At 43.3% G+C, this 72,089-nt stretch overlaps 2 protein-coding genes across 4 annotated transcripts; one reads left to right on the top strand and one right to left on the bottom strand.

Moving 5' to 3' along the window:
- Window positions 1-5,756: 5,756 nt before the first annotated feature.
- skida1 (SKI/DACH domain containing 1) lies at window positions 5,757-8,108 on the bottom strand (the record flags this gene model as incomplete). The annotated part of the gene is made up of 1 exon (XM_080020385.1): window positions 5,757-8,108. One exon carries the CDS (start codon window positions 8,106-8,108, stop codon window positions 5,757-5,759), a length of 2,352 nt encoding a protein of 783 aa, XP_079876511.1.
- Window positions 8,109-18,136: 10,028 nt separating this feature from the next.
- On the top strand, window positions 18,137-71,643 carry mllt10 (MLLT10 histone lysine methyltransferase DOT1L cofactor). 3 transcript variants are annotated; one of them, XM_080020505.1, is made up of 19 exons: window positions 18,137-18,442; window positions 22,322-22,401; window positions 26,292-26,346; window positions 30,550-30,659; window positions 31,652-31,755; window positions 32,017-32,110; window positions 48,115-48,213; window positions 48,648-48,966; window positions 49,819-50,037; window positions 50,586-51,098; window positions 58,271-58,431; window positions 61,541-61,658; window positions 65,232-65,310; window positions 66,486-66,679; window positions 67,326-67,475; window positions 68,801-68,856; window positions 69,255-69,559; window positions 70,116-70,206; window positions 70,620-71,643. In XM_080020505.1, the coding sequence occupies exons 1-19, from the start codon at window positions 18,334-18,336 to the stop codon at window positions 70,905-70,907; spliced, it is 3,144 nt and encodes a 1,047-aa protein (XP_079876631.1). In that variant the 5' UTR covers window positions 18,137-18,333; the 3' UTR covers window positions 70,908-71,643. The 3 variants fall into 3 exon arrangements, with proteins under 3 accessions (XP_079876631.1, XP_079876630.1, XP_079876632.1); XM_080020504.1 differs by having other exon boundaries at window positions 70,614-71,643; XM_080020506.1 differs by lacking the exon at window positions 70,116-70,206 and having other exon boundaries at window positions 70,614-70,772.
- The last annotated feature ends 446 nt before the right edge of the window (window positions 71,644-72,089 follow it).

The following is a 72,089-nucleotide window of genomic DNA, read 5'->3' as shown; positions in this document are numbered from 1 at the left end:
GGGGATAAAGTGGGAATATATTTAGCGGAAACATTATTAGACAGACTTTATACCCAGCATTCACATCCATTTCTGTAAAAATTCCAAATATTTATCCTCCATTCTCCACATCACACTACACCACCACCACCACCCCTGAGTCATTGTTAGTGTATTTACAAAAGCAGCATTGGCCTTAAAAATAAATAAAAAAAAGGCCAAAGCTCTTAAGTCTAAACTGTGTCTGGACCCATAAGCTCCCAATGGAACTAAAAGTACAGGACTAGGGCCTACCCCAAGACATCAAACAAATAGCATCAACAATTGCAACAAGTGCATTGCATAAATAGAATTATAATATAATATATAATATAATCTTGGTTTTGTCTAACATATATTTTATTTTTTATCATTATTATTATTATTATTATTATTATTATTGTGCAATAAGCTGTGATATGCCATTAATATGTGCTTGATACAGCTTACTTTATAGAGTTGCTTATTATTATACAGAAAACTACTAATGACACGGGCAGAAATTAAAAAAACAAAGCATGCATCCCCAGGGAGTATGTTACGCTGTGAATGCTCTACATGTATTCCATTTATTCCGGGTTTTTTCTGTTTTTGTTTTTTTTTCTTAGATGGAGACTAATGCAGGTCACTCACAACACTTCCATCTGTTCGAACCAGAACGTAGCCTCAAAACCACAAAACTATAGAGAGATAAAAAAAAAAAAAAAATTGCCTTTTCCATTGTCTGTAAACCCTTTTAGCCTCCTGCCATTATCTACTCACCGATAAACCCCGAAGGTCACCAGTGGAGCCATGCAGAACTCCTGTCATCTAGAAAAGCTTCACGTATGCATGCGCTCATGTACTTCGTGTACTTCGTGTACTTCATGTACTTCATGTACTTCGTGTTCATACTGGGCTTTCTCATACAGTGCTGACATTTGTCAGATTACTGTTTTTGCCCTCTGACTGGTAATCCTGTGTTTATTTGCATCAGATTGTCAACTGCTGTACCCACAGCAGTCAAGTCACGGTGGGTACAGCTGCCGCAGACTGACCCCTCATCCCGTATTTAGGCTTCCTAATTGGGACAAAGGTGACACGTGATCACCTGAGCCGAATGAGTTTAAAATATGCCATGCTGCAGATACAGACAGACTTGTGTGGTCGGTCTGTCCTCGAAAGACATTTATTAATCGCAAGGCCACCTTAAACGGATGCACGGATGGTTATTGTCCCTGCAGCCTCTACCAAATGGTGAGACCTATAGAGAGATCTATGCAGAGACCCATAGAAACTAAAGATACCCCAAATCCGTTCCAATTCTTTCCCATGACGACTGAATGACAGGTGAATGAATACTTTACAGTTGAGAGAATAAACATTAAAAAGGCCTTGACGCCCCTTTTATTGGTCTCTGTGTATTGCAATTGTTTCATAGATCGATGCAAAGTGCTGATCCTACACGGCGTGTGTATGTGTCAGCACTATATAGCCATAACCTCGTACAACAACAAATATATCATTTCAGTTACAAGGTATTTCATGGGTAGAAGTGAGCATGAAGGCTTTAAGAGTGAGTATTTTAATTAAATGTAAAATATGGTCAAACCTGTCTGACCCTTTTCAACGTATCTGATCTATTGTTATTCTATAGGAGTTACAGTCTGCTGGTTCCCAATCCGCACTGGAATTTAACCCTGTGTTGCCAGCAGCAGTATAATGGCCCCTTTTCTCTGCTCTCCAGGCGCACCGTGCGGGGGCCGCAGGCCGGCTGGGACCCTCCACCCCCCGGGGCCGCTTATCAACCTCGGGGCTTAACCGTACGAAGCTCCATTTATCAGGAAAACATTACGTTCAATACAAGTTGTTTTTTTTTGAGTCATCTCAAACGCTTATGTGCAGACTGTATTTTACATGCATGGTAAATAAAACAAGTTATTGGATGAACATATAAAAAAAAAAGCTTTTACGTTTGTCTAAATCTATATTTTTGTGTTTTTTTTCAGCTTGAAATTAAGAAAGTATGATTTACATTTAAATTAAAAAAAAAACAAAAAAACCCGAACATATAGGTTTCACAACGCAAAGCTTAAACTTCATTTTTTTTTTAAAGTTGATCCGATGACTCCACTCCGACGATTGCTTTTTTCAGAGATGCAAAGTCCTCTTTTATTTAATTAGTTGGCAACGGTTTGACATGAAGGCCCTCACCAACCAAACGCAGATCGAGGGCTTTTCCACAGCCTTGATGTGCCCCCCAATTATCTAAATGACAAAAGATTGAGAAGGGCCGTTTTTGTTTTTTTTAAATCACAGTGCCACGCGGAAATGGGATTTGCGGTGAAATGTTTCTAGAGACAATTGAGAGTTGCTCTCATTCGGCTGTTGCGCATGCAGGCCCACTGGCACAAGGCTCTTTATGATATGCCTGAAATTCTCCCCTAATCTGGAGTTTTATCACGGAACATGGCTGTATATTGTATGTATTGTATTTCGCATTTTGTCTTTTTTTTGGCAGAGAGTAACTTTTTATTCACCGGGAACCGCATTCACTAGTTTTAACCAATTAAATATGGACCTATGGACGATTTGCCCCGAGACAAATATTTTAAAATAGAAGTTTCAAGATATGAGTAAAAATGGGAATGCAAAGAAGTTGCCTTTAGGACCACAAAGGAGCTATTTTTTATTATTATTATTATAAGTATGTTTTTATTATTATCAATAATAATGATAATAATAATAAGGGAAGTAAATCATATTTAATATTTAGCATAGTTGGATGTTCTGGCCTCTAACCCCAACCCCCACAAATGGGGGGGTTGGGGTCCTTATAAAAAGCTATTTTAAGTCCACTATACTTGTCAAATTGAAAAGAAAGACAAAACAGCCTGGTTTACTCTAAATCGCGTTTAATGAACTTTAGAATTAAAAAAAAGGAAGGGAAAGTGCTTCAGAAATCCACCGTTCAAGTTTCGATTCCGAGTGCATTGTATTCACAACAAAGTCAATATACAAAAAAAAAAAAACTTAACAGGAAATTCACAAAAATAAATATTCAGTTTCATACAAAAAAAAAAAACAAAAAAAAAACAACAACCAGTGACTTCAAATTCCATGTCAAAAAATGACCTCAAGTATTGTATCAAAAAGCTGCAGGAACTGAGTGAATGGGATGGGGTGGAGTTGGGGGTGGGGGGTGGGGGAGAAATGGCCCACGCAGCTTCTGCACGATGCAATTGTTTACATTAATGGCGTCACTGTCAGAGAGCTATTTGTCTTAAGGGTGGATGAGACCCTCCCAACAGGCCATCACCACCACCCCCCTTCCCTCCACCACGCATTGTGAATACATGTGTGAGAAGAGGCCGAATGGCTCAGTACTTATTCGGGAGGGGGGGGGGGGTAACCCTCACTGTCAGACCCCACTCTCATTCTGCAGACTTTCCTTCCCTGCTGCACCCTAGGATTATTAGGGATGAAGCATCCCTCAGGCCACCAACCTCCACGTTGCCCCATACCACATAGGTTCCAGACCAAGTCACCTAAAAAAAATAACAATCATTTGGAGCCGAGAATATAATTTGAAACGTGTACGTTCTAATGGGAGTACTGAACTAGGCCGTGGGCGCATGCGCACTGCCGGCACCATGGCTGCAGAGTAAGGCTGGACGTGTACCACAGTTGGATACACAATAGTTTTATAGATTTTTTTTTTTCTTTTACATTCAGCCTTGAAATGCTTTCTACAATCCACCGAATGAACCGACCACCCTCTTTTGTCTGCTTTGTGAAAATCATTCAGAGGCTTTTTCGTTTTGTTGGGAACTGGCGCGCTAAGCTGCAGGTTTGGCGCTTCCTGCAGACTGCCGTGACGCAGAACACGCGCTCACCGCGAACGTCTACATTTGGGCGCAACCTCGGATCGTTAGAATTTATTTTATTATTTTTGGTGAAATCGATCTCTCATTGACCCTCACGATCGAAAGCATCAAAAAAAAAAAAGAAAAAAGAATCGTGGACCACATTAAAACGGTCTGAAATACATTCAGCAATCATTGAGATCGTTGTGTTTGATGAAAGCAGAAAACACAATTTAGACTGAAACAGGCATTAACCGCATTATTTCCCTTTTTTTGTTGGCTTTACACAAAGGGATCGAGAGTTTAATGTTGAATTGACAATTTAGTTTCTAGCTAGGCCTAGAATTCTCCCAAAGTCACTTCCACGAAATCCTAGACCACAAACAATAAGCTTATCAGTGTTTTCCCATTACCATATTGTTAAAAGGGGTGGATTATAACAGCAACAGACCCATGTGGTCAAGACAGTCATGCGGTCGTCGTGTCTCCATGCACCCCAGGGTCAGTCAAACTCAAAATGAGCGCATTTTTAAACCCGAATCAAAACATTTATATTTGGTGTCCACGGTCAAAATTAACCACAGTCTCATCTAGAATCTCTTAGCACCTCTCTGAAAGCGCTTCACAGGCCGGCCTGAACCCAAAAGATGAAACAAGACCCCCACCAGTGTCAAAGTGCAATGCATCTGAGCCCATATCCCTCTCGTGTGCTTTATCGCATTGTTTATAAGTAGCCAGAGCAGGGGGAGTTTTAGACTTGTGTTTTGTATGTTTTTTCCCCCTGAAGCACACTACAGTCTCATTTAGGTACTGTGTGTGCATTATCATTCTCTATGTTTTTATTATCATTATCATTATTATTATTATTATTATTATTCTTATTATTTCCATTTTTAAACCATGCACAAGCTGTAAATGCACAGGGTGGTTATATGGGTTATTCACGTGGAAAATCAATGCGATACATGCCCAATGAATCTGCAAATCGAGTGGATTTGGAGAGACGTGAGCAGTTAAATCCAACCTATAACTGATGAGACCTAACGGCGTGACGCAAAGGCCTATAAACCCTCTCCTTCTGATTGTCTGTACGTAAGGTCTGTGTTGTGTCTGGGCCTCTTGTAGCACCGGGTCAAAACATGAAAACCGCAGGAAATAACCGAAATAAATAATAATAAAAAATAAAAAGCAACCATGAAAAGCGGATCACAAAGCACCTGAAAGCCCACATTTGCACCGAAGGCTTAACCGTGAACATGTAGTTATAGATATTGATACGCCCGCGTTACTAATAACTAACTGGGATTGAACGATCTGATAGTAGGGAGGGGGTGTGCATTTGGGCATAGTCCGCGTAAAAGTCACCCCAAAAAAACAACAAAAAAACAACAAAAAACCTTAAGCCGGAAAAAAAGGCAAACCCTGATCTGGTTTTTGATTACCAAGTCAAAACTTTCACACCACGGCCACATCTAGAAAAAAAAAAAAAGGTTATTCCAAGAGACAAGTCGCACCCAATCCTTTCCGAAAACAAAGCGCACACACACACACACACACACACACACACACACACACATCGAACCCCCTGGCAGCATATACAATCTAAATGGTCGACGTTAAAGGCGAGGGAGAAACAACTGAGTTCAGCAATAAACGGGTAAACACGCCTGGAAATCCGCAGCTTATGAGAAGAAGTTTTCAGCATAAATCCAAATCAGTGCCTCGCAGTCCCGTGGATATGGGAGTCTCCGGAATTGGGCGATATTCTTGGGCACAATCCGGAAAGTTAAATCCATTAAAAAAAAAAAAAAAAAGAAAATAGGCTAATGGAGGGAGGGAGGGAGGGGGTGGAATAAGACAACTAGTGGGCTTCTGTCTGAGGACCCTGCGTCTTCAGCATTTCCTGGTTCTGGCAGCGGGTGGGGGAGGGAGAGGCAGGCCGCCCGGCTGCCACCTCCACACGGGGTGGGACGGAGGGGGCGGCCCGGCGGCCCCCAGCGAGTTCATGGAGTAAGCGGGGCACAGATCACCGTCGCTGCCCACAACCAGCGACGGTGGGGAGGGGAAATTCGCCATGAAGCTGAAGGCCTTTCTCGCGGGCGTCGCGATATTGCAGATCGGGCGTTTACGTTTGCTCGCGCCGGTTAAATCCTCCGTAAATCCGTCCGAAACCTCCGCCGCGCCCGTGGCCGTGGGGCGAAAGCACGGGTCCTTGTCACCTTTGGACACGTTGTGTCTGGCTGGCGGCCGAGAAATTCTGTTTTTTTTTCCATGCACCGTTTGCGTCCGGGGGGGTTTCCTGGCCGGCGCGCCGCTCTCCCAGTCCCTTTCCCTCGAACGGGGAGTGTCTTGCGGGGCCCCGCATTCCTGGAGGCCGGTCGGGGAGCCCGGGGTGGGAGCGGCGCTCTCTGTGGCTTCACCAAAATAGTCCCCCGGTTTGAGGTCGTCACTGCTGCCGTCTCCTCGGTCTCCTTTGCACTGGAACACAGAGGCCTGGCTCCAGTACTCGTACTCGTCGTAGCTATCCTCCACTTTAACTTTCACGCTGTGGAAGTTGGGATGGGACGCTTTGGCTGGCGTCCTGTCCCCGTCCGAGTGGAGGCCCGACCCCGAAGGCTCGTCGGCCTCGGTCTTAACCGTCCTGAGGGGGGAGGGTTGCTGCCTCGGGTTATTCGTGGCTTTCGCTCCGTTCCTGGCGTCCGCGGGGTGGTTCTCCCTGGGTTTTGGGGGCTTGCAGTCTTTCTCCTGTTCGCAGTTCGAGCCCTGCGGTGTCGGCGGGGATTTGTGTGCGGGGCCCCTGCGTGGTGGGAACGCTTTATTCCGGCTCAGGCACAAGGCTGCATCAACAGGGTCCGGGGTCTTTGGTCCGAGCGCCTCCGACACCTTCTCCTTCCTCGGTTCAGTCAATAAGTTCTCCGTCGCACAGAATGTGGGTGACTGTAACACCGACTCACCCTTATCGCGTTTATTAAAGTCCGTCCCAAAAGTATCCCCGTGGCCCGGCGGGGGCTGCTTTTCTTGTTGGTGGTTATAGTGAAAAGTTGGCTGCAGAACCAAGGGGGTCTTACCGGTGAAGGATTTTGTGAGGGATGCGACGCGGGCCCGTCTGTAGCGGATGCTCTGGACCGAGACCTGGCTGGACACCGAGCTGGAGTCCGACTGGGTCGAGCTCTCCTCGTCCGAGCTGACCTCCGAGCTCTCCGACGGGCTGTCATCCTCGTCCTCCTCGTCCGAGCTGCCAGAGTTGCTGCTAGTGGAGATACTAGACCCGAAGTCGGAGTCGTTGTTGGCCCGGTCGGAGTAGGTGCTGGACTCGGTGTCGCTGCTGTAACTCTCGTGGAAAATGGACTGTTGGTGGTGGTGGTGGTGGTGGTGGTTGTGGGGTCTCGTGTCCAGGTAGAAATCGTGTCCCAGGTGGAAGGCGTTGAGGGTCCCGGCGGATTTGGGCTTGCTGCAGCACTTGGGCTGCACCAGCAGCACCGGGGGGTGGTGTGTGTGTCTGCTCCTGCCGCCCCCCCCGCGCCTCCTCTTCCTTTTGTGCGCCGGGTCCCTCTCTGCAGCCGACAGCCTGGACTCCATGGCGGACTGGAACACCACCGGCTGCCGGTGCACCGCGCTCCTGCAGAACGCATTTCTCTGCTTGAAGGCGACGCAATTTCCTGCGACTTGCGCTGTTTCATAGTTTTTAAAGGCTTTGCAATTTGGTTTCGCCGCCGAATGGTGGTTCCGGCTCTGCGGTCTGCTGTAAAACTGAGGTAGTTTGGAGTCGGGTAGCAGTGCGGCGTCCCTCCGGCTCGGGAGCGACAGGGTCTGGGGGACGCCGTGCAAACTGAACCAAACTTTGTCTCGCCACAACTCGGCGTGCTTCTCCGCGCGGAGGAGACCCTCGTGTGCGTGTGCGTCCCCCGGGGAACGAGCCCTCGCCTTCCTTTTGTTGGATTTCAGCACGCGCTCCGTCTTGCAGGAGACGTACAGAGCCTCCACGTCCTCGCGAGAGATGAGCGTGCATTTGGCTGCGTGGAAGGCGATCGAATTGATCGCTTTGAGCTTCCGCAGCTCCTCCAGGTCGCAGTGGTGCTTCTTCACGTTCAGGTGGTCCATCCGCTTGTGCACGGTGGTGCGGGGGATATTCTTCAGGAGGTCGGTGAAGACCTGAGACAAAGCGAACATTTGTTTCCCCTGGATGACCAGGTATCCCAATTTCACTCCCTGCATTTCCTCAAAGCCACATTCCAGGTCTCCCATGTTTTTATTAATCCATCCGAATGTCTTTTTCCATGTATTCCTCTCAGTTCATTGCCCCTTGCTAGTTGGAAAATAGGGACAGCCAATGCATTTTTATTGGATGCACAACTCAAGCCATTTTCTGGTCAGCCGGTCGCTATAATGACAATGCACCAGAAGAACCGTCCACGCCACTGCAAAACTTTGACATCTATAGTTAAAAGGAGCTCGTGTTGGACGTGTTGAATGAGCCGGCGGCATGCACTCCTTGTCCCCGGCCCTTGGTCGAGGTCGGCATGGTGGAGGAATGCGGCGGATGTGTCCACCAAGCCGGCTTGATGCCTGTCTGCTCTCCCCTATACCTGCCGGTTCCACTCCCCTCTGGTCGAGAGCAGGACGAGGGGTAGGTGTACAACACTGCCACTGCGAGAGGGATGAAATAGCAGAGAGAGAGAGAGAGAGAGAGAGAGAGAGAGAGAGAGAGAGAGAGAGAGAGAGAGAGAGAGAGAGAGAGAGAGAGAGAGAGACGGTGGGGGGGTTAAGCAGAGAGGGAGGGAGAAAGTGGATGAGGGAGCGGAGGGAAAGAGAGACAGAGTCAGAGGGAAAGAATAAGAGCTAAAAAAAATGCAGCTGCTATGCTTTGCTTGCTGGGTGAGCCACAAATAAAATGACATGAGGGGAGGTGCACCAGTCTGGAGACACCTTCATCAATTAATGCCTTGGGAGTCGACGCCCATTGGACGGCGCTGACAGGTGATGCAATAAAAATGGATACCCCCCCCCCACCCTTTGTACCACCCTCCCCTGCATTCACCATAGTTTACAATTGTTCCCCTAATATAATTTGACCAACAAAGACCTATACTGATATTATCATCCATGCAGTATTGGCCAAGGGTTGGAATAATATAGACGCGTTACATATAGGCTACCCATTGCTTATTTCAGACGGTTTGAGTGCGGCTTGAACAAAGACATTTGCTTTTTCTACCTGCATGGAGGTCTGTTTCTTATCCAACAGTGGCCACTGGCTCGAAACAACTGCTTTTGTGTTGTGTGAAACCGCTCCGTCGGGTTTTATATATATATATATATATATATATATATATATATATATATATATATATATATATATATATATATATATATATATATAAAACCTATATATATATATATAAATATATATATATAGAGTTACTATCAATTCTAAAGACCTACATTCTCAGTTTATATCGTGTGTATGTGTGTGTGTGTGTGTATTCTGTATAAATGTATAAGGGTAAAACATATCGAGTGAATGGGCTGCAGACTATTGGTTTTTACGGGTTATATTGCTACTAAAATGGGCGACTTCCATTTCTGTATGGTGCCGGATATACACCCCCCCAAAAAAAAAAAAAAACCGACGTGCGATACTCCATCGTGTGGATTTAGATCCTGAGGGGCCACTGCGCGGTCCTGAGCGCCGTGCCCGGTTTTCACCATGCAGGCTTTACAACACGGAGGCAACGTGACGAGTGATTAGACAGGGTGAGACTCGTGTTTTCACGTGCTGGAAAAAGTGCACAGTCAGGGCTGCTATTCCCAGAGCATCCCACTGCACTAACAACTAAATATGAATACAGTGCGTATGCGTGTGCGCGTGCGTGTGCGTATTGACACACACCGCATAAATATGCTCTTATTTATTATAATTGTTTAATTACATGATTGAGGACCAGATAAATCAACAATGAGCACGGTGGAATTCTAGAGCCGGCGACGAAAAAAAGACTTGAAAGTAATTTCGCGGTTTTATGGTAGATCACAAAACTTAAATAAAAAAAACAATTTCCTCAATTGATACATTTCCTATTTTTTGCATATGCGTCATTTTCTGCACATGTTCATTAATTCCCAAATTAGAATAGGCTGTATTCTATTATGTGCTACGCTTTCAACACACACACGCGCGCGCGCGCGCACACGCACAATCACGTATACGACACACACACACACGTCTCACACACACACACACACACACACACATACACACACACACACACACACACACACACACACACACACACACACACACACGTCTATGTGCAAAATCCCCCGCATACACTCACGCACCCGCGCTACAGGCGCGCCGTTAAAAACAAGAACGGGGAACACGAATTTATCACATACAACAATTTCCAAATAATATATATTAGTTGGGGTATATTTCTTTATAATTGGTAAAGTACATAATAATTGTTAAAATAATTGTAAAGAAATGTTAAAATATAGTCAAGATGGAATGCTGTCACAAAAATGTGTTTTGCCTAAAGATTTAGCCCCCGAGGCAGGTTTAACCCCTGACGTAGTATTATTATTATTTTACATTTTTGTATTTACACAAATGCTCACCACGTCGATGGTGTCGTTATCATCACGGCACATCATAGACACTTTGGCCATTTTTCAGTGATTAGTGTGTGTTTGATTAGTGATTAGTATTGTGTGTGTGTGTGTGTGTGTGTGTGTGTGTGTGTGTGTGTGTGTGGTTGACGTGTGCGTACGTGCGTGCGTTGGGGGCGGGCGGGGGAGGGAGGGAGGGAGGGGGGGGGGGGGTCTACATGTTGCTTAAGAGCTCTTTAGACAGTTGTTGCTTTACCGCAAACATTTCCCACGTTTTTATTTCGAAGATTGCGTTTCCCTCTATATTTACACTGCAAAGTGTTATTGTCTTTGCGGCAAAGTTTGAACGCCTAATTGATCATTTAAATTACACGTAATGCGTCTGTTTAGCCGGACGACATGCCCGAGGGAGGACGATCCATCCAGCGGGTCTTGAGAAAGTTTGAGGCCAATAACACAACAAATAGTTAATAAATTACACTCATCAGGTACATTTACAACCGCGGAGCCATTACGCGCCAGTGTGTTTACACAGCCCACGAACTCACCCGGGCCACGGTGCAAGTTGAAGCACATAAAGTTTACTGCAAAATTTGCACGCCCGGTTTTTAATGCGCACGGCAACATTTACACGCCTGCGTGTAGATTTTGCGGTTGCAGCGAAGACAATGGAGAAGAAGGGGTGGGGGGTGCTGTGCAGCGTGGTGCGTGGAATCCCTGCAGGATTTAGGTTTGCACAGGTCGGGCCACGGAAAAGCCGCCCACGGAAGACGCGCGTCCAGCCCGGTTTGAGTCACATTATGGGTTTTCTTTGCCTATTCAAAATATGGATTGTGGTTCGATTCACCGTTTATTTTAATTGTGTTTCTCTGATCACGCACCACTTTTCGATAGTTACATGATCAGGAGACCATTTCCTTATTGTTATTAATAAAGGGGGTTGGTTATATGGGTTATCTTTTCAAAACAATACAACTTGGATTGTCTATAATTATGGTGTTAAATATTAATTAAAGCGTGATTTTGTGAGGTTTTCAGTTCCAAAGTTAAAAAAACCCATTTTTTTTAAGGGTTCACATATTATCTATTTTTTTTGCGCACCACACATGTGCACGCACAGACCCACGCAAAAAAATACAGAGCAATTTACGGTTATACTTCTGGATAAATTCCAATTATATTGCACATTGGCGACATTTGTATGTGCGTATAATATAATGAATTATCCGAAGACATAAAACTGAAAAAGAAGACACTGTGGTTTCAATTGTGTAATTTTCTCTCTGTCTTCAATTAATAATGTCACAAATGTGTGTTATTTCTAATAAAGAACATTTAAGACAATTTTAAGTCAAATTTATTTAAATGCAATGCACCAGAAGCCGTCCACATATAGCAGGCACCGTCCCAGTCTCCTTCCGTCTCCGTACTTAGGGGGAGACGTCAAGGCATGGCACGCGCGCACGCACACACACACACACACACACACACACACACACACACACACACACACACACACACACACACACACACACACACACACACACACACACACACACACACACACACACACACACACACACACACACACACACACACACGCACGCACGCACGCACACACACACACACACACACACACACACACACACACACACACACACACACGCAAGCTTGCGCACACACACGCAAGCGCGCACACACACACACACACACACACACACACACACACAAACACGCTCTCTTCATGGACCAAATGACCAGATCCTGTTAATTCCCCAATGTAAATATTGAGAGGAATACATGTAGGTCTTCGTGTAAAAAAACACCAACCTAATGCGGGCAAAGGTATGAAAGAAAAATAAAAATGTTAAATTCTGTCAAATGTATATCTTGTAAATACCTAAGGGGTTTCAGTCATGGCAAGACTGGGAGTGAAAGATTTAAAAGGCATGAATCCATTCTGCAACTTGAAGTAATGGGGGCTAAGCCACACAGTCCTTATAATAACCATGTGCGAACCAGACCGCAGAGCGTGTCCTTTAACTGTTTAGGCTACCGAGGCCTAACCAGCACTTGGTACCACAAGGTACGTTTCTAAATGTTACCGATGGCTGAATGACTCAAGGCACAGAACTCACTTCATAAAAAGGTTAAGCTCTCACAATTTTCACCGGATCAACTTAAACACACAGCTTTCATTTGTTAAGGCAATTCTTTTTTTTTTTTTTTTTTTTTATGTTTTCTCAATTTAAAATTCTGAAATTAAACCGTAACTTTGAGGTTGACAAAATCTAAAGAATATAGCTTGAAGAAATTGAAGCAATGTTTTTAGGTTGATCCAATGCCTCCAATACGTTTTTGGATGGATTTTTCATCTTGCTCAGTTGCGCTATCCCAAACATGTTGCTCTCTTCGGGCCAATGTGTTTATGAATTTTATCGAGACACTTGGACACACATACCCCCCACCCCCCACACCACCCCTTCCATAGAATGGGTATTTACATGCAATGCTGTAGCCTGAAGTGTGCTAGGACAGTTGTGGGGGGAGGGCTCGGTTCACCTTTGACCCCACTGTGTTGTGACTTTTTATTTTCCTGTGCCCCTGTGTTACCCCCAAAGCGTGAGCAACACAGTGCTTATGGCTACTTGGGACAAACTGTGTGGTAATCAAGAGGAAAATAGCCTGAGAGTGATTATGGCAAGAACTTTAAAGGAAGATCTTAAAGAGAGACTTGGGTATTTCATCCTTCAGTTTGCAAATGTTTTACACATTTTTAATATTGAATGTAAACCCACTGGTAACACTGGAAAACAATAAAATATAGCAGCATACAGACAATATCCGTCCACAGTCGTAAACAATAAGCGGTAAGATGTAAACAGCATCAGACTTCACATTGTTTTTTAATTGAAATACAACAAACATTGCAGAGAAGATTACAAGCACTCAGACATCAGGCAGCTAAACAATACAAATCGTAAACATCAAAGATGCAAGATACATTCATGCATTAAAAATCAAGAAAAGATCATTCAAAAAAAATACTCCTAGTAAGTTTTCATCGATGTGCATGGTTAGTAAATCTTTTGTTTTGTTAGTTTTATTGACTTTATAGGTAGATAAAATTCAACCAAAAGAACAAAACAATTGTCTGGCATTTTATGTTTTGCCGATGTACCAAATACGATGTGACGTCACCGTGTTTGAGAAATGCAACGTAACAAACTAAACTTCAGAAAACACACAGTGATGTCATCACTGAAGAGAGCGTCTTGTTTCAAAATATAGACGTTAAAACGAAAGCCTGTTGCGCAAAGGACGAACAATGGATAGGTCAGAATCAGATTGTTTGGAGTTATTTCTAGCTGAAGCCCAGGCAGTATTGCAGCAGCGTTAATAGATTTGTTTCAAGCAAAATATCAACGAGAAGACCCTCAGATCCTGGCCCACCTCTCTAATTACTAATTACACACTGTGTTTGGCTTATTGTTATAAGCAAAAGACCTGCGACAGAATGAAGAACAAGAGCCAGATCCACTCCTCTCCTTCCCCCACTCCGTTACGTCTGCGTGTGTGTGTGAACGTGCTTGTTTGGGCTTCAAAGCAAAAAGACACGTTTAAAACGGAAAATAGCAGATTTTGCATTGAAATAGGCTCTTTAACGTTCCGTGTCCGGGTTTGCCAAATGAACCTTTTAACTGATTATGATTAATCCATGTATTAATCGGATTTATTGCTATTTCATAACAATAAACAATTGAGCTTCAAGATTCAAGAGGTTTATTCGTCACATACATATACATTCTTTCATACATATATGCAGTGAAATGTAATGATAAAAAACGGAAAAAAATACTTTGTAAAACAAAGCTTTGTAAAAGATTAAACAATCATATGAAAAAAAGACAGCACAATCCAGATCGACATTAAGGAATATATATATAGATAGATAGATAGATAGATAGATAGATAGATAGATAGATAGATAGATAGATAGATAGATAGATAGATAGATATTGTGTGTGTGTTTATAAAGCAAACACCTCTCCCCAAATTGTGATAAAGTTGATTAATTTATGATAACATACTTGGAATAACAGACATTTCAATCATGATACAATTCCCTCATTTAAACATCTATTTATCGCGGCTGCCCCAATTCCTCTCTTTTTCTCACACACACATAAGATAAATCAAAGTTTAACTTTGGTTTATCAGCGCACATTACATCAGCAGCTGAGCTTGTTTGTGGAGACTACAGAGATAAAATCTATGTATAAATCTGCACCACTGGGTGAGAAACAGAGCCAACCACCCATGATACCACAGCAAGGGTCAGAGGACATATTCCCATTGAATAGTTTTCACTTTTTCATTTTGTAAAAAAAATATTTCTCCATGAATGTATACAGTACATTACTTATACACCTTAATATGAACATGCGACTCGAACACCAACATGGCTTTGAATCTCATAATGACTTATTTTACAATCATAGCTTTACTCGCAGGTCTATAATGTGTCATTTCATCACTCGTGGTCATTGGAAGATGAAAATCATGGCAACTTTCTCTCTCACATGGGGCTTTGAGGAGGTGAAAACCCATGCAGTCTATATACGTGCAGACTCTGACTTAATCAAGTGCAAGTTGTATGAAAAAAAAAATTATTTGTTGTTTTCAATGTTTCAGTTGCTATATAGGCCCCTTCCACTACGGCTGCCCCCTCCTTTACTTCCCTTTGTTCCCTCCAGCTCTAATAGGTTTCCCCCAGCCACACACAATTCATTCCCTTCTTCCCCTTTTAGTGCCCAGTGTCGACTGGAGCATTTGAGCAATTTGAAATTAAAGCAAACAATGAGCAGGCACTCCCAGGGACCTCTCGCTCACCATATTACACGGAGGACGCTCGTGTGCTCTTGCGCATTATTGGCAAGTCATTACGTTTCTCTGGAAACCAAAAGCAGTGGCTCGCTTGGAGAAATTGGTGATGCAAGCAGCAGCTGAGTGCTTGGAATGGCCTCTGTGTTTATGTGTGTGTTTTGTGTGTGTGCGTGCGCGCGCGCGTGTGTGTGTGTGTGCGTTTAGAAGATTTCTGAGAAAAAGCATTGGGAGATGTCAAGATGTCAAAACAGACAGAATTTTGACAGGCCTGTTTTGTTTCTTGGACTTAAATTTCCAAGAAATTTTGATGGGATATAATTAAAAATCCTAAGAATCACAAAGCTGAAGCTGTTCGTCTTGCACATTGTTAATGAGTCTATAATCACAGTCACTTTCAACCTCTCTCATCCTGGACTCAGGTTCCTACATGTGGGCAATAGATTTGTTCAAATCAAACAGAAATGATTTCTAGAGATTCAGATTACTTTAAAAAACATCAATGTGTCTTCCAATTGCTCAGAAATTACTGATTGAGAAGAAACAATGTACTTATGCTTAAAAATATTTGTTCTTCACAGTCAAAGATAAAAAAGAACTCCCTTTTCCCTGCCAGGTTTATACTTTGGAGTAGAATTTAAAAATGGAGATTCCACTGCAAAGCAAAATGAACACACAAAACTATAAATAAATAAATAAATAAATAAATAAATAAATACAACCAATATAACCTATTCAGAAATAACTGATTAAATCTGCAATTGAGGACTGGCAAAAGCAATTTCCAAAAGCAATCTTCTTCTGCAAAGAACAAGCGGAAGCAGCATTATTAAAAAATTGGTGGAGAGGAAAAAACTACAGTTGGCGGGGTAGCCCGGCGACTCTATGTAGTAGGAAGCTAGAGCATACATATATAACTATATCATTAGACCCACTATGTAGAGAGTTATTTGACAGCACATTAGATTTTGTATGCAAGCAACTTTGTTAAATCTAGAAGAAAGGTCTAGTGCGTAATTCTCCCTTAAAGGTAGGCCTTTGCCACTGTGATGTTGACAGCCTAATTAGATTCTCTATAACATAATAATTATATCCACTGAGTGACATCATAAATAAATGTTGCTAACTCTTGTTATAAGCTGGATTTATCAACTATTACAGTCAATGGAGGAAGTACATGTTTAAATTTTTTTTTTTACATCTGTTAACTATTTACATTTTATGTACCAAAAACATAAACCATGAGATTCAAAGGTCTGATTTATGACGCTTTAAACAGAATGGAAGCCTATGGACCTACATGCAGCAGCACAGAGATAACCAACCTATTTAAAGAACTATTTAGTCAGAATCCGAATCCGAATCTTTTTATTGGGCCAAGTACATTTTCATATACAAAGAATGTCTTCGCAATAGTTGGTGCAGTGTAGTGCAGTCAGACTGGTAGCACAAAAAAGAATGCTTCACAGTCTAAAGAAATAACAAAAAAAAAAATGCAATGAATACCAAATAAACTAAATGTGCTCTATGCACCAGATAATGATAAATATGAATATGAATACAGTTGGATATGTTGAATGATATTCATACAACAGTATGGCCACGGCTAATAACAGTTAGTCTAACTTATTACAGTTATTACAACGTGTGGCAATGTTATTGGGATTAAGTGGTCGCGCGTGTGTTTGTGTGTGCGTTGGGATGTTGTTCTGGTTCAGTGAAATAGTAGTTCTCGTCTATGTGTATCTACACACAAACTATTTTTCAAAGGCGGCGCTATCTGTGAATTAATATCACTTTGAAACATTCGTATGTGACAAATAACCTCTTGAATCTTGAATCTATGAAATATTATATTATGTTTAAACTCTGTACACCACACGGACATGTCAGATAAAGAAACTGTTGCTTATTTAGCAGCTGTGTTACATTGTCTTTGGACTCCCGACTGAAAAATAATATTTTTCCAGACTGAAATTATATAAAGTGGTTAAAAAGTATATCTCTACTCATTTGTACTTTTTTTGTGCGTACACTTGAAATGTAATTTTGGTACTTCTTAATTACTTTATGTATGAATTTAAAGTACATCTTTAGCATACGAGTCATTGATGTGCTGTCAGCATTGAAACATTAAGCTAAGTGAAGCTGTACTTTAGTACACTTGTTTAAAGTGTGTTGTTTTGGTTGTCAAAAGGAGCCAAAACACACGAAAAAACATTGTAAATACGTATTTAAGCACGTCTTAAGTACAACGTCTAACACACCGAGTACAACTCAAGTGGTTTCATTCAATTCGTTGTGAATACATGAAACGCACCGTACACTAAACACACTAAGTTTACTTTCAACACTTTCTTTTCACTCGGGCTACCTTTTATGTGGCAGATGTATTAATTTATTGACGTATTTATCGCACATATATTCGCTTGTTGATGTATTTGTCTATGTTCATGTATTTGCTGCACTTACCTCCATTTATTTTACGTGTTGACAACCAAACAAAAACAATCAACCGCGACTGTGACGAGCGCGCGGTGCCGTGTGGGAGCAAAATGGGCACGGGCGCCCCCCCCCCCCCGGGAACCAATCACACGCGGGCTTTCTGATGCCGTCAGACGCACGCAGGCCCGCCCGCGCGCGCGCGCTACGTGCTCTGCGGGCTGACGCGCTGACGCACTTCCCCTACCCCCCCCCCCCCCCCACGCCCCCCCCCACCCCCGGACGACGAGCTCCCTTCTTGTGGCGTCGCGCCGTGGAAGTGGATGTTTTGGTGGGAAAGTGCGACGTCGAAAAGCAACGCATAGCGCGTTCCCCAAACATGACGTTCCGACCCGGCGGGAGCTAGGGCGGCGGGCTAGAGCGTCGTGTTCCGCGGTGGCGGCGGCGGCGGCGGCGGCGGCGGCGGGTTCATCTGCGTCGCGACTCGCATGTCGGACGGTCTCCGGCGGACCACGACGGCTTGCGGGCGAATAACATGAAGGAGATGATCGGCGGCTGCTGCGTGTGCTCGGACGAGAGAGGCTGGGCGGAGAACCCGCTGGTGTACTGCGACGGACACGGCTGCAATGTGGCCGTGCACCAAGGTAAATAGTGTGTTTCCCCCCCACCCCCCCCTGGCTAGCCGTTAGCCGTTAGCCGGGAGGCTAGCGTCATCACGCTGCAAGGTTATGGAAGCCGTCAGGCTCCAGCCCGCTGTGGTGCGAGGCCAAGTCGCTTAAAGTGCGAATCCGCGAGAGTTTTTTTTTTTTGTTGTTGAAATTAAGTAATACATTTATATGTTTTTCATATTCGTCGCGTGTTTGTTTAGCTGGCACTCCGTTATCAACAGCCATTCGATGTGTTTGTGTTATGTATGTGCTGTGTCCGTCGTTGGTGGCGGGGTCCGCCTTTGCCGGCAGTTATTCACCTACAGGGCCCGCGTGAGAAGTGAATGACAGCTGCTCGCGGTGTGTATACTGGACATGGATGGTGAAGAACAGCAACCTCGGATGAAACGATGTCCCACCACCTCAAGTCAGGAAAACAAAAAAAAGAACGAACCTGTCAAACAGATGAAGGCATACTTTTTAGAAATGACAGTAACGGCCTCTGAGCAAAGTTGCAGGGGTGGGGGCTTCAATTTTGAGTGTCATCTTGGGACTAGCGTAATCCGCCCATCGCCGAAGAAGATCTTACGAATGACCACTGTCAACCATATCGAATTTTAACTTCCCAGGTTCCCTCGGAACACGCTGTAACCTGACTTGTCCCACGGCCAACTTGGGTAACAGTCTGCTTTTATAAATCCGATAGCCCAGCATTCAGTTGAAGCTTACACATTTTAAACCCCTGCAAACCAATTACAATGTGTTAGTGTACGCGCAATGCCATTCCGGTTAGATTGTTTTACTGTGTGCGCCGTGCTGTTTGCTGTCATTAATCAATGTGACAGTGGCTCCCAGGCTGTCCCTCTTAGTCACTTTATGAATAACTTATTTTGGAGAACATGCTTTGAATGCTATCGGGTTAAACATTTTAGTCATTAAACCGCATCTGTAAAATGCATGCATTGATATAGTCTGTCACACCCACTCTGTAATAAGTGTGACATAACAGACTGAAACAGGTGTTGGGCCACTTTAATACAATATTATTTCTCAATGTTAAGCTGGGGTTTACTGTAATAATAAGGTTAGCCTGAAAATGGGAACATAGATGGATAGCAATACAAATGAAATAAACCATACATATATTTTATGCCAAATGTATGCAGAATGCCACTGACCTGCATCCAGTTGGTAAGGCACGTCCAGTGAAACACTCTCTATAGTTGCCTTTGTCAAAATTTCATGTTTTGTACTGGCTTATATCTGATTATGCCAGAGGATGAGCTGGTCAGGGCAGATTTGAGATAACTCAAATTGATGAACAAAATATGTGAACGGAGGCTGTTAAGGCCTGACCCAACACTCGTAAACCTTTATGTTTTCCCCACACAGCAAGGGTGCTTTTGCAACTTTCTGCATCAGTTAAGGTTTATAACACAATGTCATTAGTACTGCTTGGTGGAAATAGAAGAGTATAATGATGGATATATGTATACATCATTCTTCTTTATTTTTGAAGAAGTTGTGCTCAATTTTGTTTTAATTTTTGACTCTTGTGTTGACTGCCTTTCATAAGCCCAAGTTCAGGACGATTGGCTGGAGGAGCCTTTAGTAATTGCATTTTATTTCTTTCTAATATTTCTACACTGATTTCTGAATTGGTCTTCAAACTGTATTTTTATATTTTAGGATTACTTGGCTACGTTACCCCTGTTTAGTTTCTATAATGTGTTGGCCTTAAACAGGGTTTTTCAATCCAGTCTTCAAGTACAGTTCTGTACATTCTAGCTCCAACTCTACTCTTGCAGACCTGATACCGTTAATTAAGGACCACTTGTTCTCATGACCCTCATTTAAATTGTATATATAGTAGTAGATTCATAGCTAAAAAGGCTGCACTTGAGGGATGGATTGGGAAACACTGGCCTTAAATATGTTGAAAGACTGACTGACTTGGCTCATGAAAATCTCTAGCGCTAAACAATTCAGCAAACATTTGCAATGTTTATTTCATATATTGGATCACAAAAGTTATCCTGACAATAAGTCTTTGGTGCTAAGAATCGTGATTGTACTCAATCAAGAGGTCTATGTTGATTCCTTCTCTTGTTTACATATTAAATTGAATATAAAGACAAAACCCACACACAAACCTAATAATGCTCTCTGTGCAAGTCATTTGCTCTACGTATATATTAAAATGAACCACATACTAAAGTATTTTGCATGGCGTGTTACACATCTGAAAGTGTCTACTTTAGGGCCAACGGTTTTGGAAAATAATCAAATTGCGATTTATTTCATTTAAAAAATTTTTTAGACCAATATTGCAATTGCGATTTAGCATGCAATTTTTTATTAAGTTCCTTATCTTCTGTATTATAAACTAAACAAATGCAATACATCACTATAGTATGATCAACACAACATTGGATAAAGTCAACATATGAAGTGTTCTTTCTCGTAGGCGAGGCCTACGTGTTATAATGAAATGAGATGAATTGATGCTTGAATTGATATGAATAACATAACTTTATTTAACCATTGAATTGTAAAAAGAAAAAACCTTCAATCACCTGTAGAATATTTACTAATTGATATAACTTCAAGCCCTGTTATTGTTCAGATCTGAAAACTAACATTCAAAAAATGTGCAGTGTTTCAGCAGAACTGTATAAAATTTTTCTAAAAATGTTGCGCGCATACATCCACATGCATCCTCTTTGTGTGTGTGTGTAAGAGAATGACGTTTGTCTGAGCACCGCTCTGTGTGCTCAGGGACAGCTTTATGATCATTAAGTATAAAAAAAACAACAAGCAAACAGCCAGTGTTCTGGAAGAGGCGCCGTCCGGACTCTACAGGTGTTCCGGGCTCTGCCAGCAGCACAGTGCACCGCAGCCTGGGCCGGATTCCGCAGGGTCACGGAGAAAGTTTTCTCATTACGCACGGTTGTCGTTTCGTTTGGAGATGTAAAATTAAAACGCACTATTCTGGCGCGCCGAATCCGATGGCTGAAACCCCATCGCTGGCGCACGCATCACTGGCATGCGCATCGCCTGCACGTGAATCTTCCGTACCGCCGGAGAGGGACACAGGTGCGCAAATTGCGCCCCGATCGCTCCCTCTTCGTGCTGCGGAGAGGGACCGATCGGGCGAGCTTTGCGATTTGAAAATTGCATTTCTATTACATTGCAATGTCGGTTTGAATTCGATTAATGGGTCAGCGCTAGTCTCGCCCACATTTGTCGGCACATTTTGAATAACATTTTTTGGCGGACTGAAAATATGCATACACTCTGGAGATAATGGTGCAAAATGTATCTGCCACAAACTTTGGATGTGGTTTCGGGCTCCGGTAATGAGAAAGAAATCTACTTGATCAAAGACCAATGAAATTTAGGTGTGAATGTGTGATCAGACTTCCATATAATCCCTGTATATTTACACAATCTGGTTTTCTACATTTCAAGTTATCCAACCGCAAACCAATCAGCAGGAGGCGTGTTAAAGCCAATTTGTAAAATGGGTTTTGTGATTATGGAGTGTGAGGTACAGTGCAGCACACAAATATCTTCTCTTGTCAATATGGTGCTAAATTGTAATTTATCTATCATGGTATTCTATTTATTGTGGGTGTGAAGGAGACAGCAGTCATGGATATGTGTGATATCTGGAAAGAGGTGTCAAGAATGTTATGTCAGTGGATGTGTGAATGCGGTTACCTTATATTTCCAGGACAAAAGCAAGTGCTTTTCAAGAAAGTGCTTTTCCAGGACAAAAGCTCCTTCTGGTGTAAGATGCAGTCCTTTGTTGTGGTTGTAACAGCTAACACCTCTTTCTTCTCTCCTTTTCCCCTCTGCTTATGCGCCTTGCAGCCTGCTATGGCATTGTGCAGGTGCCCACAGGACCCTGGTTCTGTAGAAAGTGTGAATCTCAAGAGAGAGCTGCCCGTGTGGTAAGTTTAAAAGTCCTTCATGCAGTTAAAAGTCCTTCATGCAGTGCACCTTCACAAGCATTGTGACTTTACAATACTCCTCTACTCTCTGCTTCCCGTTGAAGGAGAGTCATTGAAACGTTTTGTCTATTCTAATGGCTTTATTCTTTTAGGGCTACTTTATAAATCGTTTTTTTTTTTGAGTAAAGTCAAATTTAAATTTCATCCATGATTTGATGCCACATGACTGACAGTGACGCGTCAGTGTAACATCTTATGTGGGATGTGTTTTTGCATCTGCATTATGTCCGAGCTACACACGCTTAATATCGAAGGACTACGAGAATCTCCACCTTCATGGTACAGTCATACTCGAGTTGCAATGGAGTGTTTGGAACCAATAGTTAGTGGTGGAGACAAGGTGTAAATTTGTTTTTCCATTTTGGGAGACATGACAAGTTGTGTGCTAATCAAGCTCTATCTCGCTATGTATCACATAATTACACACAATAAGCCAAGGCATAAATAAGTATGACAATATATATCAGTATTTTCTCAGCTAGCAGAGATTTTCTTACCGTTCTTAATCCCCGCGGTTCTCTTTGAACAGTCGGCCTTGTCTCATCTTCCTCAGCTCCTATTTTGATGTTTCATCTCTTTTGCTTAATTTCCTCTTTCCTCATCTCCTCTGCATGTCCCTTGGTCTGTGGTATTGCTGCTTGTTAAATCAATATTATCATTCAACATCTGAGTGAAATTGAAGTAAGATGTATTTATTTAGTAATTTAGGGTATTGTGGTTTTGTATACTTCATTTCTACTGAGAAGACATGACCTACAATTTCTCACTGTATGAGGTCTGAAATATTAGTTTTATTAGAAAAGGGGGTTTTGTCCAATATCATATTTGCAATACTACAGCACAATATGATGAACCTCAGTTAGATTGTTTTACACGGGGTGAATTCATGCGTAGATATCTTCTGTATAACGACAATGTCGAAAATGTCCTCATTATCAATGATTCTATATTGACCATTCCTAATTGGCTCACACTTTTTCTTCATAACATTCAGCTCAATGATGCCTTGTTATAACCTCAGTACTATTATATATAACAATGAACCTCCAATTTCATTTCTGTCCAACATTATTTGTTAGAGTAGCCTTGAAACGATGCTGCTGGATTCCAAGTTCCAGTACATGACTATTACTGAACAGTTCAGACATGGAAAGGTCATTTGTTGTCATTAGGACACGATAACCTTGAATCAATCCATTCACACTGTTAGAGACCTCTATCCTTCTCCTTTTTTCTAACAAACATGTCATTGTCATTCTTGATATCTGAACTTTTAATTGTTCTTCAATGATCATATTCTATTGCCTATTTTAGCTAATACTGACATCAGTCTGATACCAGTATTGTTATCTAGTGCTGTCACCATCATGAAACTCCAGTTCAGGATTAATTGTCATACAAATTCGATTAATAGCCAATAGACATAAAGATGATTAAAAAAAAATTTTTTTGTTCATTTTTGCCATTAAATTATAAAGCCCCTCTCCTACTTTTGCTGAAAGCCGTAAATCTACCGGCAATGTTCCGTATTGGCATCACGCGGGAATGGGAGCTGATCTCGATGTTCCGTAAAAGTCATTCCGTAAATTTCCCCACCGTTGAAGTAGTATCGTTCTGGCAAATTACCAGAATGGCTGTGAATGGAAGTGTGTTGGAATGGAAGCAACAACATTTCTTTAAAGAAGTGGTGGAGCCGAATCCAAACAGAGCACAAATATAAAAAACAAAAAATAGTGAGGGGGGGGCATTTTGGAAAAATGTTGAGTCCGATCTGCTGAGTCCGATTCGGCTGCAAAGACGAGAGAATGAAACATGTCCAGCCTGGAGACAGGTCTTTTTATTCCTACATTTTAATCATTTGTAGGAATTGACACTTGACATGTCTTGTACAGTTAGGGGTGCAGTGCGACCTTGCGGGGACATTGTGTTGCCTAGTCTCGCGTGATATTAGACACCTCTCGAGCGAGAATGATGTATACGAAACAGTCATCTATGTGGGAACAAACTCCATAAGGAGCTTTTCCGTAAAGGAGTCTGTGTAAATGACTATCTAGTGCCTTTTCTGGATATTTTAAATCCAGCAATGTTATGGATTCCATGTGGCGGGGGGGGGGGGGGGGGGGGGGGGGGGGGGGAGTGCTTATGCCTATAATACCTTCTAAAGATGTAAACCTATCAAAAATAAAAAAATAAAAATCCTTTTTGTCTTTGTAAACAGAAATATAAACAAGGCAGACATGACAGGACTAATAACCTCAATCAACAAAAGCTTTTACAAAGAAATTACTCAAAATGGCGCAACTAATAATCACAATAAATTAAGTATTGTTCAAATAGGCCATTACATTATGGAAAATATAAAAATCGACAACTTCGATCACATTATTAAAAGGTTATTACACTCACTTGTGGTGGTGCTTTCCATTTTCCAGCTTTATTGTTCTTCAATACCAGTATTATTTGTATAATTCCATGCTCGCTACTATATATTAACCATGAAGGGTAATTCTCAGTAGAGACTGACATTTTTATGTACTATAATGTAATTGTTCCTTCTTTTTTTCAACTTCCACAAATATAAAGACAGAATATTGTCAGCCAAACTGTCTGTACTGCATTTGCAGAAGTGAAAGAAGGTTGCCTTGGCATGCTTGCCTGGGCTTTGTTTGTAAGACTGTTAAAAATAAACAGCAGACAGACAGGATGGGATAGAGTGGTGTTGCCCTTCTTAGGATAGCTCCAAATATATCACCATCTCCACCATGTGACATACAGTAGGGTGATCACCTCTGTTTGTCTCAGGCTGGCCTACATTTTCATTCTTTGTTGTCTCAATTAGCTCCTTATCAATACATTATAATTTATTAGAAATAACTGATCACACTGATTGACTGGCTATTGCACCAATGAAATCATTTGAATGATCTTTTGTGTTTATTGAGCGACTTTAGGTTCGGGGGTCAATCAACCTAGATCAATCGATTGACACAATGGGCAACAATGCTATCAAGTCTATGCGCAGCGAAACAATCTGTTGATTTTGTTATTTGCAAGACTGTGAAAAACGCGGACATGGGAACAACAAGGAAAACCCACATTTTAGAAGTAGAATTTATGACGGGTTTTCTGAAACGAACATGTGTTTTGAGGTAGGAACATTGAAGCACCTCTGAAGGTCTCGCCGTACTTAATTAGCGAGGTCACTCTGTTTGTTTTGGCAGCTAGAAAAACTGGCGGGAAACGGGGGATAATGAATACACATGGAGACTGTTCGAGCCCGACCGTCAGAACCTCTCTGCCGTTGCAGAATGGCGTTGACACTTCTAACTGGTCGGGTGTAGATTAGACGTACGGACACTTGACACTTGGGTGTGTGCGCTTGTCAGCCCGTTTGTGGTTAAACGGTTCAGGGTGGCGCGGACCGGTCCCAGTCCTGTTAGGATTAAGAGTATAGCACGGATAATTCCCATGAGAGTGCGAGAGACATACACACGCACGCACGCACACACACACACATACACACGCACACACACACACACACACACACACACACACCCACAGAAAGATCTACGCTCACGTGGCAAATAACGGCTGTGCTTTACAAGCGAGTTTGTGGTTTTGTGTCAAAGTTAGTACAGCGCTGCAATCTCTGCACACACCTCTCACCCCACATGGCCCGGTAACCTCTGACACCCAACTATTTGCTCCAGTTACTTTTTCATCGGCTGGCAAGATGCCACACATTCTTTGTTTTGTTTACCTACTTTTTTTATTTTTTTATTTTTTTTAATATTCTGCTATTTTTTTTTTTTTCTTCTTTCTGCCTGCAGAGGTGTGAGCTGTGTCCCCACAAAGATGGAGCCCTCAAAAGGACCGACAACGGAGGTAGAATCTCTCTCTCACACACACACATACACACACACACACACACACACACACACACACACACACACACACACACACACAAACAGCATCTTGTGTACTTTAGTTATTAATCTTGTGTCAGAGACAGCTTTAAGGGGTGAAAGCATGCTGGGAGAGTTATGTCGCTGTTGCGTGTGTGCGTGTGCGTGTGCGTGTGCGTGTGCGTGTGCGTGTGTGTGTGTGTTGGTTGCAGCTCGGCTATCCATGCCAATTCAAGTTTTATGTGTGTATGTGTGCGCATGTGTGTGTGTTTATGAGGGGGCGGACCAGGCTGGGTATAGTGCGTGGCCTGTGAGGAGTCTTCTCTCTGGGTTCATTGGGAGGTCATCTTGGTGGAGACTGTAAATATTCTCTCTCTCTCTCTGTGTGTGTGTGTGTGTGTGTGTGTGTGTGTGTGTGTGTGTGTGTGTGTGTGTGTGTGTGTGTGTGTGTGTGTGTGTTTAGGTCAGTCAGTGAGAGGCACAGCTGTGGGATTGTGTCCAGGCCTGCAGGGAGGCATCAGGGCAACACTAACACACACAGTTTTACTACTTTCTCTTTTATTTTACCCTTTCCATGACCCCGCTCTCCTTCTCTCCCTTTCTCTTTCCTTTGCTCTCACTACTTCTTCTCTCCTCCTCCTCCTCTCAGGCTTATCTGTGAGATAGTTTCTGTTATTTCAGGTGGAACAGCAGTGACGTCGGCTCCACACAGACTGTTGCATATTAGCATGTGTATAAAATATTCCTTCTCTATTGTACCAAAGCCGCCTCATCCTAGCTTGTTGATGTCCATTAGACACGAGTGCTTTCTTTAGCCCTTTAAATAATCCTGTGTGCACACATCAATGTGTCTAACATGCTCACACTTTTTGATTAGTTTAATTACTTTAATTGTTGCATAGTTTATACTTCCGTTGCTCTCTGTGTTCACAAAAACAAACAAACAGAATTGAAACAAAAACTGAAATGACAGTAATTGCTGGTGTGCTCGTCTCAGTGTTGATTAACATGGAAGTCTAAAAAGCTGTCTCTATCTGTGATTCGTAATCAGAAGTTGCGTTGCAGATGAAGCGACAGCGGTTGAGACCTTGAGTTTAAGCAAAGTCTGGCCTGTCAGTCGCCCCAGTTCCTCCTCTGAATAAGGGAAGCTTTGTTAGTGACTTTTGGGGTGAGAAGTGCTAGTGGCTGCGTTGTGCAGTGAAGGCCGTGCCACTTTTATAGACCTGTTTTATAGGCCTCTTCCAGATTCTTGCAGGGACTTCAAAACAACAACATGCCCCCATTTCACACCCTCTCCCTCCCCTCTGTCCCGCCCTCTGCCCTGGCTCCCCCTGTCCCACTCATCAGGTCAAAGGCAGGTCAGGGGTTCAACTGTAAGTTTAAGCCTGTTTTTGTTTCCGCCATGGGGAAAAACAGACACCTCCGGCGTGGCAGGAGGCTCCCACCTCCGTTTGACCTCCCGTTCACCTCCTTCGGCTCCTCATAAAATCCTTGTCAGCTCTATGATGCCCCCTCCCCAACCATCATTCTACTGCTCCCATTTGCCCCTGTCTTCACTGACAGGCAGCTGTGTGAATCTCTGCATGTGTGTGTTAGGGCTACTAGTTATTTAGCTTTAAGTGTGTAAACGGTCAGTCCAAACAACCTATTCAAAATGTTGAAAACACTGTAAACATCTAGAAATATGACTCCCAGTCCCCCAGAATTGTTTCAAGCCTTGTTGTGTATTGACATGCTCAGCTTCAGTCGGATAGTGGGGCAGACAGTTGGAAGTTTATATTTATATTTCTGTGTCGTTAATGGGCGCTGAGCAATTAATCGTTGCATTAGTGGTCGGAATTATGTTTTATTTTGGTTCAGCTTTGGGGAAAGAAAAGTGTGTGTGTGTGTGTGTGTGTGTGTGTGTGTGTGTGTGTGTGTGTGTGTGTGTGTGTGTGTGTGTGTGTGTGTGTGTGTGTGTGTGTGTGTGTGTGTGTGTGTGTGTGTGTGTGTGTGTAAATAGAAATAATACGGCATATGTGACATTGACTCTCACCACATAACACTGCGACAAATAGAGATGCACCGATACACTGTTTTTTCGTTCCGATACATATGTGCAGGTACTGATTCCGATACCAGAGCTCTTATTTATCTTATTGTTGTTGTTGTTGTTGTTGGTATTAAGTGTGAGGTTAAATGAGGCTGTAGTAAACCACACAGCACTTCTTATTAAAAGAGCAAAACATATATAATGATCGATTACATTTAAATCTATCCCAAAGCAATTTATTAGAATTTGTGTTAAGTTTGCTTCACATACTTCATATTTCACCTTCACAGACAAACAGGTGTAGGTTTTCAAAGTGAATAGTTGAAAAGAAAACTGAAAAGATCAAGAACTGGATCAGAACCTGGACCTTTGGATTGTATTGGAACGGCCGTGGAGTAGGGACTTTTATTTATTATTATTTATTAAAAAAATTCTACTCCAGGTAGATCATAAACCGTTGAATCTAAAAAGCACTTGAAATCGAGTGAGAAATGTAAAAGCTTAGTGCTTTTTATCCAGAAAAAACACCGCTTCTTCGTTGACTTGTATGTGACAGGCCGGTCCTGCCCGTTCCAATACGGCGGCGACGTTGACGTAGGATTATTTTGGTTTTAAACAGGACGTTACCAGCAAGCCAAAGGACGTATCTGTGGTTTTAAATCCCCATCTGGTGATTCGTTTCACTGTGGCGCTGCACGAATAGAATTACAACTCCCAGTAGCTCCATGGCGGCACATATTATATACATCTCAATGAATAAGTCTTATTTTGAGGACCAACACAGCTGAATGGCTGCTTCAATCCGCCCAACTCCAACTGTCAGTTCCTGTTCGCGCACACTTTGAAATGCCTTTTACAGGTAAATTATTTGCCGAGTTGAATCCGCGAGGAGGCAGACTTTGGAATTGAATTTGGATCCGCACGTGGATCGGCAACATCAGTCCGATGTCCGATGACCGATGAGTGAATGAGTGACGTCAATATCGGCACCCCATACCGATATTGGATCAGATCGGTCCCATCTCCAAATAATGTTACAAAATCACTGTATTAACTAAAATAAATATATAAAAATTGGTAGAGAAACTCACTGTTAAGAAAAAGTCTCTATGAGAGAATACCATTTTATTGTTGCCTCTCCCTTATTTAAGCAACATTAATCATATAAAACAAAAATCGGCTGTGTGGCACAAGGGTTAAAGGATAGCTTTGCTATTTTTCCAACACGGTTCTAAATCATCTGAACCAATATTTTACTAAGGCCTGGGTTGGAAAAATTTCAACCTTTAACAGTCAGCATTTAGGCTTGTGCTGATTTTGGTCATCGTAACATTACAATATAATTCAATGTTGTCTTCAAGGTTGCATTACAGTGAAGTCATTTTCTGAACTTAATTAACTGTTCAAGCTGTCCTTATCAATGCCTTTAGCTGCTTGGTCTTAAAATCCATATTACTTATCGGTCAAAAATATGGTGATATTTGATTTTGTCTATCGCCCTGCCCTATGTTTAGGTTATCATAAGTTAAGGTGTAGCAAGCTTACTAGGAGCTAGCTAGATAACTTGACAAGATAGATTGGTGAGCAAACTGACAATATTTTGAGTTCTAATTAGCTAACCAGTTAGCGGTCGTTTTTTAATTTCCATCACATGGCCATGGTGTGTGCTCAGGCAGTGCGTGGTAGAGAATTGGCGTCCAGCCAGCCATCAAATTGTCTGCGGGTTGCATATATTTCCATTTCCCTCAAGAGACTTGCAAGCTATTATAATTGTATTAGCTGTGTTATGTAATGTTATGTATAGGTTGTCATATTATGTTTCGGGGACTGGCCTTAATACTTCAACTATTGCGCCATGTTAATCTTTGTGTGCTGGCCCCTTCTCTTCTTGCTGCAGCCAGGTCTGGCAGTAGTGTGCGCACCAGATCAAGCATCCAGCTTTTGAAACCCCAGCTTCAAACGGCACTGTGCTGAGGCTCCCGAGTGCAAATTACCAAATTTCTATGTGTTCATTTCAGTGTGTGCATGTGTAGGTTTGGTCATCTTCTTGGCGATGCATTCTGCATGTGCTACTATTAGTTGTGAGGTAATGCCCCCCCCCCCCCCCCTTTGTGAGTGACACTAATAGTTCTCTGTGGTGTGTCTTTGCAGGCTGGGCCCATGTGGTATGTGCTCTTTACATACCTGAGGTGGAGTTCGCCAATGTCTCAACAATGGAGCCCATCGTATTACAGTCCGTACCGCATGAGCGTTACAATAAGGTGAGGAGAAATAGAAACTCAAAAAGCGGACGTATTTGGAAAGTAAAACACGGACCCTGAAGAACACAATCTGGGCCCTCGTGAATGTGCAAAAGTTTTATTTTTAAAAGTCAACTTGATGTTAAAGAGTCAGCTTAACACATTGACAAATCATTATATGGAAAAAGCTTATATTTAATACCAACTTAATTAAACTGGCTGAGCTTAATTAAACTGTCTAATGTATACCATCCAAGATAGTGCTCTCTCATACTTTGTCTGCTTTTGTTTATTTATCCTGGCTCAAGCAACATTTCCTTTTTTTTTTTTTTTTTTTTTTTTTTTTTTTTTTAAACCAATGCTGTACGTTCTGTACAAAATTGTCACTGACAACAAGCATACTAAGCATACTCTACCAATAAAGCCAGATTGTGAAACTTGTATTGGGCTGTAAAGAGTAAATATCAATATCAAACCGTCCTCACTCTGACATTTGAGCTCATCATATTTTGTAATTTATAATGGAAAAAGGCAATATACAGTATATTTGGACAAGAACAGAACTGCTGCCCTCCATGTCTAAATAATACTTCTGAAACAAAATCCTTGTAGAGGATTTGTCAAACATATTGTTGACACAAATCCTATTTTGAAATGCTGGATTATAAAAATGTAAAGACTTATGATTCATTGCTGTTTCAATTTCTGTATTGATTTGGTAAATGGCAATATTGAGTATAATATAAAATTGGCAGCATTTCTCCTTATGTGTAATACGTCAGTATAGCTGTATAGAATCGTATTGTGATCGTTCGTATTGAATCAAATCAGATCCTGCCCAGCCCTCACTTTGACACATCACTTCTTTCAATTGTGTGTGTGTGTGTGTGTGTGTGTGTGTGTGTGTGTGTGTGTGTGTGTGTGTGTGTGTGTGTGTGTGTGTGTGTGTGTGTGTGTGTGTGTGTGTGTGTGTGTGTGTGTGTGTGTGTGTGTGTGTGTGTGTGCGCGCGCAGACGTGCTACATCTGCGAGGACCAGGGCAGAGAGAGTAAAGCAGCGTCTGGGGCCTGTATGACTTGTAACAAGCATGGCTGTCGGCAGGCCTTTCACGTGACATGGTGAGGACCCTTCATTCCACGGCAAGGTCGACTCCTTGACTCGGGCTCTCGCGCATCGATTTTAAGAATTTGCATTAAACTTCGGTCGGCAAGACAGAAAGGTTGCGATGCTCCTTCGTAGAATATTTATTGATGACCCTATGCAGTTGTGATGCAAAGCTATTATGACACATGTAGGACCAAAGATTCTTCAGGATTGCAACTTTTAAATAGGTTTGCACATGTCAAACCCATATCTAATCCTTGCTGTCCACACCTCAGTGCCCAGTTTGCTGGGCTGCTGTGCGAGGAACAGGGGTCGGACGCAGACAACGTGAAGTACTGTGGATACTGCAAGTACCACCACAGCAAACTGGTAAGTCTGTTTTACTCCAAAATACCACTGGGAGAAATGCAATGCAAATGTTAATATATACCGAATAACAGATTGTATAAGGAGTTACAATTATCTAATTTCAACCGAGTTTGAACAGATTTACTCAAATCTCTACACATGAACAGATAATGCTACAGGTTTATTTGAGCTTGTATTATTAATAGCGTGACCCTCAAGTCTTGCACTTCTCTTTATTTTGCCTAACCTTGTTTTCAATGTCTACTGAACTTCACATATGTGGCCCTGTTTACACCTTGCATTAACATGCGCCTTGGATGATCCGATCACAAGTGGACAGCTTGTTTGTTCACGCCCGGCATTAGAACGCATCTTCACATGCATCTTGAGTAACCGCTTGTGATCGGATCTAACTTACCCGCTCTATATGTAAATAAACACGTACATCATTTCCATTTGCAATGGCCAAATGCGAAGACCTTGGCGCGTGGGCAAAATCAAAACAATACAGGCTGAAATCTTGGTTGCAGTGTGTACTGCATTCAGCACAGGGTTCAGGCTGAACAGATTTATTTAGTTTCCTGATTTTCTTGTATGGAAAATTAAAAAAACGTGAACATAACTCAGAATTGGAGAGGAGTGCTTTTCTTCTCTAAACACACTTTTCCTGTGTTTTTATTTTAGGTGTATTTATTTTCGTTAGTTTCCTGCTCGCATGAAACGAATATTTTGAACACAGCTAAGGGACTCTTTGGTTCCATGTTGGATCACTGCGTGATGGAGAGAGAGCGATCTCCGGTCGTCTGCGCATTCCAGTTCCCGTGCCTCCAAACAAAACATATTAAACAAAGTGTGTTTTTATTTTAGATGTATTTTCTCCATTTGTACATGCTTACGCAGAGGACGTCAGTTGAGTAGGCTGTCCTTCAATGTGGCCCAGGACACATTCGCGTACACGCTGCTAGAAGAATGTGGCCATCTCCGAATTGGGTCTGAGTGATCTCAGTGCGTCTTGGGTGCGTTCACATCTGTACTTAGAGCTAGGGTTGGGTACCATGACTTGGTATTAAACGGGCCCCGGGACTAAATTATTAAAGACAATAGAATCGATAAGCTCTGATGTTACCAGTACTGTTAACAGTAATGGGAGAACTTAAGAAAATAGATTTTCTATTTATTTTGGCTTTATAACCCATTTGTAGTTTTCAATTACATTAAGGCAACACTATGTAACCTTTTTACCTTAAAATAACAGCTTCAAAAATCATTTTGATGGTACACTGACTTGGAATCTGGAGAATTGCACCTCTTTCATACCCGCCTATTCGTGCACTATGTAACTTTGGTGTTCAAGTTTACTTCACGGTTTGTGGCACGATGTCACTTCCTTGAAGTTTGACCTCGGTTACTACCGTTTTTTTGCCTGGTAAAATTTATAAGATATAAAAAACAAAACCTCTGATTATAAACCTGCAGGGGAAAATGTCCGGCAATATTGCTCATACAAAACGTAGCCGCTCCACCACCCCGGCTGCGCAGATGAGACGGGACAGTGGTGTGCATTTTATTTGCGTGTGTAACATAGACAGAAACGTGACCGATAAGTTTCAAATTTGTCCGGTAAAATAAATTATATATCGGACACCGGACCAAATTTTAAGACAGTGGTAATCGCACTTAGAAACTGTAGAGGCGCCAAATACCAGAAGTTAAATTATGCTGCTTTAAGATTTTCGTTTAAGAAGCATTTTCACCATTATCCGTAGAGAGAGCTGTCCTCTCTCACTCCCGCTCCATCGCCGGAGATATGTGCGATGGGGGCGGGGCCATCTCCCTCTGCCTGGAACACAAACACACACACACGCACACGCACGCACACACACACGAGGAGACCCTGCTCTGAGTGAGTAACAATGGCACAGCAATCACAGATTGCGAACCGACCACCCCCTCTTCATGCGTAATGTGCATAAAATAAAGCAGTGTTCATTCTGCACTCAATTTTTATTTTTTATTTTTATTATTATTATTATTATTTTTTAAAGAACTAATAAGAGTACCGTTTAAGTACCGTTTGATGAGCTGTATCGGTAAGAGTAATAGTATCGTTTAAATATTAACGATACCCATCCCTACTGAGAGCTGTCCACTTGTGATGTGATCACCCAAGACTCATTATAATGCCAGGTGTAAACAGGGCCCATGTCTCTCTACATTTCCTTTGTCAGCGTAACCTATTTTCTATAACCTTTTCCCGGAGACTCAATTTAACTTTTTAGTTTGGCCTCTGGGTGCTGTGTGCATTGCGTGGACCTCCTCGGTGTGGAGTTCCCCATGATACTGTGTGCATGCTGTCGTTTTGAAGGAGGTTTGCAGTAAAGTCATTTTCAATGACAGCCTTTGTGGTTTCACCTCTCAGTGACAATTTCAGGTGGCACCTTGAACTATTACTACGCTCATACACGCGCCTTTTGGATGAGGGTGTTAATTTAATCTTCCTACAACCATCGTCTGTTGCTGTGTTTGTGTCCAACCTCTTTCCGTACCTCCCCTCAGTGCTGTTCTTTCTTTCCCTATGTCTTTTCCTCCCTCAGTTGTGTTTCTACTTACCCTTTCCTGCCCATTCTTCTTCTTTCTCACGATCCTGTTCACGCTTGTTCTTTTGTTTACTTCAATGCCCACAGTCTGCTGCTACCGCGTTCCTGTCTCTCATTGTTTCTTCCTCCCTCTTCCTCTCTTTCAGCTCCCTCTGTCCATCTCCATTTCTCCACATCCTGTCTCCCACCTGCAACCCTAACACACTTTTCCTTACCGTTTCCCTCTCTCCTTGCTTTTATGTGTAGAAAATACGACCTTGGCCTCAGCCTGGAACTAAGTGAAAGGCTTTATGTAACTAATTAAAAATATGAATGGGTAATAGACACAAAACAATATATGAATTATACTTCTTGCTTTTAAGGCTGTTGACTGAAAAGTTGCTATCTGTAAGTTAACATGCCAACCTTTTTATATTCCCATCTTTCACTACTCTGTCCACCCATTTGTCTGTCACTGCCCCCCCCCCACACACACACACACACACACACACCTACACCCCAATAGAGGGTTAGTCTGTACATAGAGTTTCGTCATTTCTCGTACAACTTCACTCTCTTTAGATAATTGCTTTGTCAAATGTTATTTTCAGGCACTTCCTTTTTGGAATTTTGTGGTTACACTTTCAGCCTTTTTTCTATGTTTGGTCATAAATCTCACACAGCATGGTTGATACAGCCTGTTGGTGTCAAAAATTGTTATGAATATTGATCACATTGGTTTGTTTTGGCGCAAGCTAAAAGTGTTTCTACCAAAAAGTATATTTGGAATCTTTTCTGTCGGGCAAATTCATACCCTAAAATCACTTGTGCTGTAGGTTAAGACAGAGTAATTCAGAAGGCAATATAGTATTTTCCCCCTAATACCTGACTAGATTAAGTGTAACATTTGTTTCAATAGAGAGCATATGATTTTGTCTAAAGGAAAGTAATCCTTAACCAGCCCACATATAACGAGAGAGAAGTAGGATGTTTACGTAAACTAGTGAGCTGGCAGATTGAATCTGAATACTGTCAACAGTCTCCCTTTGGTGTGAAATATGGGGATGCTCCGATATTTATATCAGATGTCTGTCCGATACTGACCCAAATAGCTGTATCGGGGATCGGCGATTATGGGGCCAACCTATTCAAGTCGTCGTGGTGATGACGTGCATGTACTATGTCATCAGCAGTGTGCCAGTAGACCCGTACATTTTGCTAGAAGCAGAGTTAACGGCATGCTAAGGCTCAGAAGTTTGGCGCTATTTCACGCAGGCCACGCCAACAAGTTCTACGGCTACTCGGGATATCTGCAAAGCCAATGTTTCAAGGGGTGGCGGTAGCACTGCAAAATATAACACAACCAACTTAATCAAGCACATCCAGAAGCTTCATGCCAAAGAACAAACCAGCCAAACCAAAAAAGGGGACTATTCGAACAAGCAATTAACTTTATCGGGTGCATTGCAAAGATGCGAGAAACTTTCCAGTGATAATGTGAAATCGACAAAAATAGCAGAAAAGGTTCTGGATGAGCAACCCCTAACAGTTGTTGAAAATGAGGCCTTCCGCCCCTGATCAACACTGGGAACCACAGCACAGTTTGCCATCCTGGAATTTTTTTCTTGAGACCGCTCTACTTGAACAAGCAAAAAATTTTGACGGATCACACCCAAGTGATGCGATTTTGACTGCCATAAAGGAAATGCTTGATCAGTGGCATATTCAATTGACACAAATGCATGTTATTATGCAGGACTATGCTAGCAACATGGAAAAAAATCCATGGGCAACATGGGAGTGGGCAACTTAGGCTGCATTGCACATACAATGCAGCTCGTAGTCAAGGAGGGGCTACTGTTAAAGGGGAGTGGGAGTGATGGCATTGCAAGTGTTAGACAGATTGCGGGGCATTTTAAACATTCTCCACTTGCATATTCACGCCTACAAGATATTCAGATCGAGATGCAAATGCCACCTAAACCCCTGCAACAAGACGAGGTGGAATATAACTTATTTTATTTATAGTCTTCTGGAACAGAAGCGAGCCCTTTCTGCTTATGTTGCCAACCATGAACTGCCCATTACACAGACAGCCAACCAGTGGGCCTTCCTGAAGAACTATGATTGTTCTAGCACCATTTGAAGAGATAACCAGGAAGGTAAGCTCAGCCGCTTCCTCCACCACTGGTGTAATTCCATCTGTGACCGAAAAGTCAAGTCTCCCATTGCTATGGAAAAAGAGGATCGTCTCGGATTAAAACAACGAAAACAACCCTCCAACAAGCTGTCAACAGACGATTCAGCACCGTGAAAGATGAACCCCTATACACACTTGCCACTTTGCTTGACCCAAAATATAAAGTTAGGTAAAACTGTAAACCTATTACAATAAATTATAAAATATATAATATAGGATTTCTAGGGCTGCCCCCTGAAAGTCGACGAGTTAAGTTATCAGTCGGAAACCCATCATTTGACCGATTCTTCAACTCTAGCGCTCGTTTATTTTCATGTATTTATTATTTTATTGTTTTCATTCATTGTGCATTACAATAGCAAGATAAAACAAATAGAAGCTTACAAAATGCACAGGGATAACATTTCAATGGGGAATTATAAATAAGGGGAGTCATAAATATTTTTTATACCTGTGAATTGTTCGGACACAGACGCCAACACGGCTCTCCGTGCGCCACGATTGCTGTGCCCCGTTCTTCCAAATAAAACAGCTAAAACCAGTGTGGGGACGGGGCAGGGAGGAATTGGGCACGACTCGTTAGGATTATTTTCTGCACATAATACATGGAGGTGGGGTGATCGCATGGAGAGGGAGGTTTAGGCATAACACATGGAGGGACTAAATATTTTTTTCCGGGGGACAATGCCCTAATATTTTAAGATTTTCTTAACTGTGGAGTCAACAGACAGTTTCCTGGCCTTGCTGCCACTGCCTCAAAATTCCTCTGTATCCCCATGCACTAGAGACGCTGGCAAGATATCAAGCAGGTTTAACATCTGGTCGTGTCGTGTGACAGGCTACAGCCAATGAGAGCAGACATGGAGTGAGGGGGAGGGGAGGAGTCGAGAAGGAGAGACAGAAAGTTGTGTAGTGTGAACAGTACAGCGATCTGACAACTTTGAAAGTCGTGTAATGTGTCCATGGCATTAGCTGCATGCTAGCAGGCTCCGGAGCCGCGACCTGGCCTGCGCCTGAAGACTGAGCAGGGAGCACCGAAGAGCGGGGAGACCCGCAGGCAGAGGGCCGCGATTTGAGAGGAGGCAGAAGTCCGATGGCTGCGTGTAGGACTTGCCAGCTTTCATTCTCACAGTCGCCGCTAAAAGAGGACATCTTCCATTTGCAGGAGGAACTCAGGAAAAAAGACCAACTTTTTTTAGATTTTACAACTGTTGCCTCTGTCCAGGCCAAATGCCCATATCCTTCTTGGGTGTGTGGAGTATTCTGGAAGATTGCCTAGCATCTGATACCACTCTCCTATGGACTGGCCTCCTTTCCACGGGAGGTGAGCGGATTCCACCTGTTGCCCTGCCAGTTTTGACTGAGGAACTGTACCTCAGACTTGGAGCCAAACCCAAAAGCTGAGCTTGTTCCACCCAGACCCATGGACCTTGATCAAGGGCAAGCATCAATGGGGTAAGCGTTTCCCTCATGTGTCTCTGCCCAAGCCTCTTCAGTTGGAGAATAAATTTCAAGCTTTGGAATCGCTGGAGGGACCATCTTCTGTGCGCCTGAGGTCCTCTGCTGTTGCCTATCTTGATGGGCCAATATCCCCCCCGCTCGGTCATGCCCATCCAGTCTGGTTTTTACTGCTGCTCCCTCCGTGGTTCACTCTCTGCCTGTTGCGGTGGAGCGTCCCCCGAGTGCTCCCATCACGGGGCCGGCCAGTCCTCTCACACCCGTCAGTCTCATGTAGCGGTCTCCACTGGGAAAACATTTTGCTTCCCGGGTGCTCTCGTTAAGGACATTACTGCCTCTGCCCCTCAGCTGCGGGAACAGCTCTGCGTCTGCTGTTGTTGTTCATGTGTGTGTCAACGATATTCACCACAAGTACTCGGAGGAATTCAAGAAAGACCATGTCTGCCTCCTGGATAGACTGCTGGATTCTGGTAAGCAGTGCATAATATCTGGCCCACTGCCTGCACCTTGTTTTGGTGATGTAAAATTTGGCCACTACTACAACTCCACGTCTGGCTCAAAGGCTATTTGAGCACTTAGAGACATTCGCTTTGTTGACAATACTTGCACTTTGACAACAAAATATAAGGAAGTAAATGATTTAATCCTTTCTCTGGATAAGGAGGAGTGTATTGCCCTTTTCATTGATTTGTCTAAAGCATTTGACACAGTGGATCATACTCTCCTATGGATAGACTTCAATTGGTTTTGACACAAATGCATGTAACTGGTTTCGCAGTTATCGTACTGGCAGAACTCAGGCAATAGCTGCGGACGGTCATCAATCTGCTTTCCTTGATGTTACAAAGGGGTACCACAGGGCTCAATACTAGGTCCTATCCTGTTCACATTGTACATAAATGACCTGGGCTCATTAGTTAGAAAGGGCTCTATTCATTATTATGCCGATGACAGTTATTTACTCATCAGTGCCCTCTATTGATAAAGCATTGTCTAATTTAAAGTCAGATTTTCTGACTATTCAAAACTTAACTTTAAAACTTAAACTTAAGCTTTTACTAACTCCAGAGACTAATGAAAATGCTCTTCACAAGATCCCAAATGAAAATACTTCAAGTTTAACTACAATAACTATACTACAATAAATATTAATTAACTACAATAACTGGAGCTCAAATTAAATAGGTCCCATGTTATAAGTACCTCTAGGTATCTGATTAGATTAAAAATTATCTTTTCAAACTCATGTTGAGGAACTGACTAAGAACCTTAAGTTTAAATTAATTTTTGTTTTTTCACTTTTAGCAGTGGGTCGCAGATTGTTCAGGCAACATTTTTATCAGCGCTTGCCTATGCAGATGTCATTTACATGCATGCTGCTGTCCATACCCTCTAGCCTCTTGATGCTGTGTATCACAGTTCTCATAGATTTGCAGGTGACCGTTTTAGAACCCCTCATTGTAACCTCTGAGAAGGTAGGGTGGCCCTCACTTGCCACTCCAAGGGTACAACACTGTCTTTTTTTGGTTTACAACAAAGCCATCCTGAATTAGCTGACATTTTATCGATCATCACTTTTAGAAATATGGGATACCATAGTCGTTCACAAGAATGCATTACCTTAGATATCCCATTAATCAATACGGAACTGGGAAAAACTGCATTCTACTATATGCTCCTCGTAGGTGGAATAAGCCTCAGGACTCCCTTAAATTGGACAGATTTTTTTAAACCTCTGTCGAACGATCTTTTATATAATGAATGCTCCTGTTTTTCTTAATGTGTCTTGCTTTTTCCCTGGATAATGCACTTGTTTCGTTGTCTCTTTCTTGTGTTTTTATTTTATTTTGGTATTTTGTAGGTAATTTGGTTTGTGTATGGGTTAGGGTTAGGGCTGCCTGTCTGTCTATCTAACAACAGGTCGCTCTCTTACTGATATGAGTCAGTCTCACATCAGCTGCTATATTTTATATTGGAATTTAAATTCCTAGTTGCGCTAGATGTTTACAGAGAATTTTGATCTCTGTTTATTTTGAATGCTTTGTTTTTACCAAGTTACTTGTCTGCTACTTGTGTGAATTGTGATTTAATTTATGAAGTTTGTTTGCACTAGTTTGTGACTTAATTGTGATTTAATGTTTACATTTTGTTCTCATTTGATGCAGTTGTACTGATTTATGCTGGAATTTTAATTCCTGACCAATTTGTTGCTGCATTATTAGGTTTCAATTGATTTGTAATTCCTGTTAATTTTGAATATATTTATGAAGTTGCTGATATATTAATATTTATATTTTTATTCATAAATAAAAATTCAGTACATTTATATAGGTATTTATTTGTTACATTTTGTTTTACAAATTTCGGAAATTAGTGTTTAAGTCAATCCTGATGTTGCCTTACACATAAAATAATGATTCCCAGTCTCATCCTTACAGTGAAGAATACAGCCAATTAATTGAACACTGGTTTTGGATTGGTACTCTGTATCGGCCAAAGCCCAGGTATGGGTATCAGGACTGAAAAAGTTGAGTCTTGCTGCCTGGCAATAATGCATTCTGTTTGGAAGTTCTTCGAAAGGTCAACATGCACAGTGTCAAAGTTCAATCTATTTAAACTTTGAGTCTCTTGAGTTGACATAAATCGCAGGCCACGCACCTCGCCATTGAAAGCATTGGCGCCAGGTTCGGTGTCTATGCTTATACATACTTAATGCATGGTATGACAAGCAGTCCTGAGACTCGATTCTGACATTGATCTCCATCAGATGAGATGAGGCTTCCTTTTGTATGTGGCATGAAGATGAGGAGTGAACCCTCTTTCAATGACAATTTGCAAAGCTAATAATTGGACATCCCATTTCCGTGTAGCCGGGCAATTAAGAAAGAACGTCACACACATGTATCATACGGCACACACACCACAACACATGCTCTATATATAGGTAAGAGACAAATTAAGAATGAGAGGGAGAGAGACAGATGCACATGGAAACACACAAAAACAAAAAATGATATGCACAGCCCATGGTTTTTAATGCGCACATGCTCCAGAGACCCCCTGTTGTGTTTTGGATTTGCTGATCCACACCCCCATGACAAACACCCAACATACACACATGCATGCACACACATAATAGCACTTGGGGGATGGTGGAAAATATAAAGGGTGGGGCATGATTGAACCATTAGGTGTTTTTGAAACGTGGTGGGATTGGAGAGAGATGGTAGGCTGTGCAGCAATAAAACACACAGATGCACAGCAGACTGATGACATTTTGCAATGTTAACAAATGCAGATGGAAAGACTCATGCTGGTATATTGATCTTGTTTGAATGGCTTTGGACGGTGGGGCATAATGTCATTAAGCCGGGATTGAATGGATGACAGGAATGTATCAGAGGTAATCAATGACAAAGAAAGCAATGTTGTTAGCAGAGTGGCTTTCACAAGATACTGCTTGATGGATGTTTACGCCATGTTAGCGACATATGGTATTTGACTGGACCTGGTTCCTAGCCAAATCTAATTCCAAGCCTGAATTCTCATAATTTAGTCTGCGCAACAAATTTATCTTTGGCCAGACCGTCCATGGGTGCTCTGTTGTAATTTCCCTCCAATTTTCAAGCAGTGTGGATAACCCAACTGATGCACAAAGTCTATATGTAATCGGCACCATGCCTTGTTTCCTATTTGTCATTGGTTAAGGCCATAGACGTTATATCTAACAGTTACTGTGTAAGTGCTGTTTGTCAAAAACTTTAACCAAAATGTTGGCAGTTTTGTGAGATAATAAATGCATTTTCGAATTATCATAATTTTCCCGGCATTTAAAACTTGATGTACTGCATGTTTTTACATGCAGTACATGTATCGTGTACATGTATCTGTCATTAATGTCAATCGCTGATCGATGGAGCCGATTTAATTGTCAATCTGCCCAAGCCTACTTCATTGTAAATACACAGCACAGGTTTGATCTGAATGAACAACCAACATACCCTGTCAGTGGTCAGTGGAAGTACTTTGGAGAAGAGCAAATGATTGCAGGCCCAGACCTACAAGTGTAGGTAACCTCCTGACTGTGTCTCCATAGAAACAGACTGCAAAGTTTTTTTGTTGTGCTCGAGCCGGCTAGGTCCCGATCGATAGAGGCCCTTCAAAGTCTCCCTAGGTGCCTCTTCAGAACCTGCCCTGCTTTGTATCAGCAAGAGTTAGAAAAATAGGATAAATATATTTTTACATTAACATTTTTTAAATGGTTGCCCTATCTTTAGTCTTCATTCTTCATTATAGATCGAAATGGGGGACATTTATTTGTCATTATCAGGTCTTGCTTTGTCAAATAATTACATTAGATGTTAGGGCTGGACGATATATATTTTTTTATATTGATCAATGTAGATAATTATCACAATATACATTTAATAATAATAATAATAATTATATTGCACAATTTACACTTTTAGGCATATTCTCACTTTATTCTTGCTCGCTTTACTTTAAATACTGAATAAATATAATAAATGTGTAAACCAAAAAAATTGATAAATAATATATTAGGTGTATTTTCACTTTATTCTCACTCACTTTACCTTAAATACTGAATACATATAATAAATGTGTAAACCAAAAAATAGATAAATAAATAATAATATCTAAATATATATTTTATAAATTTAAATATATAATGTTATTGTCATTGTCGTCTTCCCGAATCTGCGCTCTGCGATTATATGCGGAGCCATTTGGAGAGGACCGAGGCGCTCTCTCGGACTGTGTCAGACACCGAAAATCCTGGATTCTTTCTTTAATCTGAAGATGTTATCGTGATAATTATCGATCGTTTTTATCGCCCAGCGATATTATCATTTGTGCAAAGAAACTCCTTTTTTATTTGATGACTTTGTGTTTACATAATCATATATTATATATTTTCAATCTTGAAATAATTTTAAAAATTTTGAGATTGAAGTTTGAGTGGTTCTAGTACCTATGACATTGTCTTTTTCTGAATGTCTTAAGATCCTTGCCTTCAGTTGACTTATTTAAGTTCCTATTTTTATCTTATCCATTCTTTGCTTACTTCTTTGTTCTTCTCCAGTAACTCTTGAGTTCCTCTTAATCTTTGAACGAAGGAGCAGGGCTCGTGGTAGCAGGTCTCAAAAGTTTGTGACTCTTCCTCTGTGTGTGATAGAGCCCCAGACAAGGACAAGAAGGTAAGACATCCCCCAGACCTCTCTCTGGGGGCTATCTTACTTCTTCTCCCTTTCCCATTGCGCCATAAACCCTGTAGCACGCGCTAACATCCGGCATTTATCATCAGTGGGAAAGGTAAACCCCGGGTTTCAGTCCCCGGTCAAATGACCCTGCAATAGACACAGGTTTTTATGGGCTCCATCTCCGATTGGCTCTGATGTGAACCGGACACCTGTGTTGACACGCTCATTATCATCCCTTTACCTGCGTGATGGGGTGTGTGTTGAAGTTCCGGACATTGGTGTATAAATAGACAGGAATATCTGTGCATCATACGATCATTTCATATCCAATTTAGAATCCAGAATCAGATGTTACTGACTTTTTTCCCACATGGGGGACCATGAAATGTTTTCTGTGTGGGGACTGCTCCGAGGGGACCATAGTGGAAAACCTTAGCTCCCCGCTGGGCAGAGTTAGGTTAGGTCTTTCACGAACGATCGGATACTTTTGACGGCTATTTTGTAGTCTCAAGTCTCACTGGGGGATGAGCAGTTTTTTGTTTTTTGTTTTTTTTTGCTCCAAGTTGTACGGTTCTATGTGGTTTGTTTAAGTTGCTGTCTGTTCTACTGCTTTTTTCCCAACCACACTGTAACCATGACAAGGCCCTTTTCCGGCGTGTTTGTGATGTCGAACGTGACTCAGCACTTCTCCTTGGCCATGGGAGAGGTGTCAATCACCATTTTAGCAGGTTTACCCGTGTTTAAAAAAAAAATAGAAAAATAGATTAAAACCTGGGTATAAATGCTAATTTTGGTGTTAAAACAGTATCTGCCTCCCACCCATGGCTGTGACTTCCCAAGAACCATATGCCCTCACTGTTAACACACTCACACAGCGAGATCAAACCCAGCTAGATGGCTCATCCGATGGCTCCATAACTTGGATAACATTTGTATTGGACGGAATTATCCCGAAAGTCATGCAAATTTTTAATGCATTTAGATTCATGATTAGACTAGTTCAGCTGTGTTCTTATGAAGACTGAATCCTTCCCGAATGTTGAAGGCCATCTTGTTATCGTGATAAATGAAAAGATAGCCCTGACCCTTAAACAATAACTAAATAAATGTTCTAGAGATCAGACTTCCCATCTTGTAGGTATGTGCAACATAACAAATGTTGACAGCATGTCAAAGAACTAGCCGATACAGAAAAATAAAAGCGTAATGTACAATGCACCTTATATTGTATAGATGTAGAGGCAATTCAATTTGGTCTAGGTATCAACACTGCACTGGGACTGCACACCACCTGCGGACACGCCTGTAATGAATAGTGTATTAACAAGTGAATCAGTCACGGCAGTTAGCAAAACATCTAATCACAGGCAGCAAAGAATTGGATTTTACAGGAGCTGTCGACTCATCCGTTCCACGCCTTTTTCTGTCGCGTCTCTAAAACCCATGGCAGAGGAGTGGCCCAATTCAACACAATTTGCTCTACTCCGTGCTTTTGAATTAACCCTACAATTGTGAAAATGCTACAGACTACATAGGTTTAAAATTCGGAGAAGCTGAAGTCAGACAAACTGACTGATGTGCAGTTTCGGCATGTTGTAGTCGTAAACCTTTACAGTGTGGGCGGTTTGAGAGAGAGTTTGTTGTTTTCTAATTTCAAAATGTTATTCTTTTTAATTTGCATTGTATTATTTTTATTTCTCTTTGCCTGTTCAGCCAGGCAGATCAAACATGAATGTCTTCCTCTCAATTACTGAGTAGTAATAGATTTACCAGTCATAGATTTTTACAATTTTAAACATTTCTGTTTTTATTGCACTCAGTTGATTGTTTTCTTTTAGGGAACGGGCTTTAAATTATTACAATTTACTTCCGTTCATCCATGGAGAAAAGAAAGAGAAGTTAGCGGGATCTGTACTTTTTTTTATTTTTATTTTTATTTATTTATTTTTTTTTATTTGTCCTCTAGCATACTTGCCATTTTGGGCTGTCACTGCCAGCTTTGGTATGATGGCGGATGTGTTTCAGTTCAAATGCCCAGACCTTTTCTACAAAAGCCTGATTTGCATTAGCCGGAGGACCCATCCCCCCCACACACACACACACACACACACACGCACACACGCGCACACGCGCACACACACGCACACACACACACACGCGGGCGCGCACGCACACACTTCTGAGCCAGCTGACCTCTGACCTTGGAATGTGGATTGGTGTGTGTGTACGTAGGGGGAGCAGGCTTTTTGGGGCTTAGATGTATACCTAATGTTAGACCCTGCAGTCAAGCTACAGCAGGGGCTAAAAGATTCCACACACTGGCCACTTAGAAAAGCCTGCAGGAAACACACACACACACACACACACACACACACACACACACACACACACACACACACACACACACACACACACACACGTCTGGTCAGAGATCCTGCAGGAAACTGCGCGGGGGAATTCCTGCCATGGCAGGGCGGATTATTTTCCCTTTTTCTTCCTGTTCCTCTGTAGCTCCCCCTCTTTCCTCACCCCTCTGCCCCCACCCCTCACTCCCCCACCCAGCCCTTTTGTCTGTGGAAGGTCTCTCCTTTTCCTCCCAAAACCATGGGACGGGTAACTGCCTCTGCATGATATGAATGCTTTGAACTCTATAGGCTTGTACCAAACTATGTTGGTCAGTGGACAATTTTGGGTTCATTTTTAGCCTTGGTTTCCTCTAAAAAATGCAACATGAAAGTGTATTTATGCCAGAGAGAATACGGTTATCTGTAGTGCCAAATTCAACGTTTTGATTCAAAAACTCATACATTTGATAAAATGAACTCGATGAGCCTTGACGATACCCCCCCCCCCCCGATTCACGTTGGCGGTAGATTCAAAGGGAGTAAAAGATGACGCTCCTAGGTCTTTTCATGTAACGGCCCTCCGTGGCTGTAGGTCTCCCCTTACTCCGAGCTTTTGAGTTTGACAAAGATTGAGAATTGTCGGCCAGCTGGGATCATGTTTATTGTTCATTGGTCCGTTGATAGATGAACTCAAGCCACATCCTTCTCTGCGACTCATGTGTCCTCCCCTCGGTCTAAAGGAGCACTTGGACATGTCAAATGATCAGGCTGCTAATGGTCGCAGTCCAACAAATACAAGACAGAGCGCGGTAAAAGGCTCTGTCAGTACAATCAATTGGCCCGATTGATAAGGGGGTGTCAGGGTTATTGTGTGAGTGTTGTATTTCATTTCCCACGGCCAGCACTTTGAATTTTGTGTGTGTGTGTGTGTGTGTGTGTGTGTGTGTGTGTGTGTGTGTGTGTGTGTGTGTGTGTGTGTGTGTGTGTGTGTGTGTGTGTGTGTGTGTGTGTGTGTGTGTGTGTGTGTGTGTGCTATCTGACCCTCTCAGCCTCTGTCCATCAACACCTTCCTCTGGAATGTTAATGAAAAACAACAAGGGAATCCCAAGTCTCTCTATCTGTCTTAACGCTCTCCTTGTGCCAATGCGACACAGATATATGAAGTAATTTTTATACCTTGATCGCTCTTAGATACTCACACACAATCAAACAAAAACAAACTGAGCTTGGCTGGCGCAGAGGGTTCGTGAACGAAAGCCAGCATGCGTTGCAGCTGCAGCGTTACGGCAGAGCTGCCCCTGTCTCCCGGCCTGGCTGGTTAGCGCTAGCTAACTGCTATTCACACCGGAAGCTTGCCTCAACAACCCCCCACCCCACCCACCCCCAAATCCAGCCTTCTTCACCAAGGCCCTGAGGGGAGGGGAGGGGAGGTAGAATTGTCGTGGCACTGAGTGTAAGGAGCATGTTGAGTCCCATGTCTTCTCTTAGGATCACTGCATATTCTCTGTCTGTCTGTCTGTCTGCTTCCATTTAACCAAGTGCTGTTGTGCACTCGTTTGTGCTAACCCACACGCGTGGAAAGGTGGCGTGGCCCGGAGTGTGCACACGTTAGGTGTAAATTTGCTGGCACCCTGTCGCCCCACCAGGGGTGCGAGAGGAGGGTGGCGCCGGCTCCGGTGCAAGCGAGGGGTGTAAATTGAGCTTTGATGGTCCTAGGGAGGAGGATGTGATTGGATGAAAAGGATGAGACCCCTCGCGCGAGGCACTCTGGGTTGCACACTGCTCCAAACTGCGGCACGCCGGATTCCTCCCGCGTTCGGCCTTTTGTGTTTTATCGAGGAGTGTTATTTTTTTTTCCAGTTCCTAATACCCCTCTTTGTGCTGAAAGATTTCCAACCTTCCTTGTTGCCCTGAGCCTTGGAAAATGTAGTGCTCCTTCTGTGTGTGTCTCTCTCTCCCTCTCGTCCATGGCATTTCTCTTTCCTGGAAGTGAAACATCTGCTTTGTACTCTTATCCCGCTTCCTCCCCCACAAATGATTATGTATTTCACTGTCCGCCGTCCACTGACCATGTCCACTGTTCCCCAACCTCTTCATAAAACAGTTGCTAAACAGGAAATACGGTATAGCAAGTCTTTCTCGGTTTGAATATGCGTTGGGTTTTTTTTTTCCTTCTCACTTCATTAGCGTCACTCGTCTGTCTCTGTCTCCCCCCCCCCCTTAGAAACACAAAGAGAGGGACAGGCACAAGCCAAAACACAAGAAGACCTCCATAGACGTGTCACCCTCCCTTGGCCTCCCTAGCATCATGGGCCCAGACAAGGTGAGGCCGCTCCTCCTTTCATATTGCCCGGGGTGGTTACAAGGGATGCAAGGGAGGGAGTCGGATTAACTGACTTAATTGTGGCCTTATTTAATTTTTTTAAATTAGTGCCAGGCGGACTCCTCGACATCCATATCATATTTGTTTACATGTGATGTTTACGTTTGATTACTTGGCTACATTGCTTATCATTGTCTGTAATGACATGGCCTGAAAACTTGGGGAAAATTAGTAACTTGACTCATGATATGAATTTGCGGTTTGTCCATCGTCTTTGGAAGATTGTTCAGGTTTTTCGTCCTTCCCCCCTAACCTCCCCATGTCCCCTTTTGATTGTCTTACTCCCTGTTCATCATTAAATACCTTCTCCCTGTGATGACTTTTCTAATCCTCCACCTGTATGCTTCCTCTCCACCCGCCCGCCCCCCTTTCAGAGCTACAACAGTGGCGGCAGTGCAGGAGCCTCCCTGCCCACCGCCACGCAGAAACGGTTGGATGACGGCACCGCCCGTTTCACCAACGCCAACTTTCAGGAAGTGCCGTCTGCGCATTCGGGCGGCGCCGCCAAAGACGGCTTGGGGGCCGACGGGGCGAAGGCCGGACCGGAGGCCAAGAACAAGAAGGTCGGCGGCCATGCGGTCGCCCAGAGGGGCGGCCGCAAGTCCCTCGCCTCCTCAGGGAAACCCCTCCCCTCTACTGTGGTCACCATGGCGACCTCCTCCACTTCTGCCACCGCCGGGCCATTCCATCAGGGTGTGTACAGTGAAAATGAGACCGCAAACTCCGTCTTTCCTAATTAACGAGCCATCATCCTCCATAGATTGTGTATTGATATTGTTATACTGGGAATCTGAGATTCCGAACCGTTTTGGATAACATAATTTAGAATTAATCAAATGTATGAACACCCTTCGATATTACACTGCAGTGTGTCCCCTTGGCTGGCCTCTTCCTCTTAGTTTGGGGCCCTGTATTCAGAGAAGGCCCCCATCCACACACACACACACACACACACACACACACACACACACACACACACACACACACACACACACACACACACACACCGTTTGGGCAGGTCAGTGCTCAGACGGAGGCCCTGCGTCTGGCATCAGAAAAACCCTCCGTCCTTCTCAGCTGTGTGTGATTTGTGTACGCTGTAAAAGTGTATTTTTTTTGTGTGTGTCCGCCCTGTGTGTCCGCCCTCTGTGTATGTGACAGCGCCACCGTCACACTGTAGTGATGGAAAGCCGACTGCGGAATAGATTGCGAGAGGGAGAGGTGATGAAGTGGTTATTTTTGTTATCGCTCTGTGCCGCTCCCATGGTGATGGAAAGGAGGTTAGCGTGGAAATCTTTCCCACAAGGAGTCTCAATTTACTCTTGTCATCTCTCCCTCGTTCATCCTCTCTGTTCTGCCGTCACTCTACCCTTCGTGTTTTTGTTTTGCCAACCAGTTTTTGTTTCCTTGCAGTCGTTCGACTACTTACAGCATATTCTGGATCTTTTTATTATTGCCTTATTTTCTGTCTCTCCTATATTCACAATAGCGCAATGTCTTTTCCCCCAACTTCCTCTCAATGCCTCTTTTCCGCCCCTCTCTCAGGTCTTTTATTGACGAGTGCCAGCAAGACGCCCTCAGCTCCTTCATCCTCTGACTTCCTGGGTTTCTCTGATTCGTCGCTACGTCCCGGGGGCGGGACCACCTTTTCCTCTCCGCCGTCCTTCAGCAGCTGCCTGGTGAAGCCAGGATCAGAGGCTGGAGCTTCAGAGGGAACCACCACTCTGTTTGGGTCTCTGATGTCATCAACTGTAGCGTCTGGAGGTAGTTGGAGCACGCCCTGTTTAATTATTGTTCCCCAGAGATTATAGCAAGTCGTTTCTTTGTTTCTTTTTTTATTTTTCATCATTAAATTCCACTTCTTTGAGTGGTTGGTAAGGACGACTGAGTTAGGGGTTATCTTTTAAGTGTCATGTGCCATAGATATTGATGTATACTGGCCCAACTGGGGAAAAAAAACGTAGCGGACGCTTTGCTTTGTAACCAGTTTACTGGGTTGGATTGTGATAGAAAAATGATTATTAATAGATAAAAATTGTATCAAATAATATATTAATATAATTCCTTACTGGTTCAACTGTATCACTCATGGAAGCTCATATGTGCCTTAATAGCTCTAAAGTCGCTCCAAGGCATGGTTCCTTTTGGCTTGTGTGCTTTTATCTCTCCACCAGGAAATTTCATATTTAATTAGATTTAGCAAAGTAAACAAAGTGTTCCCTTTTATTTACTGCCAGGACTTTTTTTTCGATCCAAATAATTTAACAGCGGAAAAAGTGGCTAATTAGCATTGTGTTTTCCTGTCCTCGCAGTCGGTGGGAAACTGTACGAAAGCTCTCTCAGCCTCACGGCGAGCGACACCACAAGTCTGAGCGCGGCCGTCGGCTATAAGCGACCCCAACCCTCCGCCTCCTCGGGACCGGGGCTCGGTGGGGGGCCGGGGGTCTGTGAAGATGGGGGGAAGAAGAAAAAGAAGGGCAACTGGCGGAACAGGTTCGGACCCTGCTTCACCTCGGACCCCAAGCCGCCGGACCCCGCACCCTCACTGACCCTCCCAGCGTCTTCCCCGGCGGCCGCAACATCCTCTTCCTCCTCCATCTCCTCCCCCTCGTCATCGGCGTCTATGCCCTCGGTCCTCTTGGGTCGGCCCGGTTTGGTGACCGGAGCTGTGGGCAGCGGAGGAGGTGCATCTGTCGGAGGAGGGGGCGGCGACAGGGGCGTGATGGGGGTGATGGGCGGCGTTGGTGCTGGAATCCAGAAGTCCCCGTCGCTCCTGAGGAATGGCAGCCTGCAGAACCACAGCGGCCCCGCCCCCACCGGCCCCGGTGAGAACGCCCAGTCCTTTTTACCTTTCATATCTTGTGTACAGTAAAAAACAACAAGAACATCTAGGCGGTTGGTAGAATGGTCAACAGGGCTGGTATAAGATTTGGCAGCAACAAGATAACACTTAATTAAACACCCAAGGGTAAAACCAGCTGTTATAGCAGCAGAACTTGACAGAACAATGTACCTAAGTATGGAAATGTGGATAGACCGATACTGGTATTGTATATCTGTCCAATACAAGCCTGAATATGGTATCATAGAATATCCTAAATTAAAAATCCAAGAGCCACATCAAACATTACATCATCATCAGAATTAAATATAAGTGACGTGAATAACTCTTCTTTTTTTCTTTGAGTAAGTAAGAAGTCCTTCTATTTAGGGCTGGGCCTGTTATTTCATAATCGGGCGGTTGAGGGTTATTGACGGTCACTGCAAAAAGTAACATCATGATTGCCAATTAACGTTTTTCTAAAATGTACAAAATAATTTCCTATAAATCCCACCTTTTCCTATAAATAACTTCATGTGTGCTTCAATGCCACGCGATCCTTCTAAAACAAAGCAGACAATCCTTCTCTCTGCAACAATCACGCTGTCTTTGAAGTTTACCGTGCTCCTCCGCTAATCTGGGAGGGCAACATTGCAAAGCAAGAATTGTTTTTAATCTCCCTTTTACAGTTGACTATGTAATAATAATAATAATAATAATAATAATAATAATAATAATAATAATAATAATAATAATAATAATGATGATGATGATGAAGACTAATTTGGACTCTACCGATGAGGACGCATTCTGTATCTCATGAATATTCATATCTTGCCTAGAAAATAAAACCGCTACCTGCTCGTCATCTGGACTTTCTCTTCTCCTTTTTCCTACCGACTAAATAAAGTTAATTTATTCTGGAATATGCAACTAATTAAAACACTATTGTTGCTCCATTATTCTTCTGCCATGATTATATAAAATTTTGTCGGCAAAGGAGTTATTGTCTTCTTTTTCCCCACTAAAACCACACAGTGGCACCCGCTTAAATATTTGGGTCCGATATCATTGTATTTTATCCAAAGTTGACGATTGATGTTCAGATTTAGAAAAACATGCTCCGTTATCATCTCCGCTCTGCTTTTGCTCACTCTGCGTATCTCTCTCTCTCTCTCTCTCTCTCTCTCTCTCTCTCAGAGAAATGGTTCCCCCATCAGCACCCCCCTTCCAGCTGTCCAACTTAAACAGGGGTCTGTTAGGTTGGGGACCCCCTTTTAGTCCATATACAGTATAATACAGCTGTTTTGTTTCCAATTAACTCTTGATGTCCATTCACACACACACCCACACCCACACACACACACACACACACACACACACACACACACACACACACACACACACACACACACACACACAAATGTGCCTGATAAAAAGGGCACCATGGACATCAAGAGGCAAAAGGGCAGGTGCACCCACCCACCCTCCACCACCCCCTCTGCACATGCCTTTATGCTGATTTTTCTTAAAATATGTAATGTCCTGGGTGCCTGACCATGAGATGTTAAATTACATACTGTCTGAGCGCGCCACAATACATAAACAGCTAGGCTTCTCCCAGTTGCCTAATTGCTGGCGACAGCTTCAATTCCTCTTGTTGTTGCCGGTCTTAGCATGGTTAGTCACACGGTTCAGTAAAAGTAATTGATCGGATCAATACTGTGTATCAGCTCATCACTGTATGGGACATTCATATTGCTTAGAGGGCACAGACACATATTTTCCTATGGCAATGTCTTTTAGTCCAACTAATCACTTGCTATCCCATTTAATCCCCACTCCCTTTCCAGCGTTGCTGCGATTCTTCCTTCTTTTGAAACGCACAATATTTTGTTTTGTCAAATTCCTCGGTGGCGATCATTTGACTGTATTTCGGGGATGACTATTGGTGCTTTCATGAGATCTTACCACACAAGAAAAATAACAATTAGTAACGAGGATTATAGAGCCATAACCGAGCAGGTAGAGTCATTGATAAGATCACTATGAAATTCAATTGCATTTCTTTTACTGTAATGCAGCCTTAAAGACAAAATGTATCTATACCACTATATTAAAATAACCAAAATGTCATATCACAATTTGAAATAACCAAGCCCTCACAAACACACACACATGCAAGCGCACAAATTAGTTTGTATCATTCGGAGGCTTCATAGCTATGGCAATTGTAAAGTGCCAAAGATTTGAAACACCTTTGTAATGGGTCTCTTTTCTTTCTCCCCTTCTTGCTCTCTCTTTGTCTCACATGCTTGCACTCACACACATGTTGAAGTGGTCTATGTCTTTCTCTCTAAATCTGTGTTCAGTTGCTTGGCAACTGTCTTTATGCTTTGGAGTTCCCCTCTGTTGATGGAAATGGAAACAACCCCCCCCCCCCCATGCGCCTCTCATGCAGCCGCCATCATTCCCTTTTTCTCACATCTTTCTCCTTATTTCTCATATACCTTCACCGGTTACATTCTATGTTGCTATGAACCTGCGTTTCTGCACATCACAGTTTGTATTTTTCATTTTGTTTAATACGTGACCCGTCCTTAGTGTTGGTTCTAGTGCATTTCCTCCAGTAGCAGTTTTAACCCATTTTTGGCTATGGTGACTGCTCCTTTGAAAGTATGTGTATGTGTATGTGTATGTATGTATGTATGTGTGTGTGTGTGTGTGTGTGTGTGTGTGTGTGTGTGTGTGTGTGTGTGTGTGTGTGTGTGTGTGTGTGTCCTATGTTCTCCTTCCTACTGTAAATATTTAGCCGGGGGTTAATGCAGGGCAGTAATGGGGCGGCTGTCTGCGTTTTTTATCTCGCCCCAACCCACCCATCCTGTCTGGCGTCTCCATGCTGCGGACGGATGGATAGTTAGCCTGATAGATAGGTGTTGGTGGGTGGATAGCGGCAGGGGGTTAGATCTGGGCTAGGTTAATGTTTGACGGCACAGGGGGTCACAGATGGGATAGCTCAAGCTTGCAAAGCATACTAGTGGGATTGGCCATAGTGGGGGAGGTGATATGTAGGCTGAATAAAGCAAGTTGTTTGTGTGTGTGTGTGTGTGTGTGTGTGTGTATTAAGATTAGTGTGGGTGTGTGTGTGTGTGAGCGGGCGTGTGGGGGGGATAGGATAGTAGGTAAAGCGAAACAAAGTTAAAACTATAAGCTAGGCATCAGTTGTTAAATATCTGTGCCACAGAAAGCTCCTTTGCGCTGTTTGTCTATTAACTTTTCTGTATTAAAGTCCTGATGAGTTTCTTTTTGTTAACTGTTTGGCAATCAAATCCAAAGTTTGCCGTTTAGGAACTGGCATAGCATTTCTTCTCATCTTGTTTTTGTTTTTTTGTTTTTTTGTTTTTTTTGCCATGATTCATTGTTTGTGTTGTAAAGACTATGATTATATTTATTTACACAGATATAATGAAAGCAACAGGACATAAATCTAAGTGAAAATACTGATGTGTGATGGATTTTACAAAAAAAAAATGTTGAGATGAAAAGTTTTGAAAGAGATATGCTCTCGACTTCACCTGAAGTTGAACAGTTGAGTATTGGAAATGTTTAGTATTCGTACACTATATATTATGTAGATGATGACAAGGGCAACAATTTAAAAACAACAAAAATAATCAAAGCATAGATGGCCAGGAGCAAATAAGTAGGTCAAATAAAAACTTAAAACTATATATAAATAAATGACTGTGATAATGCAATTTAAATCAGGATAAGTATATTTTAAAAAGGCCTGGACTCTGGAGCATACGATCTCAGGCTGCGTGCACACTCATACAGGTTTTAGGGGTCTTTAGAATTGCTATGAGCATGACCCCGCAGGGCCTTAGAAGTGAGTTAAATCTTGAAATCAATCCTAGAACATACAGGGAGCCCAAAAAGGTGTGACGTGGTCGTGTTTCTCGGCTTCGGTAAAAACCAGAGAAACTGAAGCTGGTCTGAAGTCTTCAGATTAAGACAAGTAAAAAGGCATCAGCTCATCCAAGATCTGCTCTTTGCAATTAAAACAGAGCTCCTCTCCTAAAATATGTGTTGGTAACAGTACAAATAGGTTGAAAATGTGGATATTCACCTTTAACTCTTTCCTGAGAAGACAGCATTGCACTCTTTGCTTTCCAGTTTGACGTGCCTAACGTGATGAGGTTTCAGTTCGGTAGATCTTCCAGCCCGATTGTATTTGCCATGAAGAGAATTTCAAAAGATGTCCTGCATATAAACATACAACAAAATCCTTTTGTGTAGAAAATGGTGTTGGATAGATGTAAATGAAATTCACACTAAAGGGGGTAGAAGTTTATGGGACCTTTTTAAACGGAAGCAGGGTGAGCGGCAGCCGAAACTGGAGACGAGAGACAGAGGAAGCTCTGATCTTCAGGGGATCAACGCTATTGATCGCAAAGATAGACCCTGCTTGTCAATTACAAGCACAGGCCTGTAGGTGCAGATGTGTCTGTGCACGTGTGTGCAAAGGTGTAGCTTCGAGTGCGAGCATTTCACTTCCATGTGTCATTTCGACGGTGTTGGTGGAGATGTCTTTGTCGTTTTTGGTTGGTCTGAAACAAATATCACTGAACATTATATGGGCTTTTCTGACAAAGTCGAACCATTTTAAACTTTTAGAAGGACAGCAGCATCCTATAACATTGTATAAAAATCGGGGGCGGTGGGGGGGGTCGTTTGGAGAAACATCCTATGTCAAAATAAACATGTGGACATACACATGTTTAAATGCATACAAAGACGGGTGAAGAAACAAAGACAGGAAGCTCTAGTGACACAGGACAAATGATGAAAAGGATGCAAGAAAAAAAAGGGTCCTTCATCCATAGATTGGACATGCTTTGGCTTTAAAACATCTGACCTGGGGGAGAATACGATTACCTGCAAAGCGTGGTGATAGTGTTTGGCTGGAGGCGCTAATCCAAACAAGTTCTGCTATCACCTCAGGAGAAACGTCTGCACGAGTATGAAGAAGGTACGACAATGAGGTCTAGCGTCAGGTAAACTGGACAGCCACCAGGCGCAAATATGACAGGAAAAGCAGGTTGAATGATTCATAGGCGTGCAATTAAAAAGGTTTATTATTATTTTTTTTTTTGTTTATTTGTTTGTTTGTTTTTTGTTTTTTTTAACTGAGCCAACTCGAACCGTTTGACGGGGAACACGCTCTTCCAACATGACGACAGCGCTGCTTTGGTTGGCGATGTTTCCGTCAGAATTTTGATTTTATTTATCAGCCCACGTGGTGTGTGTGTGTGTGTGTGTGTGTGTGTGTGTGTGTGTGTGTGTGTGCATATATGAGTGAGTGTGCCTCACTCTTTGGCTCTCCCTCTCTCTCGCCCCCCACCCTACCCCAATCTCCAACTCTCCCCTCCCTCCCGGCACAATGCGCTCTTGTTCCAGCAGTGAATGTGCAGTGCCCTGAGCCATTCAGGGCTTTGTGGGGCTGAGGGGCCCCCTTCCACCCTCTCCCCTCCTGGGGTCAAAGGGGGGCAGGGGCAGGGCTTATCCCTGGTTAGGAGGGCCACAGAGGGGGTGTTAGGGACAGCACTGGGGGAGAGAGCGATGAAAGATTGGATATGTGGGGGGGGGGGGGTGGTATTAGTGTATATAATTGATATGAATGTGTGTTAAGTGTGAAAACAGGATGGCTGCTGTGTTCTTGAATTGCACGAGGCCCGATTCGACTAGTGTTTAACTGTAAATATAGCGGTTTATTAACTGGGGGAGAAGAAGAATAGGTAAAATGGGGGCAAGTATAAACACGGCAGGAGTAGATGTGACTGCTGAGGCAGGAAGGAGGTTATGTTTATATTAATGTTACCCCCGGCCGCCGCCGCTGCCATCTTCCATTCTCTGTATGTAAAAGCCTAATGTGACTGATGTGGACCAATTCTCTTCTCCTCGCTGCTCTGCCTCCCTGCTCACGTGGGGGGATAAAGTGTGTTTGTGTATGCCCATACATGTACATGTATCTGTCGGGGCCCGAGTACATTTTCATAAATATCATTATGATAGCTTTTCGTACACATTTGAGTCTGATTTTATTTTCTCAGTAACTAGAGAAATGTATCCCGAGCAGCAAATCTTGAATCCAAGACTATTCGAAAAGTTTGCTTTTTAGAATCCTTCATTATGGTTTAAAACAACATGCTTGAGTAAAACTTAACTATGATTTATAAATATATTGTTTAAAATGGATTCCAGTCAGATAAAGCACAGAACAGTAATTTGCTATTGCTTGTCTTTCAGTATTTAAGTCCTGTATCGTCAAATCAAGGCATTGTCATATTGTGACAATTTAGGGTTGGGTTTTTTTTGGTCTTAATTTGTCATAATATTGAGGTTTCATAGCCTTTCAATGCTACAGATTTGATCTGATACTAGTTCAAGTTCTATATACAAGTTCTATATAGTTCAACATGAACCTCAATCAAACCTCATTGACATGGGAGGTTACATTTATAAGCAGAAGCATTGTTTTTAAAACTCCCTGTGATTATTATATTGATTTTTTTCATATTGCCCAACCCTATTACTCAATGTGTTGAACTCTTTTGACTGGTACTTACCGTCATATGACAAGGGATGAAGCAATACTCACACTGGAACTGTACTACCGGTACTAATACTTAAATATGGTATTGCTGTCTTACCAGTAAATGTATCAATTGAAAAAAATGTTATGTCCAATATGTTATATTTAAAGAAACGATGAGGACTGATTTTGTGCTTTTTGAAACATGTCTTTAATGGAGAAAAACTGATCTTCTGTTTTGAACTTATGTTCATGTTTTAATGAACCCAAAATCATTTTAAAGAACCCAGGAGAATTTAAGAGTGTACTGATAAATCAAAGTCATAGATTGGATCAGTACGCTATGTGCGTCAACATTTTATTTGGGAGTGGTATCCATCCCTTGAACTCAGTAAGATCACCCTTTTTCCGGTATATCTGAAATTCTATGAATCTGTCATTTAAAATTACATTTCAATTCCATTTTTTCCAAAAGTAAGCTAAAGTGGTGACCGTTTTACAGTTTCCCCTCTAAATTTGGGACTGGTCTGTTTCACCATGGAAGACTGCGTTAATGACTGGAAAAACCTCGTTCTCCACAGGTGTCTTTTCCAGTGGCGATGGCTCGTCATCAGGGATGGGATCTGTCGCCATGGGCGGAGCCTCTTCCGATTTGCCACAGCAACAGCCACCTGCGCCCTCCCTGGCCCCGCCCTCCCCTTTCACTGCCACCGCACCACTAACCAGCACAGCCTCTACACATGTGAGTACAGACACACAGACACACACACAAACACACACCCATCTATTTTGGTCACGATTTGATTCAATCTCGATAGCGTTTAAAATCTATATATTGACATTTTATATATAATGAGAATTGCTACCAGCTTTCCAGTGTACCATGTGATGTGTATGACAAAAATATTTAATAGAACGAATTCAGTCTTCAAATCATTATTCATTTCTGACTATGGTCGTAGTTAATTTAAGTGGAAAATGGTTGCATAAATTGATACTTTTCTAAAATAAATTATCAATATGACAGTTTTGTTTTTTTCAAAACGTTTCAATAGAATGAAACAATATCATTTAATTGTATTATAGTATTGTTTCCGTTTTTGTCCGTGCATCCTCAAATCGTTATTAATTTAATTCCATGGTGCATTTTCCGAATGAAAGTTTATGTCACCATATGTTGGCATAGTCTCAATAGGCATCATGAAATAAAATGTACAAGACCACATAACTTTGTTTGCATAAATTGCACACCAAGGAGCACATGGAAAAATTGGCCTTGTGACTTATGCTTCAATTCAGGCCTTGTCTCACACACACACACACACAAACACACACACACACACACACACACACACACACACACAGTTTTGAATTTATTTAAAGATATTTTGTTCCCTTACACTGACAAAAATGCACAATTACACACAAAATATAATTTTCTTTATCTTTGCACAGAGACACGTGGCTGTATTTCAAACAAACTACATCATTGTCTTTTGAGAGCCGCTGTTCCAGGATACTGTGGGGGGACACGTCAGCTGTCGAATTAAAAGCTTGCATCTTGCATTGCTTGCATTAAACCAACGCACATTCATTATGTGTGAGCTTTACATAGCTTGCCCTCTGTGCGTGTTCTCTGTACATTGTTGCGCGAACACTGGGAGGCTGCGGCCACCGAAGGCCTTTTGCTCTACGCGGACGGGTGAAGGCAGCCAATCCAAACCGGTGGAGCATGGCTAGGATTTATGGCTCTGAACGCATTCAAATCCTCAGATTAAATTACGATATTGCATTTTGACTGCTTAAAATCAGTGGTGAGTCACTAAATGGATCTTCTTACGTTACTGCACAAAGTTCAACCCCCTCTGGTAATCAGTCTGGCCCCCCACATCTTCAATCCATGACCCCTGTGGCTCTATTCTTTCAGGACTGCCCCACAGGCCCTTCCAGCCCAACTTCATTTTTCTCCCCTGTCCAACACACACATACACATGCACGCACGCACACACACACACACACACACACACACACACACACACTTTATTGCCCTCTCGCTCCTTCTCTTTCTGTCTGTCCGTCTATCCCCATCTCCCATTTTCCCCTTTCTCTTACCGTTGTGCTGTGATGTAATGTCATCTGACAAGCGCCACAGTGGGGATGGACAGATAGACAGAGAGGAGGAGAAGAGTGAAAGGGGAGGAGCGGGGGGTTGAACTTATGCCTTGGATCTACCAGCCCGGGCCCCATCTCTCTCTCTGACTCCCTCTTTCTCTCTCTCTCTCTCTGCCTGTTTGGGACATATTACAGAGAAGGGGAGGCCCGGGGAATTATGGGATATCACGCCTGTTTACAGCATGTATAGAGGACTTAGGAGAGCGAGAGAGGTTGGTAATTGAACGGGCAGCGAGAAGGTTGAGGAACGATGAGACAGACATTTACAGCGAGAGAGATTTCATTTTTCCCGCGGCCGTTTTTTCCAAAAGCATGTTTAAAAAGTTGTGAATGTGTGATAAATGTGTGATAATGTGTGATGAATGCGCTTCTTGGCATCTCCTCTATTTGAAGTCCACAAAAGTTACGCAACCTTGTAAGATGCCAACGTGTGTGTGTGTGTGTGTGTGTGTGTGTGTGTGTGTGTGTGTGTGTGTGTGTGTGTGTGTGTGTGTGTGTGTGTGTGTGTGTGTGTGTGTGTGTGTGTGTGTGTGTGTGTGTGTGGAGCATTGTGAGACAGACCATTTGCTATTTTGGGTCCACTAGCAGACTCTTGGCCTACTGTTATTGGCTGATGGCCCAGAGAGAGAGAAATGAATGTTAATGAAAAATGAATGTTGATGGGAAGGGGGAGGTATTATGGCTTTGAGGAGATGAGTGGGAGTCGAGAGCAGGGAGGGGACCCTTTTTGAAAACGAGCCAAAGTCAGAAATACATTTAGCAGGGATAGGGGCCTCCTTTAATTTTATATTTAAAATGGATTTCTTTTTTTTTTTCACCCCAGTTATAATTTCCTTTACAAAAAAAAAAATAGTAATATTTAACAGAAAATCACAGGTTCATCTTTTTGTTTTCACATTTTTCCAGATTTCACAAATACGTATCTTTTTTGTACTTTTGTTATATTTTTAACTATTCTATAAATGCTCCACTCATTTTTTTATTTATTTTTATTTTTTTCGTATTTGAATTGTAATTTTTTTTTTTTATTATTATTTTGGATTCAAAACAAAACCAAGAACAATGCCATGGCTGCCATGGATCCAAAATAAAATGCTGGACTTTCCAACACTCTCCACTGTCACATGGTTTGGCAATGCGTCCTCTTCGCGTCCATTCGTTAGAACGTCCAGAGTACACAGCCATTTTGTTGGTTTGGACAGGCCTGATTGTGTTCCTGACGCTCCGCCCCCGCACCAATCCCTCGCTCCATTCCTCCTCCCCTCCCTCGCGCTGCCGTCCTTATTTGGGAAATGCCTTAATTGGATTAAATGCTATGCATCAGAAACACTTTGTCAGCATGTCGGCATACTGTGTGTGTGTGTGTGTGTGTGTGTGTGTGTTACACATGGTGGTGTGGTTTTATTATAGTTTACTGAAGGCACATTAAAGTGCAGTCATCCATTTTAAAATGTGGTTTTCTTAATATAAATGGGTTTAATTGTCATCTTGAAAAATTATTTACAAAGAAAGCAGGATGGATAACATGAGATAGGAGGGGGGCCGGGATTCTGATTAATTATTAACTCCCAATCCTTATTTATCAAATGGAATCTCACTCTAGGAGTGTCCAAGTGTTAAACCTTATAAATATAGTATGAATCTTAACAATGAATCTAAAATATTCTCTCTCTCTGTAGGTGAGCAGTCTGCCGGGCTCCGTCTTCAACCTGGCTCCTTCCCACATGTTTGGGAACAGACTTAACCCAAACTCAGCTATGGCAGCGCTGATTGCCCAGTCAGAGGCCTCACCAGCAGGTACAGCAGTGTGCTGAGTGTGTCCATCTCTACTCATAATGTACACTGTGTGTCTGTGTGTGTGTGCGTGTGTGTGTGTGTGTGTGTGTGCGTGTGCGTGCGTGCGTGCGTGTGTGCGTGCACTTGCATCAGAGAAGGGGGTCTGAGAGAGACAGAGATAATTGATGGGTCACGCCCCTTGGGTCCCACAGAAAGGGTCACCAGTTGAGGTCGTCTCAGGCTCCTCCCACCCAGCTCCAGTTACCCCTACAGGCACAGCAACAAACAACCATCGAACTGCTTTGGTTTGTCACTTCACTTCACAGGACTTTTAGACATGATTAGATTGGCGCTCAACTTCTAAATGCGATCCATAACTTCAATGAAAGAAAATAACAGTATCCCCAATAAATCTTCAAGTTCCTTACTTGCCAGGGCAACAAACAGGTTTCTTCATCTTGGGGTGAAGAAGCAATCCAGTTTGTCCAGTTTATCCAGTTTTTAACTACAACATACACTGATCAGCCACAACATTAAAACCACCTGCCTAATATTGTGTATGTCCCCCTCGTGCCACCAAAACAGCTCTGACCCGTGGAGGCATGGACTCCATAAGACCTCTGAAGGTGTCCTGTAGTATCTGGCACCACAAAGTTAGCAGCAGATCCTTTAAGTCCTGTGAGTTGTGAGGTGGGGCCCCCGGGCTTGTTGTTCCAGCACATCCCACAGATGCTCGATTGCTTTGAGATCTGGTGAATTTGGAGGCCTAATCAACACCTTGGACTCTTTGTCATGTTCCTCAAACCATTCCTGGACAACTTTCGGAGTGTTGCAGGGCACATTTTCCTGCTGAGAGAGGCCACTGCCATCAGGGAATACCGTTGCCATGAAGTTGTGTACTTGCTCTGCAACAATGTTTAGGTAGGTGGTTCATGTCAAAGTAACATTCGCATGAATGCCAGGACACAAGGTTTCCCAGCAGAACATTGCCCAGAGCATCACACCGCCTCTGCCGGCTTGCCTTCTTCCCATAATGCATCCCGTGCCATCTCTTCCCCAGATAAACGACGCACCCGGCCATCCACATGATGTAAAAAAATAAAATAAATAAAAAAAACATGATTCATCAGATCAGGCCACCTTCTTCCATTGCTCCATGGTCCAGTTGTAGGTGCTGATGCTCCCTTATATATCCCACCTCTTGACAGGTGCCATTGTATCGAGATGAGCAATGTTATTCACGTCATGTGTCAGTAGTTGTGATGTTGTGGCTGGTCGGCCTAGTTTATCACCTGCTGCCTCAGCTATATTCGGTTTGAATAGTTTATCACAATTAAATCAGGTCACACAGGAAGCCAGATATGTACAATAAAAATTGCAATTAGGTGTTTTAGGTGCCCCTAACCAAGATAGATATTTTGTTTAAAAAAAAATATATATATATATTATTTTTTACGGAATTTCGGAAGAAGAACGTTTCTGTATTTCAAATATTCCAATAAAGATACTAATGCAGCTACGTCGTCTGCTGTCACCAACGATAATCTTCATGATGGAGTATTCTGCAGACTCTTCTTGCAATGACCACACCATCGCATAGAATGTAATGCTGTGTTCAGTGCACACAATAGTGTGAGAACTCTTTCAATTTAAACTATATTGAGTATATGTATTGCTGATTTTAATTTGGGCTTATCGGCAGAAATCCATGGGGAAAGTTTATATTAAATGGAGTGGTGATTGGTGTGAGTGTAAGGCATTAGGAGAAGTGGTCAATCGAATAATCGGCCGGCCGATTAATTTGGCCGATATTTGTGCGTTTTGAGATAATCTGCATCGGCCGATGACTGCACTCACAAGGTCAATAAACAAAATGTAATTTTTTCTATACATTTTGATTCTGAATATTAGAAACGGTTTGAATACTCATTTACCGCTCTTTGGTTATACCGGTCGCAACTGCGCTCTCCCTCCGCTCTGACAGCGAGTTGACACATACACCACTGCGGTGTCCACATAGCCCCGCCTCCTCTCACTCACTGTCTTCACTTGTCTCATGCGCTCCGGTTTGTTATGGTGTTAGCTCATCAAAGATATCAAGTGCAGATCCTCCTCGACTTGTTTTGAAAGGAAACAGCAGGGGTGCCTTTTGGAAATACTCTGCATTTGAAGCGAAACGTAAACCTAACTCAGTTTTTCCTGTGTTTTTATTTTAGATGTATTTATTTTTGTGTGTTTCCTACTTGCTTGAAACAATCTTGGAGCACAACCGAGTTAAGCTGCCTTGCATTGCTGTTTCTACGGGGACCTCATTTAGTAAAAACTATGTTATTGTATAATTACTTTACTTGTAAATAATAAATACTGCACTTGTGTAAGTAAAGGGGAGACTCTATTTCCCGACCACACTTTAATATGATGCAATTTATTTATTTATTTTCATTGTTTTGTATTTATTGATTTTTCATTTATAAGTTTATTTTTTACAAAGTTTAGATTATTGATTTCCTGTTGACATTTTTTTATTTAAAATAAGTGCATTGCAGAGACAATGCAGACATTAACATTTCTGTTACAGTTAATTAATGGTAATTTAAGTTCAGCAATTTTGTGTCTCATTTGTTATTATTTTTTAATCGTTGGTTTTTATCAGATGAAAAAAACAACAACCTGATATCGGCGTCAAATCGGCTTTCGGCTGCCAAAATCTCTAAATATCGCCATTGAAATACCCATCTTGATCGACCACTAATTACGAGTGTGTGAGCACACTTTAAGGCGCTTTTTATTTTGTGTAATTTCTGTTTGCATGTGATTGCAGGTGTATTTGACGTGCTTGAAAGACAAAATAGTCTATCCGTTTGTGAGTCAATGTACACGGCTCAGTCATGCGATTCTGTCAACAAGTGAATTTCTCACAGATGATTTCAAGCAAAGCAAATTACAAGACTCAATGCTGGAGTAATGGGCCAGCTTGCTGTAGTGTGTGTGTGTGTGTGTGTGTGTGTGTGTGTGTGTGTGTGTGTGTGTGTGTGTGTGTGTGTGTGTGTGTGTGTGTGTGTGTGTGTGTGTGTGTGTGTGTGTGTGTGTGTGTGTGTGTGTGTGTGCCCCCGCCCACAGGTGTGGACAATTGTGCTGAAATGAAGTCAGGCATGCATATTGTGTCCCTCGGGAAGCAAGCGAGCTGTAGGTGCTGCACAGTATGTGCATGTGTCCACATATGTGGCTGTTGGGCTGTGCCTTTCAATTGGACAGAGGGTTGGTGGAGGGACGGTGAAGGCGCAGAAGGAGGAGGACTCTAGGACAGAATCGGGTCTTGAGCGTTAACCTGGTGGTATTTAAAAGCCCAGATTGACCGTCCAAGCAGAGAGAGGGGGGGGGGTGTGCGCGCGCGCATGTGTGATTCATTACTCTTGCTGAGTAAAATGAAAAGAGGCTTCTGGCCAGGGGCCGAGAGAGAGAGAGAGAGAAGCAAGCACATGCAGTTTGCATGAGGACTTGTGTGTAACAGAGATACAAAGGAAGAGACTCAGCCAGTACGTTGCAGAGCAGCCGTGTTGTAGATGTGCAATTGATTTTTTTGTGTGTGTTCAGACCAGGAGGTGGGAGACGGCAGCAGTGGTGTTGGAGCTCAGGGCTTTTCCATAAGAGCTTCTCCTAAGACCACCCCGCGGTGAGTAGACACACACACACACACACACACACACACACACACACACACACACACACACACACACTCACAGAGAGATGTTCTGCTTTCTCTCTCTCTCTCTCTCCCTCGTGAGCGAGCGAGCCCCTATTTACATTCCACACTGCCCCCCCCCTTTTTTTTCCCTCCGCCGGCCCCTTGGTTCTTCTTCTCTCACTATACACACACACACTCTGTCTCTCTCTCTCTCTCTCTCTCTCTCTCTCTCTCTCTCTCTCTCTCTCTCTCTCTCTCCCCCCTACAGGCAATCCTCTCTCTCGGCCGATGATAAGTTGTGTTTTGGAAGGTGGAAAGCGTCCTCAGACCAAATACTTTGATCTCTTTTTATTTTTTCTTCTTCTTTTTTTTTTTTTTTTTTTTTGGAACTGTCGATTTACACAAAAAGGACTTTGAAATAGTCTCGCCGTTGGTCGTAAAAAAAATTTTTCTTTTTTTGCGCGGATCTCTCGAGACGATGTTATTGACAAATGCAAAGTGCTGTGTGTGTGTGTTGAGGTTTTTTTTGTTTTGTTTTTTTCGGATGGATAATGTCACTCGATAAGGTTGGTTATGAAATCGCGTTCTGTGTTTCCGCCGCTACGAACAGCATTTCGTGTTAAAGTGGAAAAACCTCTCCATGTGACTATGATATTAAATGAAACGGCAATGTTTTGTTTTGGGGGGAAATAAATCCCGTTCTGAGTTATTCCCGATATTGTATTTTCTAATTGTTTGTCTGATATTATTATAGCATCACTGTCTGATTCTGCTCTGAAAAATAGACAGACAGACAGACAGACAGACAGACACACACGCACACACGCACTAGACAGCCAGGCTTCTTTTCATCAGCCCCCACTGTAACAACAAATTGATGCTGTTTAATGGCCGTCAGTGTCTATGGTCGTCTGACATTTATGTTGGGTCGTTAATCTCCACATTGACCCCCCCCTCGCTCTCTCGCTCGCTCTCTCACTCTCTCCCTTCCGCTCTTCCTCTCTCTCACTTGTTATCGGTCTCACCTCTCTATCTCATCTCAAACCCATTCTCATTTGCTCCAACTTGGGTCTCTCATGCGGTCCGTCTCCCATTCTCCTCCATACCTTCTCTCTCTCTCTCTCTCTCTCTCTCTCGTTCTCTCTCTCGTTCTCTACCTCCAGCTCTCCCATTGGCGGTCTGCAGATCCGCTATGACCCGTCGGGGTCAGTGCCGGGGCCGGGCCTGGGGCTGCTCGGGGCGGGGGGAGGCGGCGGGGAAGCACTGCCCCCAGTGGCCACCAGTATAGAGCAGCTCCTGGAGAGACAGTGGAATGAGGGGCAGAACTTCCTGATGCAGCAGGGAGCGCAGGGCGACGGTGAGAGGACACACACACACACACACACACACACACACACACACACGATTCGCATGTCACACAAGCGCAATAATTTATCATGAGGACTCTGCTTTCCTCACCTCCCTTCCATCGTTATTTGCGGTGGGTTTCCCCCCCTTCTTACCTCTTCCTCTCCATCATTTTTCTCTCAATCATTTATTTCAACCCCCTCTTCAGCATGTGTTTGTTTCATTCTCTCTTGCTTTTTGTTTCTGCCTTTCTTTCTTCCCGTCTTGCTGTTTTTCTGTCTTTGTGTCTTTCTTTTGTTCCGTCTTTCTTTCTTCTTCCTTTTGTTCCGTCTATCGTTATTTCGTGCTGTCTGTGTCAGAGGAAGTGCGCTGAGGCAGCGGGGAGGGAAACCCGGGCTGAAACCCCTCTTTTCGCTAAAGCTTCCCGGGAAAAAGAACAGAAGTATCTGTCAGCGTGTCTGATATACAGCTGGGCTTCTGTTGCTTAGTCTTTCTCACCTTTTATGTCTTATCTGAAACTCAAGTCTCCTTGTTTTTATGACTCGATGACTTATTTAAAGCGTTTTTGTGCAAATAAACTTGCCTTGTCTGTCGTTAACCTGTCGGTGTTTTCTCCTCTCTCGCTTGCGCTCTCTCTCTCTTTCTCTCTCTTCCAGTGGTTGGGATGTTGAAGTCTCTCCACCAGCTACAGGTGGAGAACAAGAAGCTGGAGGAGCAGATTAAAACTCTGACCATGAAGAAGGAGAGGCTGCAGCTCCTCAGCGCTCAGCTTGCAGTGCCTTTTGCCCCCACTAGCACGCCCTCAGGTGCGCGCACATACACGCACGCACACATACACACACACACACACACACACACACACACACACACAATGGGACAGTTATAAATAGAGATGCACCGGTCCAATGTTTTTCCGTTCCGATACATATGTGCAGATACTGATTCCGATGCCAGAGCTCTTTTTTTCTCATTGTTGTTGTTGTTGGTATTATGTGTGAGGTTACATGAGGCTGTAGTAAACCCCACAGCACTTTAAAGCACTTTAAATTAAAAGAGCAAAAAATATACAAAATCCATAAAGAAATGTGTTCCGTAGCAATTTATTTGAATTGTAGGCAGGGTGCAGGCTGAGCAGGCTTCACATTTTAAACTTCACATTTTACCTTCACACACAAACAGGTGTAGGTTTTCAAAGTGGAAAAAAAAAAAGAAAGTCAACTTAAAAGATCAAGAACTGGACCTTTGGATCGTACATCAACGTCACCGCCATATTGGAACAGGGGGAAAAAAGGGATGGGGGGGGGGGGGGGGGGGGGGGTTCGAAACTTTTTTTGAACCCTTGAATATAAAAACATTACGAAATACGAAATTTTAATGTTTAGTGCTTTTTATCCAGTAAAAAACACCGCTTCCTCGTTGACTTGTATGTGACAGGCCGTTCCTGCCCGTTCCAATACGGCGGCGACATTGACGTCTGATTATTTTGGTTTTAAACAAGACGTTACCGGCAAGCCGAAGGACGTATGTGTGGTTTATAATCCTCATCTGGTGATTTGATTCACTGTGGCGCTGCACAAATAGAACTAGAACTCCCAGTAGCTCCATGGCGGCGCATATTATATATATTGGAATCATCACTTATTTTGAGGACCAACACAGCTGAATGGCTGCTTCAATAACTGATGGTTTGCCCGACTCCAACTGCCAATTCCTGTTCGTATGTTGCGCTTCACAAGTCAATTATTTGCAGAGTTGAATTCTTGAGGAGGCAGACCATTCAATTAGCTAAATCAAACAGTGGGTTCCTGGTCCAGCGCAAAAGCTATGGAATGGTTATGGCTGTGAAAGGCTATGGAATTTTGGATCTGATATCCAATGAGTGAATGACGTCACTATCTGCACCGATATCGATATCGGTCCCACCTCGAGTAATAAACTCGTTTCACCATCTCATCGAGCAGGAACACGTGATCACTAACACAATGGGCCTTTTTGGTATTGGTGGTATATATATCTATCCCCTCCATGTCTTAGGTCTCTACCACGTGCGCAAACCTCCTACATGCCAAAAACACATACACATGCACACAAAAAGGGCTTGATTATAAATCAGTGCTTATCTGTGTTCCAGACGTGAAAGGAGCCCAGCTGGGTCCCGGTGACTCTTCTTTACCCATGGCGGCTCAGGTGAGGACACCAGAAGTACTCAGTATCAAGTATTAAGTTGCGCTTGATTAGGGCTATGCGACAGTGACACAACCAGATGGATTTTGATTATATTTTAAGAAAAAATCATGCAATCAGACGTTGATTAGATCACCTAGAAGTCTGTGAAGTTCAGAAAATGGCATTAGCAGTAGCCCAGCCCGAGGCTTGATTCTAAGTGCAGTGGAGATAAATGTAAAAACTTTGAAACCCTCTGCAACCTGTCGGTCTCTCTCGAGCCCTCTTCCACTTTGTCATGCTTCTTGTTAACTGTCATCATCGTCACTTTGTTTCTTAATGTAATTTCTCGTTATCCTCCTCCTCCACCCCCTCCTCCGCCCTCTCTTCCCTCCACCCCTCCCTCCCTCTCTCTCTCTCAGGACAGCGCGTCGTGTGGCGGCCATAGCAGCAGAGGCTCCACCTCCTCTCTCTCCACCCCTCCCTCCGTCTCGCAGAGCCCCCCGCAGCCGCAGCTCAACGGCATGGCGGGCATGGCGGCGGCCCCCGGGGGCCTGGGTGGGGTGGCGGGGCTGATGGGGGCCCTGGGGGGCGGCGGCGGCGTGTTGGGCATGGGCGGCATCGTGGGCGCCCTGAACGGGGTGATCCAGACCCCCGCCGGCACCGGCAGCCCCCACACGCACCCCGCTGCCGTGGGAGCCGCCGTCACCCTGCCCGTCAATAACAGGTTGGTCTGACTGACTGTCTCACTCTCCGTCTGTTGGTTTGACTGTTGATCTGTTGACTGGTCTTTCCTGTCCTGCTGCTATTTTAACGTCCGCTTCAAATTGCATTTTAATTTGCTGTCGCCTGTATGTAGCCATGACTCTGACTCATGAGGCCTCTCCTGCCTCTCCTGTTTCTCCTGCCGCTCCTGGTTTATTCTGCCATTTTGATTTATTTGCTTTTTCTCTTTCCCGTTTGCTTGCGTGTTTTGGATTCTAGCAGCTCAACGACCGCTAAGAACAGGTGAGACCCTCTGGTTCAACTTTAGCTCAGCCACCTCCTTCGCCTCCCTCCTCCGGCCGGGTCTTTGCAAAAAAAAAAGGGGGGGGGGGGTGTTTTGTGGAGTATTGCAGACAGACCGCCCGCCTAAACGCCATCACACGCCCTCCCGACTCCTGAATCACCGTTGGGCGTCCTCACCTCGCCGAGTGTGTTCTCAACGTCCCCCCGTGTTAGCGTAGCGTTCAGACGTCACGGGGCGGTCGTGTGACCCGCTCCTTGTGTTTACTCCCTCTCAGCACGACGCGCCTCGGCCTCCTGTCGGAGCAGCAGAGACTCCTGCTGCAGCAGCATCAGCTCCACCAGCTACTGTCCTCCCAGCCCTCAGCGGTAACGCACGCCCCCCCCCACACACACACACACACACACACACACACACACGCACGCACACCCCAAAATGATAATAACCATTAACGGTTTCATACAATAGCAGACAGACACGGAGCTATTTTCCTTTGAAGAACAGCCCAAAAAAATCAAGCTGTAGACGCTCTGCTTAGCCGCGCTGGGTTAAATGCAGGGGAACCATTTCACCGGCCACCATCGTGAGCATGTACGTGTGTGTGTGTGTGTGTGTGTGTGCAAGCATGTGTTGTAGTGTGGTGTGCTGTGTGACAAATAAAGATTGTTGTTGTTCTTCTTCTTCTCTCTTGCGCACTCTCTGGTTCTCTCTGGCTCGCTCTCGCTCTTGCTCTCTCTCGCTCTCTCTCTCTCTCTCTCTCTCTCTCTCTCTCTAGGAGCAGCAGGTGTTGCTCTACCAGCTGATGCAGCAGCAGCAGGACCTGCAGCAGCTCCACTCCCAGATTCCCTCCATCCCGCTCTCCTCCGCTCAGCTGCCCATCAACAGCCTGCTGCCCGCCGCCGCCCATGGGCCTAACCAGGCCCAGGGTCCGGGCGCCATCGCCGCCGCCGCCAACCCCTTCTTGGTGTTGCAGCACGCGCACTCCCACCCGGACAGCCACCCCTCGGGAGCACAGAAACCGCGCCTGGCGGAGAAGGCCGTGGGCGTCGCCACGCAGGAGAAGACATGACGGCAGACGCTCTCTCTCTCTTTTTTTTTTTTTTTTGTCGTATTTTCCATTTCTTGTCGACTCCTCTTTTCTGCCCGTCTGGCATCCCCCCCGTCTTTTTTCCTCTCCTCTTTTTTTTTTTCTTCTGCCTTTTCCCCGACCCACGTTGTTCTCTGTCCACTCTCTTTACTTATTCACTCTCTCAGGGGCCTCAGCTAACTAGAGTTAGTTGTGCACATGGCGCACATGCTAGCACACTACCCAACCACAGGACTGTACCGTAGCGATCAGACGTCTGACATTTGTCTCCAAGCAGTTTTTAGGCTTTTTTTTTGTTTTTTGTTTTTTTGCAGAGGGGAAAATATCCCATAAGCTAGTTGTAGTACCACTCCCCTTGTCCGACTCGGTCCGCATGTTTTACCGCGCGCGACGCAAGCCCCGAGCACCGGCGCCAGAAGCCTTGATTTGACCAGGGACAGGGGGCTCATTCACTGAAGTGAAATGTAAAGGAAAGATGTTTATTGGGATTATTTGTTCGCCGCGGCAGGATCGTTACGAGAATTTATGCAGAAACTGAGCCACCAGTGGTCCCCCTATGGCTCTGTGCGAGAGGCATTACATTGCATCTTCCTGATTAAGCCCCCTGCTGCACCTACCTCTCACGCAGGACCAGCCTATCAGGACCTAGTGGCCGGCGGCAGCGGCCAATCACAACCCACAGCAATCAGGACTGGCCAATCAGGGTCCAAAACCAAGTGCCTGAGGCCAAGGGGGGGGGGGGGGGGGTGACTTGATTGATTTATTTTCCTTGTACCTGTGTTCCCGTCAGTCAACCCGCTCTCACAGCGCTACTGGTAATTAAGCTGCGTTGCTATGGCAACAGAATACAGAACACTTGAGTTGTGTATCGGCTCAGGTGTGGCGTTTTCGTTGAGTAAAAAATAAATAAAACAGGAAATGTTCTGCTGCATTCACTAATGTCAAAGCCAACTTTGTAATGTGCTCTTTATTTATTTGGAGTTTGTTTAATGGGCGTAAGATAATATATTTTAAAAGCCCGCTGATGTTGGTTTTAACATTGTTTTCTACTACTACTGTGTAAAGTCTTGGGTTCTTTTTTTGTTTTGCGTTGTGTTTTCTCCCCTCACAGTGAAAAGTTGCTGTAAACCTTTAATCGTCTTTAAACCTCTGTCGTGTATTTGA

The sequence above is a fragment of the Zeus faber genome, assembly GCF_960531495.2.
Source record: "Zeus faber genome assembly, chromosome: 19".
NCBI classification, from domain to species: Eukaryota; Metazoa; Chordata; class Actinopteri; order Zeiformes; family Zeidae; genus Zeus; species Zeus faber.
Note: the sequence above shows the minus strand (reverse complement) of the source record. Positions and strands in the feature narration are given on the sequence as shown.

What these genes read in the sequence shown, in the direction of transcription:
- mllt10 (XM_080020504.1), top strand. Translation starts at nt 18,334, where the DNA reads ATGAAGGAGATGATCGGCGGCTGCTGCGTGTGCTCGGACGAGAGAGGC. An exon ending in AAGAGAGAGCTGCCCGTGTG is followed by an intron (nt 22,402 to 26,291) that starts GTAAGTTTAAAA and finishes TTCTGCCTGCAG; the next exon opens with AGGTGTGAGCTGTGTCCCCA. An exon ending in CGCATGAGCGTTACAATAAG is followed by an intron (nt 30,660 to 31,651) that starts GTGAGGAGAAAT and finishes GTGCGCGCGCAG; the next exon opens with ACGTGCTACATCTGCGAGGA.